This window comes from Notothenia rossii, assembly GCF_949606895.1.
Source record: "Notothenia rossii genome assembly, chromosome: 2".
In the NCBI taxonomy this organism is placed as follows: Eukaryota; Metazoa; Chordata; class Actinopteri; order Perciformes; family Nototheniidae; genus Notothenia; species Notothenia rossii.
This window is the reverse complement of record NC_136904.1, coordinates 91,939,518-92,009,752: the sequence shown is the minus strand read 5'-3', so window position 1 is coordinate 92,009,752 and position 70,235 is coordinate 91,939,518. Positions and strand designations below refer to the sequence as shown.

Sequence of the window (70,235 nt, the reverse complement as noted above, 5' to 3'; positions counted from 1 at the left end):
TTGAGATGTTCATATGGGGAGGATTAGCTATAGCTGATACAACATTTTTACAGTCAGTAATTGTGGTCTTTTCCTTTTTGCACATTGAGAAATGTTTTTTTTGTATTGGGGTGAATTGAGTACTTCACTTCCATGTAAATGAATTGCTCACAGCTGACATCAATGAATTTCCTATAGTAATTGTAATTAGTGAGAATCCTATAAAAGACCTCCCTCACTTCAGTAAGATGTTTGTGTAAACAAAATGGCTGATCGAGTAGGTAGAGGAGCTCTGAGAGGAAGAAGGAACCCTGTTGTTCAGCGAGGAAGAGGGAGGGCTGATGTTCAGAGAGGAAGAGGGAGAGCTGATGTTCAGAGAGGAAGAGGGAGAGCTGATGTTCAGAGAGGAAGAGGGAACCCTCATGTTCAGAGAGGAAGAGGGAGGGCTGTACGTATGCGTGGTGGAAGAGTTGAAAGGGGACCAATGCGAACAGTAGTTTCGGACAACACCCGTGCAACTATTGTGGACCACGTCATAAACCATGGCATGTCCCTCAGTGAGGCTGGCCAAAGGGTTCAGCCCAATATACCGAGATCAACAGTGGCATCCATTATTAGGATCTTCAGGCACGAAAATAGGTAAGCTACTGTAACCCTTTTTTACAGCACTTCATGCATTTCTATTTTGATGTAGGTTTCGATCACTGTTTTTATATTACAGTACATAACATTCTCAAATATTTATTGATAGAACTGAAAGAGCACCCCGCTCTGGTGGCAGACGAAAGGCCTTTACTCCAGAACAAGAGTCTGCCATTGTTGATATGGTTGTGGCCAACAATGAAATCCGCTTAAGGGAGATTCAGGCCAGAATAATTGCAGACCAGGATGTCTTCAGTAACATTCAGTCTATAAGTGTTGCAACCATTGACCGGGTGTTAAAGAGGCAACACCTCAGAATGAAACAGATCTATAAGGTTCCTTTTGAACGCAACTCTGACCGTGTGAAGGAGTTAAGGCACCGGTATGTACAGGTAAGGACCTCAATCACACTGATGGCTTGCCTATATTTTTAGTATGTCTGACTGCTTACAGTAATGTAAAACGGTCCTCTGTTTGTTTCATTTTCTTTAGCGAATGATGGAGCTGGAAGGCAATGCATTACCACATGTTTTTGTATATGTGGATGAAGCAGGCTTCAACCTCTCCAAAGTGAGGAGACGTGGGAGGAACCTTATTGGGCAAAGAGCGACAGTCTTTGTTCCAGGCCAAAGGGGAGGAAACATAACATTGTGTGCGGCTATCTCGACACAAGGCGTCCTTGCTCACATCCCTTTAATGGGAGCATATAACACGCAACGTGTCCTTGCCTTCCTGGATGTCCTGTATGACGGACTTGTGCCACCAGAAGAGAGGGATCAAGTGAGGTCGGTTCACGTGGTCATATGGGACAATGTGGCATTCCACCACTCTCGTGACGTGAGGGCATGGTTTGAGGCTCATCCACACATGGCCATGGAGTTCCTCCCTCCATACTCCCCATTTCTAAACCCCATTGAGGAGTTCTTCTCTGCCTGGAGATGGAAGGTTTATGACCATCATCCTCATGACAGAATGCCCCTTTTGGACGCAATGAATGCTGGCTGTCGGGACATCTCTGCGGAATCCTGTCAAGGGTGGTGTCGACACGCAAGGAGATATTTCCCACGCTGCCTTGCAAGGGAAGACATACGCTGTGACGTAGATGAGGCTATGTGGCCAGACAGACGGCAAAGAGCAGATCAGTAAAGTTATATAGATCTCATTCTCTGCTTTACTGCTGATTTACATCATTTACCCATGTTATTTTTTTCCAGTGTATTGCTATTCGTCTTTTGTTTCTGTTACGGTGCTCTTCTGAAAATGAGACAATAAAAACAATGGCATAGTTACAGTAAGACTCTGTTTTTCCTATATGTAAGTTTGTTTCTCCCAACTTGTCAGTTTTCCGTTCAGTTTCCAATATCGATAGCTTGAGGTTTGTGTATTGATGATTGTAGTCAGTATTTAGTGTGCCACTTAGTAATGACTGTTCAAATAGTCTTCTCATGAGCTGACAAATGTTTGTTTTTGGAGAAGGTATCTGGTTTTGGAAGGGGTATTTTTAGTTTTGAGTGCCTTAGAGCACTTTGCAAGAAATGTATATTGTTATGGTAGAATGGGTTATTATGGTGACCGGAGTTTCAGTTAAGAAAACACATTTGTCTCATTAGAGGACAATTTGTTCTGTTTCGATCGACTTATTCTTTTTTGTGACCAGTATTTTCAGTTTTGGTCATGTAAGTGCATTTTGCAAAAGATATTCAGAGTTATGGCAAGTGTGTTTCTGTTTAGATGGCTATGCTCTTGTTTTGAAGAAATGAATTTAGATTCTAAAAAGTGGGTTTAGCGATTGAGAAAAACTGTAATGTCCGTAATGAAGTGGGGGGGGGGGGGGGGGGGGTTCCATTGTGATATCTGTTAGTTTATTGTTTACCCTTTTCCCCTGTAGTGTGTACCACATGTATGAGTTTTACAATCCACCTCTCTCCTCCTCAGAAGTCTCCACTTCAGTGTCCCTTACTGCGCATCATTCCTCTGCATACTGTGAGGCTTCTTACACACACAGACTGCCTATCACTTAAAAGCTTAAAATATAATGTACCTGTCACATCCTCACGATGCTGATGGCAAACACTCGTTCTGAATGCCTCATAACAGCCTTCATAAAGATCTCATTTGCATCAGAATCAGAAATCCTTTATTTGTCCCGCATCGTGGAAATGTTCATGAACAGCAGATCGTGCAGGTAAGGTCAAGAAAGAAAGAAAAGAATGGCTAAGTATGCACACGTTATTAATAACACAATAGGTCAAAAACAATATAACAGACATGTACGCCATGTTAGTAAAAGTAGCAGTAGGAGGGTATATTGCACAAAGTATTGTATATTTTTAATTGGAGCATAAAAACCTCTTTATTGTTCACAAATACATTTAAAAAGCACACACAGTGAAATGTGGTCTCTGCTTTTAACCCATCCTAGTATAGCTATTGAGCAGGCCCTCTCCCAGCAGTAGCAGTCCATACTCCAGTTTTAGATCTGTGCGGGGACTTGAACCGACAACCCTACGGCAGTTATTGCACATCAGAAGTCTGGTAGCTCTGTGTACAAATGTGCAAAATAATCTGAGGGTTGTCTGAAGATAAAAAAAAGTGGACATCTCGTTTAATATCCAAGATGTACAGACATATTTAGCTGTATATGTTTTGACCTGTATGAAGACAGAACATGTGTAGATACAGCTTTGGGTCTCTAGAACATTTGCTCAGAAAAACTAAAAGTGAAAAGTAACAAATAAAATAATAAAAATATTGATCTCTAACGAGGGGTTACGTATGGTAACCCTTGTTATATAAGCACAGGTGGAGCCCTCTACTGGACTCTATGGGTACTACCTTACCATGCAAGCATTCACCTACTGAGACTTCTATAGACGTAGCCGGCCCCGGGGCGGGCCTACCTGAATGCGCGCGCATCTCACCGTATAAAAGGAGGTCTCGCCTCCTGGCCGCCATCTTACCCCTCTCTTCAGCGAGCGGCAGTGCTTGAATTGGGCCGGTACTCACCGGTACGCAGTACCGGCACTTCTGATTTTTACCCATGTGGTACCGGCACTTCTTACTGAGTACCGGCAAATGCCGGTACTCAGCCGCCGGCAATATACGTATATATTGTAAACGCAACGCAGCGCAAATGTGGGTCTGACTCTGCCTCACAGAGGGTGACTGGCTGTCTACATGACGTGGCCTGCCGACATTGCCACTTTCATACAGATCATACTAATGCCCTCGATTGGTCTCTGTGTGTCATTCAAGCTCGGGAGGGTGTGTGTTGGTGTATGTGTGGCGCGAGCGAGCGAGAAAGCGCACGCACCGGTTACGTGTATTGTTGTTAGCATCTGGTGCTAGCTAGCTGTGCTAACGGATATAAGGAGCTTTTTCAACAACAAGGTGGAGGGAGAGTCCTTTGCTGTCAGACTCAGAGGCTGATAACTACAGCTCTGGTGAGGTAAATTACTCTCTGAGTCTTTAGATAGTTAACGTAGTTTAAGTTATCTCAGTGGGTCTCAAACGGTTCGGTCACCATTTATGTAAACACATATTTCCATTTGAGGGGGTAGTGATTAGTAAAATATGCATGAATAATACAAACAAAATGTTAACTAGGTGAAAAAAGGTAAGATAAAGTTGTTGAGAGCTAAAACTAGTCTTTGCTGTTGCCTCAAAGAGGAGCAGGGGGGAGAGGAGGGAGACAGGAGAGGCCGATTCAGGAGCACAGACACACTCACAAATATAAATGAACCAAAAACAAATAAATAAACAAGTTTCAATGTTTTTTCATATTGGATATTGTATGTTATTGGTTATGGCCATGTACTTATGATTTTATGATTATTTAAATGTATACATTTTTGTTTCATATGGGTGTAGTCTCTTTATTTCCCCCTCAAAATGCACCAGATTGATGCATTTAAGTCCAACATTTAAAAAAAAATCTCACCGGGGGAGCATGCCCCCGGACCCCCCTATAGGATTTGAGGCCCGGCCCCATTGTTCCCAAATAGATTTGCATTTTTTTTTAAAATAGTAACCCATCTCCATATGTTTCTTTTTGGGTAGTAGATTTAAACTAGAGGGCTATCACTTTGTGCAGCAACGCTATTGACAAATAAATCCAGCAAAATGGCACAAAAAACTGGTAGTGGCCTCAGGGACAAGGAGTCATTTAACCAGCCAGTAGGAGTCAAGCTTTACTTTCTTTTATATCCATAAAGAAAAAGTCAATCTGTTTACAGTTGTTTCATTATGGATGTTGAGAGGTATCCATATATCTCTTCATTTTGCTCTCAAAGTGCACCAGATTGATGCATCTAACTTCAATATTTAAAACATTTTTTCCCGGGGGAGCATGCCCCCGGACCCCCCTAGACTAGAGGGTGTCAGGTCCACTCCCCACTTATAAAAATAGCACTTTACCACTGCACCCCCTCTAATCTCAGATGCACCCTGAGTCATTTTGTTTACGTACAGTGAGCCTTTCTAAAATATACAGAAAAGAGACAAACCCACCAGCATTATAGGATATACTATGACTTTGTGCCAAATACTTGTTCCTGATTTAGAGTACTGGCACCTTTTTTATTCCAATTCAAGCACTGGCGAGCGGTATAGGACAGACAGTGCCCCGAGTAGAGGGCTCCGCCTGTGCTTATATAACAAGGGTTACCATACGTAACCCCTCGTTAAATCTCTCACAGGCTCCGAGCCCCGATGTATACACATGCTAACTGTAGCTTCCAGCTCCGTTATCCGGCCGCTATGGTCCGTAGCAGCTCGTTCAAGCTCAAGCACAGTTTGCCCGTGTTGCTCGACTTTATCTTGTAATGGTCCTATTGACTCTTTTAGTTCTTTTCGGACAGAGGTAATCTCGAAGCGTAGGCTGGAAGACAAAGAGTCAATTTTGCCAAATATGGCGGCTTTCAGGGAGTCCTTCATACTTTGTAACAACTGCATGTTTGTTCTTTATTACAACTGCATGTTTAATTAGGAACATATTTGAATCACAAACTGCAATGGTGCATTAAATGTGGATTAAATGTCAGTTTCTCTATTCTTTAAATATGTTCTGACATGACGAGAGATTTCTAAGCCAATGAATTGCTCCCTATGGTCAAGGTGAGCCTGGTTTCTCCCGCCCACATAGGGAGCGGCGTTCCTGATTGGCTGAAAGTTAAAGAACAGTTTGACATTTCCTTATACTGTAATAATAGTAGAGACGGGGGCCACCGACTTACAGAGAGGTAGGTTTATTTTTAAAAAACAATATATATTATAGATATGTCATTAGTTTTAAAATAATAAAAATAATACAATTAAATAACGTGCTTTAAAGGGCCCATGTCATGGCCATTTCCGGTATTCACTCTCTGTCCTAAACAGCTTGTTGGAGCCCGCCCCCCCCTCCCTGTGAGCCCAGTGTGCTCTGATTGGACACGCGACGTGCAGCCGCTCGTGAGGCTGTGAGCCTCAGAAGTAAAAACAATAAGTGTGGCTTGATATTGAGCAAGAAAAAGGTTTATAACGCTGTGAGCATGGGTCTGCGGAGAGCATGGGTCTGCGGAGAGCATTTCTCCACGATCCCAACGTAGTCCGAAAAACGTTTACCCATTTAAACAGTCGTGGTAGATACCTTGTTTGTTTTAAGCATCATAAATACACAAACAACAATGAATACTTACAGGTTGTGTACCCGAATCTCCCGCTGGTCCAAACAAAGTAGGAACAGCATCGTTCTTCAGTGCCCTACGCTGTACATATCGGGCATGAATCGCTGAAAGGTTTGGGAAGCTTTGTTTCGGGAAATGCTGGCAGAGGGTGCGGCCTCTGGGTATCAATCAATCAATCATCAATCAATGTTTATTTATATAGCCCAATATCACAAATGTTACATTTGTCTCAGTGGTCTTCACAGTGTGTACAGAATATCAGTATGACAACACGACACCCTCTGTCCTTAGACCCTCTGTCCTTAGACCCTCTGTCCTTAGACCCTCTGTCCTTAGACCCTCACATCGTACAAAGAAACACTTCCAGAGAAACCCACAGTTTAAAGGGGAACATGGGAGAAACCTCAGGGAGAGCAACAGAGGAGGGATCCCTCTCCCAGGACGGACAATAGATGCCGTGTGTAAATTGAAAAGATAATACATTTACAACATAGGTTATCCCCACGTCAGAGTACCCAGGAAGAAAATGAGAAATCTCCAACGAGGCGTTTTGGGGAGGTCTTCTCTGTGTTAGAGTTTTACTCCCTACAGGGTGTACTTTGAGGGTTTTTGACTCTGCAGACCGGTTACATGCAGAAAAACCTCCATAACACACAAGGGGACGGGTAATAACCAGAAAAGCATGACATGGGCCCTTTAACCACTCGGTGTCCCTTTCTATCAGCTGTGCACCGTTATGGTGTAAATACAGCCTATCAATTGGATCAAATATAAAAGTCAGCCGAATTAGTGTTGATGCTGCGAGGAGACTTATTGTGTGAAAAGAAATGGAAGATGTTGTTTAATTGCTGATATGTTTATGATCCACGTCAAATGGATGACGTTATTCCAGACCGCCTCCCTCAAACTTGAACAGAGGCCCTCTCCACGGCTGTTGACTACACACTTCCAGTACAACATGATGCCACCATCTTTCTTTGAAGTAAAGCCAGAGGTAAACCTATCAACTAAGGCGGATCAGATTCAATGGCATGAACGCATCATGTGTGAAGGAAAGGGTCTGACGTCATGTCATCACTGCGGGTCATCTATGTGAAGAGGAACCCCAAAGATGTGTTCACATCGTCTTTTCATCATCATGAGGCGGCTTCCGTCCTGGTGGACCCAGGCCCACAGACCCAGTTCCTCCACAAGTTCCTTGATGGAAAAGGTTTTTCTGATTTTACGGCTAATGTTTAGAATGTGTTCATAACAAGATACATATCAGTAAGTGGGACGAAAACTCTTAAAAAACCTTAACATGATTTAAAGGGGACTTATCATGCACATTCTTAATTGTGTTTTGGGATTTTACTAGCCCATGATTACGAACTTTAATGTTCAAAAAACACATTCTTGTTCTTATAAATTCTCTGAAAATGCTCATTTTAAGCACCTGTGTTTTTAAAGCAACCCAAAATAACAGCAACAGTCAAATAGAGAAGACGGTCCATTCTTATACATTGTGGGTCGCTAGCACACCATGGATACATGTTTATCAAAGCCATTAGCACGTGCACTTTGCATTATGTATAGCCTTTAACAAGGGAGATCAGGAAAGGCCATGAAGTTCAGTAAACAAACTAAGTTATGATAACCTCTTATGAAAGGAATACTCGTGTCTCCTGTTCCTTCCAGTTATGATTGGCTCGTGGTTTGATCATGTAAAGAGCTGGCTGAATGCTGAAGATGAAGAGCACATCGTGCACATCTCCTATGAACAGATGATAATGGTGAGACTCAGGAACAATCATCAAATCTGCCTCAAATCACTTTTATCACTTTGCATCAAATTTTTTAACTAAATCACAGAATGTTTTGCTCCTCATTAATTTTACATTATTTGCATTTGTATTTTTCGAGTTTCATTTAATCTATTCATGTGCCCTGCGTTTACATATCCTCATCTTGGCATCTACGTTTATTTTATATAAAGATAGAATAGATAGATGGATTCGGAGGGATGAAACGATGGGTTACGTATTGTAACCCTTGTTATATAAGCACAGGTGGAGCCCTCTACTGGACTCTATGGGTACTACCTCTTGACCTTACTATGCGAGCGTTCACCCTCGGGGCGGGCCTACCTGAGTGCGCGCGCAAGCCCACAGTATATTGATTTGATTGATACATTTATTTCGAACAAATAAAATAAATAATTACAAAACAAAACTAAAAATGACATTTACAACAACAACAGCATTAGCAACATAAACAGTGCCACAGCTAGTGTTCGAAAAGGAGTGAGAAGAAGTATAATTTATTTAATCTCACCCCCTTGTCACTAAATGATTTATTTATAATCTGCAATAATTATCATTTTTTTTGCATTATTATTATTATTATTATTATTATTAATTTACCTGTTGATTGACATATACACATATACAGTTGCAAGAAATAGTATGTGAACCCTTTGGAATGACCTGGATTTCTACAACGCTATGTGTGGAGAAGAAAAGGCACAGCACACCAACATCAAAACCTCATCCCAACTGTGAAGTATGGTGGAGGGAGCATCATGGTTTGGGGCTGCTTTGCTGCCTCAGGGCCTGGACAGATTGCCATCATCCACGGAAAAATGAATTCTCAAGTTGATCAAGACATTTAGCTGGAGAACTTAAGGCCATCTGTCCACCAAGTGAAGCTCAACAGAAGATGGGTGATGCAACAGGACAACGACCCAAAGCACAGAAGTCAATCAACAACAGAATGGCTTCAACAGAAGAAAATAGGCCTTCTGGAGTGGCCCAGTCAGAGTCCTGACCTCAACCCAATTGAGATGCTGTGGCATGACCTCAAGAGAGCCATTCACACCAGACATCCCAAGAATATTGCTGAACTGAAACACTTTTGTAAAGAGGAATGGTCCAAAACTCCTCCTGACCGTTGTGCAGGTCTGATATGCAACTATAGGAAACGTTTGGTTGAGGTTATTGCTGCCAAAGGAGGGTCAACCAGTTATTCAATCCAAGGGTTCACTTTTTCCACCCTGCACTGTGAATGTTTACATGGTGTGTTCAATAAAAACATAAACACATATAATTGTTTGTGTGGTTTTAGCTTAAGCAGACTGTGTTTGTCTATTGTTGTGACTTAGATGAAGATCAGAACATATTTTATAACCAATTTATGCAGAAATCCAGGAAGTTCCAAAGGGTTACATACACATACATACATACATACTTACACTGATATACATATATGCACACATACATATAGACACCTACATACTCACACATATAGTCAAACACCTTCCCCATCCCTGTACCTCGAGAAAATAATTTCTCTGTATTTCCTCTTGAACTGGTTAATGTCTGGACATGGCTTTAGCTCCACATTCACATTGTTCCTAGATAAGGAGGAAGGACAATCAATACTGTATATAGTAAATGTGAGGTAAAGTGTTTCGCCAATGTAACCGGTTAAAACTTCAAGTGGCGATGAGGTCTTAAAAGGTATTACATTTGACTTCAGGATTCCTGCATAGGCTGAAAGGGAGGCCTTCACTGAGTAATTATATTAAAGTTTTTATTTTAATTCAACCTGATGAATAACTTGAAATGTAAGATTTTGTTTGTGGGATATAATCAGATTTTTAGGGTGAAATGTTGGTACCACTTTACAATAAGACCACCCTTATAAAGGGTTTACGAATAGTTTGTAATTCATTCATTAATTAGGTTGTGAACACTTTATAAATCATTAATAAGCGTTTATAAGACAGGAGATAAACAGGGCCCACATTTATCTGTACTGCTAATTCTTATATTGGCTACCTAGCTTACTTCGTCTTCATCAGCCAGCATCCTTGGTATCTGTTGCTCACTGAGTTGATTCTCGCTAAGTAGCCAATATAAGGCTTAGTCGTCTTGCCAAATAGTGAGCCCACATGTATCTGTACTGCTAAGCCTTATTATAAATGGTAGTAACTCATTAATAAATGGTGATTTGTTTCAAACTTTACAATAAGGCTCCCTTTTGGCAACTATAAATGTTAGTAACTCATAAATAAATGGTCATAAGAGATGCCAAGAAATATCAAGATGGATGGGTGGGAATCAACTCAGTGAACAACAGATACCACGGATGCTGGCAGATGAAGAAGACGAAGTAAGCTAGGTAGCCAATATAAGACTTAGCAGTACAGATACGTGGGCTCACTATTTGGCAAGATGACTAAGTCTTATATTGGCTACCTAGCTTACTTCATCTCCTTCATCAGCCAGCATCCTTGGTATCTGTTGCTCACTGAGTTGATTCTCGCTAAGCAGCCAATAAGGCTTAGTCTTGCCGAATAGTGAGCCTGTGTTTAAGGGGTCTATTATTGTAAAGTAGTACCGAAAGCTTTGAACTGTTGAACCTGTGTAACTCAACAGGATTAATAAGGACAGGAATAAGTCATAATGAACACTGTATACAATGCTGTTAATGACACGACTTTCAAACCATGGGAAATGCATGTTTAATACAATAAAAAGAGGAAGCAAAATGTACAAATCTGCAAAAAAAATTAGATGAAAGGCTGGAATTTTAATACTGACATTTAGTAAATGCTGACACAGAATTGGAGAGTTTAATACATTTAAAACATGTATAAATGAGTGGTGTGTACATCACTGATATACCTGAACTAGTTGCATTTCATCTCTTTTCCCAGAAAAAGCAAAATAACACGCATCACATTTATCTGAAACCCAAATCTGCACAATGGATACTGACATCTAAATATATATATTGTGTCCTCTTAAAAAAATCCCTTTCGTTGCTCTTATCAGACTCCACTTAACATATTCCCTCCTATAACACTGTTCACATACCGTTTAATAAAAAAAAGTATAAAATTCATGATTGTGTTCCTATTCTAAAGCTGTCGCCTACATTACCCACAATGCAACGGAACCACTTGTAGTCCTTAGAACAAACTGATGCTTTATACAACAACTTGACAGAGACACTAGTCACACTTTGATGCATAACATAGGCGGAGTTACCCTTTAAGGAATTACATATGTTATTGTATTAATATAAAAAAAGTAGCAGGTGTATTTCCAGTACCAAGCAAGCTGCAAAACAGCACTTACAGTCAAAACAATGCATATCATGGCTGATGAGATATGAAATAATACTTTAAAATGTATGCGTGATGAGACACAACCATTTCCAGAATGATTATGAAATGGCACGAATTAGGAGGGAGGTTAAAAACACTGATATGAATCCTCATAGCACCAGAACTGAAAAATACTTCAGACTTTCCTCAGAGAAATACTGTTATGTGTACAAATATACTAGTCAGTACCAAAGTACACATGAATGAAGTGACCTGAATAACCTTCCTTTCATAGGAGAGGAGCTTTTATTTAGAAATACAAGGAGCGCATGTGAAGGTGTGGAAGAACATGTACACAAATATATAATAATGGGAAAATAAAATGTGTTTAACTGTGAAGGAATTCAACTTTTAAGATGATGTGAGCTGGCGCCGTGTTACCACATTTCACCACCACCAAAGATGTGCAGAAATCTGTGCTTTAATGTGACAATTTCCCATGTGCACTTGAAGAACATAAAGTGTGTATGTGTTTCTTCCCTTAACATATCTTAAAGTCTGGACATAGATCTAAAAGTATACCTCATCGTCATTTTGGCTTCATGATTTTTTTTTTTATAAAAGTGCCGAGTTCTTCTACGTTAAAGTCTTTGTTGAATTAAAAAATGTCCGTGGATTTTCCTTCAGTAATCCTCCGTCTCACATGCAGGTGACCTCAGCTTTCCCCTCCTCCTGCTCGAAGCCCCCCTCCTCCAGGTGGGACAAGGCGCTGGGATACCCCCCCCCGAACACTGGGAAGCCCCCGATGCCCCCCGCGGTGGGAGAGGGATCCTCGGGGGGGGAGAGGGGGCTGCTGACGGACCGACTCACGGAGCGATTGGAAACCTCGCTGTGCACCGAGAGGGTCTGCAGGGGAAACAGGAGTTAGAGATACGACACGAGGGCAAAGTTATTCGTATTTAACTGATTTTAGATTTTAGTAACAAAAACTGTCTGTCTTAGAGTCCTAGCTTCAAAGGAACTGACAGAACAAGTAGATATTTTATTCAATGAAAGCACTAATACACACAGTGCAACAAGTAAAAGTCCTGCTTTCAAAATGAACGCCGGAAGTGCAATTCTAAGTTTGCTCAGCAGGGGGCAGTGTTGCCACATAGAAAGCTCCACACTGACAGATGTTCAGATGGATTTATTTCGTTATACTACGTACATAAATATTGAGATATTGATGCATACAAATGCCTCTATACTTTTTTGTATTTGTTTGTTTAATATCATGTCATTTTTTTGTCTTCTCTTTTAATGTTATTTCAAATAAAGAGTAAAAAAAATACTATTACCGGGATCGTCTGTTGCCCCGCAGTCTGACCTCTGACCGGACGCTGCAGAAACACAACCTGCTTCGTGGCCAGATTCCCATCACTACACACACACACACACACACACACACACACACACACACACACACACACACACACACACACACACACACACACACACACACACACACACACACACACACACACACACACACACACACACACACACACACACACACACACACACACACACACACACACACACACACACACACACACACACACACACACACACACACACACACACACACACACACACACACACGTTAGCTTGTAGATGCAGGTGCAGATCAGACTGAGTTGGTGTTAGATCTACCTGTCGTGGCGGATGATGGGAGTGGGCAGCACGCAGGTGAGCAGCCAACCAAACTCAGCCAGCGTGTGAAGCAGGGGTCCGTAGTCCGTCTTCACATTAGAGCCCTGAGAGAAAACACAATATATACATTTATATAAGAGCATCTTACAACAGTCCGGTGTTGAAGAAGGAGAATATATTGTATGTCCGTGGTTATAATTTGTATTCAGGATTTTGGGAAACGGTATTTCGATCTCTCTGTACACACAAACTGAAGGATTGACAATAAAGTTGACTTTGACTTTGATAACATGTCATAAAGCTAGATAAACCTAATTACAGTTATTTAACTCGCCTAGCCTTGTCTCGTTTTTTGGGGGGAACTAGTTTAAAAAGAACAGTTGTCCCAGGGTAGCCCGGGGTGTAAATAGGCAGCCCTCTCATTGATTGGAGCATGAAAAGGAGCATGCTCAGTGATACAGCTAGCTAACAGTCTGGATTTACTGTGACTTCACCTGTTGGTTATAGTCGAGGATCTTGAGATTTGAGTTCGGCATTTTGACTGTAGCCATCTTGGTTTTATGGGACCAGAAATGACACAAGGAAGTGAGGAAAAGCAAAACCGAAGGCTCAAAAAGAACAACTCCATTTGGAAATAAATCAGTATCAGTGGAACAAGAAAACACACACACACACACACACACACACACACACACACACACACACACACACACACACACACACACACACACACACACACACACACACACACACACACACACACACACACACACACACACACACACACACACACACACACACACACACACACACACACACACACACACACACACACACACACACACACACACACACACACACACACACACACACACACACACACACACACACACACACCTCGATGACGGTCCACTGCTCCACCACGATGGTGTCGTTGGCGGGAGGAGAGGTGCTCCTCTCTTCGTACACAAACAGTCCCTCCAGGGATCTGGGCACCGGCTCGCCTGAAATAAAAAACACAAAAAGTTACTTTAAAATGTGTGCAAGTGGTTATAATGTCACGTTTTCTCATTGCATAAAGTAACACACATTTATTACAGGTGGCAGATGATCAACAGCAGGTATTCTCCGTGGTGAAAACAAGGCAGAGGAAACAGAACGAGGATGTCATTGGCTTGATATTGACCCAGTTTTTAGAAATAGGTTAAACTCTTGCTATGGAGGGATCTTGTTGCAGTGTGTGTGTGTGTGTGTGTGTGTGTGTGTGTGTGTGTGTGTGTGTGTGTGTGTGTGTGTGTGTGTGTGTGTGTGTGTGTGTGTGTGAGAGAGAGTGTGTGTGTGTGTGTGTGTGTGTGTTACATTAAGTGAGTGTGTGTGTGTGTATGTGTGTGTGTGTGTGAGAGAGAGTGTGTGTGTTACATTAAGTGAGTGTGTGTGTGTATGTGTGTGTGTGTGTGTGTGTGTATGTGTGTGTGTGTGTGTGTGTGTGTCTGTGTGTGTGTGTGTGTGTGTGTGTGTGTGTGTGTGTGTGTGTGTGTGTGTGTGTGTGTGTGTGTGTGTGTGTGTTACATTAAGTGAGTGTGTGTGTGTATGTGTGTGTGTGTGTGTGTGTGTGTGTGTGTGTGTGTGTGTGTGTGTGTGTGTTACATTAAGTGAGTGTGTGTGTGTATGTGTGTGTGTGTGTGTGTGTGTATGTGTGTGTGTGTGTGTGTCTGTGTCTGTGTGTGTGTGTGTGTGTGTGTGTGTGTGTGTGTGTGTGTGTGTGAGAGAGAGTGTGTGTGTTACAGTATGTGAGTGAGTGTGTGTGTGTGTTACATTAAGTGAGTGTGTGTGTGTGTGTGTGTGTGTGTGTGTGTGTGTGTGTTACATTAAGTGAGTGTGTGTGTGTGTTACAATATTTGTCTGTGAGTGAGTGTGTGTGTGTGTGTGTGTTACATTAAGTGAGTGTGTGTGTGTGTGTTACAATATTTGTCTGTGTGTGTGTGTGTGTGTGTGTGTGTGTGTGAGTGTGTGTTACAGTATGTGTGTGTGTGTCTCTGTGTGTGTATGTGTATGTGTATGTGTATGTGTGTGTGTGTATGTGTGTGTGTGTGTGTGTGTGTGTGTGTGTGTGTCTGTGTGTGTGTGTGTGAGTCTGTCTGTGTGTGTGTGTGTGTGTGTCTGTGTGTGTGTCTGTGTGTGTGTGTGTGTGTGTGTGTGTGTGTGTGTGTGTGTGTGTGTGTGTGTGTGTGTGTGTGTGTGTGTGAGTGATTGTGTGTGTGTGAGTCTGTGTGTGTGTGTGTGTGTGTGTGTGTGAGTCTGTGTGTGTGTGCGTGTGTGTGTGTTTATTATGTCCATTTATTTCAGGCGTCTGAGGTCTCTGTCTGCTTCTCCGCAGAGGAACAGGAAGTGAGGTCGTCGAGGTCGGGAGACTTCCAGATTTAGACCGTCAGCGAGAGAGAGGAGAGACCGCAACCAAAACAGGAAGTGGCTGAGTCTGTGTGTTTGTGTTAATCACCGTTTTCTGAGAAAAAATGATAATGGAAAAGGTAGAGGAGGAGGAAGGGAAAACACGAGTCGCTCTTAACCCTTTTAACCAAAACATCCCAAATATTCTTCACTCCCTTAAAGGTGGGGTAGGTAAGAATGGAGAAACCAGCTCGAGTGCGCTCGAATTTGAAAATACGCAGCTGAAAAAATCTGCCTCTTCCTTCAGACTTCCTTCCAGAGCCCCTCCTCCAACACACACGAACGCGCACATGACCAATGAGGGCACGAGATAAGTGTGTGCACAGATGGAAGGCTGACAGGCAGGTAGGCCATCCAGTTACTTTAGCCGGGCCGGCTCAGATGATTGGTCGTGCTTTTTACAGCTCCACGGCTTCCACAGATGACATTTTTTTTAATGGATTTTTTGTCAAAGCATTTAATGTATTCATTTCTATCGGGATGTTAAGAGCATTCCATGGAATATAACAACAAGTGTTTCTGAAGTGAATTGCCTACCCCACCTTTAACTTACAGATGGAAACCCCTAACTAAAAACAATTCAAACTAAGAAATACAGACTGTCACATGCATTTACTTTTTAGAAACGTAACATTTACTACATTGACTATATGCACTAGTATGAATTAAAGTACAATTTTGAGGTATTTTACTTGAGATTTTTTTTTTTCTGCTTCTCTTTACCTTTACTCCAATACATCTCATAGTTAAATCTACTTTTTACTGCACTTATTTGACAGATTTAGGTTTTAGTTACATCAAAAACGTGTGATATGATACAGTAACATGCTACCAATGTACCCTGGTAGTTCACAAAGTATAGCCAAAACTATTATTAAAAGATAAATCGAATGACAGAAAAATTATTAGCAAGCAACTATTTTGATACTCCATTTATCATATTTCAAGCAAAGCCAAGAGAGGTGAGAATATGTCCTGCTTCCTTTGGTATCTTATATCAATGTACAGTAAATACTTCGGTGTATTTAGACTTTTTGTTAACCCAAAAGTTTCAAAGACTCAACAATTATCGATTATATAAAAAAAGATCATGAGATATTTAAAAAAGTCAAGTGTTAATTGACACAAATGACAAACTATACCGATAGAAACATCTCACTTTTCATTGGAGATCAAAACAGAATAATAGGAAAAATCTTTGAGAGGGAATGTTGCTGATAATACTTTTGTACTTTCACTCAGCTTTCATTTTGAATTCAGTAATTTGACTTGTATTGGAGTATTATTCGAGTGGTATTTCTACTTTTGCCTAATTAAAAATCAGTGTATTCCCCCCCCCCCCCACAGTGATATGAATCCGACATGAATCCAAACCTTTGGGCGTGTCCCAGTACACGAAGGAGTCCACCAGCGACCAGCCTTTTCGGTAGTAAGCGGCGGTGAGCTCCAGCCAATCAGCTTCCAGGGAACTGACCACCTGACCCTTCCTGGAGACGCGCATGGAGAGCGCCCCCTGGTGGTACTGACAGGCCAGCGAGTCGAGAGGAGCGCAGCCCGGAGCCCAGCAGTGGAAGAACACCAGCAGCCTCAGGTCTGAAGGAGAAGCAGGAACACATGGACAGGTACTTCACTGGAGAACCACCACTTTACACTTCTTTATACTCCTACTACTGCACTGCACTTCTGTGACAACACTACTTAAAGGGGACCCATCATGCAAAATGCACTTGTGTACGTCTTTTCTACATGAACATGTGTCCCCGGTGTTCCAGGGAACTCACCAAGTGTCAGAGAACACAACCCTCTCTATTTTCCTCCATACCCAAATCTCTTAAAAAGGGGCTGCAACGGATCTGATACAGACTGATCCAGATTTGAACACTTCTATGACGTCACAGAAGTGGCGCTACGGCTATTGGGCCAACTCCACCAATCAGGAGGAGACAGCCACGGACATTGCCGTTGGAAAGCGCTGGAGACGGTGTAGTACATATGCCAGGCCTGTAGATGGTGCTGTTCTCACAGAATCAGCCCATGATGCAAAGACAGTGTTAAATTGAGCGAAATGAGGAATGGCTAAAATGCATGATCTGTTTGGTATTTTGAAAAATAAAAAGTATACATATGCCTTATATAGGTATGGTCCTACACTATATTATTCAAATATAGCATGATAGGTCCACTTTAACTTGGTAACTTGTGTGCTTTTATTCTATGTTTTTATTGTGTATTGTGTTTTTAGCACTTCTTAACTCGTGGCTTGTGTGGTCATTTAATCTTTTATGATTCGTATGATGTTTGAATGCTTTGTCAAGCACTTTGTGACGATGTCTGGGAAAAGTGCATTATAAATACATTGTACTTACTTACTACATTGCAGATTTAGATTATTAATAACAAATATATAAATCAATTCATGAATGAAGATGTATTCTTATTGATTAAGCTAGCTTGCACGTTACTTAATACATCAAGTAAATGAACTTTTTTCAGCTGCAACATCAACGATGAATGCATCAATAATATTGAATGTCTATATAGGATTCTGAAAAGGGCAGAATGAGTACTTTTAGTAGTTTAAGTACATTTTGATGCTCATACATTTCCACGTACGTGTCTAAGTCAAAGATCTGAGTACTTCTTCAACCACTGATAACTTATCATTGCAATATGAATTGTTAACCCTGTGATCGCTGAAACAAGCCGAGGACTGAAATAAATGTTGTTTTTTGATTAACCACAATTAAACAATACATCATAAGCAGAAACTGTAGAAACAGAAATTATGAAAACCACTGCAATCTAGATGTCTCATTTAGAAATATGCCAGTTAACCAATTATCTATTTGGTTTGGTTTATTTCAGTTCTTTTAATTTGATTAATTAATCACTTTGATTTGATCCCTTGTCTTCTCACTGTTTTTAAATGTTGTTACGTGGTCAAGTGTGTAAAGTAAGTTGTATTCAACACGAATCACTGACTCATTTGAGCATGTGTCATTGTTGTATTGTCACCGCCTGTATTTGTGGAGAATATGTACTCAAATCAAAAGGGATATTCTTTTAAATAAATAAATAAAAATAACCAAAGAAGTACGAACTTGCAGGGAGGGTCTCACCAGGACTGTAGGTGTGCTCCTCCAGCTCTGCGTCTCCAGGCGGGGTTCGGGGGGGGGATCTCGGGGGGGAGCGGCAGCCCCTCTTTGGGCTGTGAACTCCACCGTTAGTGACCCCGCTCACCTGCTGCAGGACCGAGCCAACGAATCGAACGCCCCCTCGAGCACTGCTGTTCACCTGCCAGACAAAACAAAAAAAGAGAGTTAGTATTTCACTATTTTAAGCAAGTTTAACTTCTGAAATGTGAGAATATGCTATACTTTATTTATTTTAAGAATGCAAGAGGCTTGAAGAGGTAACTGATTCAAATAGTTTTAGGGATTTTAAGTCTAACAAAAGTATTTTAGAATCATGAAAAGCTATACAAATATCCACATGTGACTCGTTGTTTAGTCACGAAAAGAAGTACAACGGTCCAGTATGTCCCTTCTTTTAGGGATTTGTTATACTCAATGCTACTACTACTTAGTACTCTATACTGAAAAGCAGGGTTTTTCTAGAAAGATTAGAGTATGAGGGCAACACTGTGGCGTTGATCTTGTATATAAGATATATCAATTCTCGCGAGAACATGAAGCCCGTAAAGAAGATGGCGCCGCAGACGTAAACAACAACGTGACGTCGGATCCCGTGATAATATCTAATATTTTGCTATTGATATGTTTTGATTTGAGTCTCCCCTGAAAAGGGAGAAAGTCAGTATTTCCGTAAGTATTCCTCTAAGCATCTTAAGAACCCTGAAATGATAAATGTATTCAACATTTTATACTTAATGAGAGTCTTTAAAGTCATGAAAATGTTATGTAGGGATTATTACAAGCCTGAAAACATTACATCATCCAGTATTTATTTAAAGGCCTAACGGATTAAAACGACATAGAATTGTTTCTTTAAAGCATAAATCTATCATCTAGTGGCCCCTCTTATTTAAATGTTTGGGCAGCTAACACACAGGGTGGGAACCACAGGCCTGGGGTAACATTTGAGATACAGCTCCCTCGTGTATTTATATATACACTTTTATGGCGTCTAAGGTGCAGTAAATCTAGTTCTCACTGACCCTGTCGATGAGCGCTCGGACCGTGTCGCTCGTCAGTGAATCTCCAGGTAACGGCCACTCCTCCACCTTCAACATCGGCACGCTGTAACACATGGACGCCATCTGCTTACTGACACACACACACACACACACACACACACACACACACACACACACACACACACACACACACACACACACACACACACACACACACACACACACACACACACACACACACACACACACACACACACACACACACACACACACACACACACACACACACACACACACACACACACACCTATTAGACCATGGGTGTCCAAACTGTTTTCACCAAGGGCCACATACAGAAAAACATACAAAGGGCTGGGCCACTTGCTAGATGTGAGGTTTATTGCCTCATAGGTTAAGTTATAATTCAGCTATAATACAATATATTGTATGTCCGTGGTTATAATTTGTATTCTGGATTGTGGGAAACGGTATTTCGATCTCTCTGTACACACAAACTGAAGGATTGACAATAAAGTTGACTTTGACTTGATAACATGTCATAAAGCTAGATAAACCTAATTACAGTTATTTAACTCGCCTAGCCTTGTCTCGTTTTTTGGGGGGAACTAGTTTAAAAAGAACAGTTGTCCCAGGGTAGCCCGGGGTGTAAATAGGCAGCCCTCTCATTGATTGGAGCATGAAAAGGAGCATGCTCAGTGATACAGCTAGCTAACAGTCTGGATTTACTGTGACTTCACCTGTTGGTTATAGTCGAGGATCTTGAGATTTGAGTTTGGCATTTTGACCGTAGCCATCTTGGTTTTATGGGACCAGAAATGACAGTATCAGTGGAACAAGAACACACACACACACACACACACACACACACACACACACACACACACACACACACACACACACACACACACACACACACACACACACACACACACACACACACACACACACACACACACACACACACACACACACACACACACACACACACACACACACACACACACACACACACACACACACACACACACACACACACACACACACACACACACACACACACACACCTATTAGACCATGGGTGTCCAAACTGTTTTCACCAAGGGCCACATACAGAAAAACATACAAAGAGCTGGGCCACTCGCTAGATGTGAGGTTTAATGCCTCATAGGTTAAGTTATAATTCAGTAAAATCAATTAAATGTAGGTCAATTATGCTTTGAATATGATTTAAGAGACATCCCAGCTCACCAGAGGGTTTCAGTTATCCTGTTGCAGCTGTTCCCTTAAAACAGAAGCCTCAGATTGCTTTATAATAAGGGGAAATATGAAGGGTCTATTTAAAGCTTGTTATGGAAATCAAACTAAGATTTGTTAGAACATGTTCTCAGCTCTAATTGACTTAATGTATTTGAAAACTAATGTGTAATATACTGTAGGCTCACATATATATTTAACAAGTACAATATAAGACAAGCACGAGTTTCAGGTGGGGGCCATATTCCATTATACTTTAAGAATTTGCTGAGGGCCGATTAGAAATGGACAACGGGCCGCATTTGGCCCCCGGGCCGTGGTTTGGACACCCCTCTATTAGACAGAGGAAGATGAGCAGTGACAGTGCAGATGTCTTTGGGGAGTTTCTGGATTATAGCCCAGCTGGAGGGTTCAGAGTTCACTTGTTTTTGTCACAGAGCTGCAGACACCCACACATCAATGATTCACGCTCAGCAGGGGGCGGCTGCCACCTACTGTCTGAGCAATTAACTCAAAGGGTAAACAACAATTTAGGCAACTGAAGTGATGACAAGTCATACACAACATACTTAATTTTCAACATGAAGGTAGAAAAACAGAACTTGATTTGGGCTTTCAGTCGACTTGCAAAGAATTATGCAAAAGTGCAAGAAAATGTCCTAAAGAAATTAAACTAAAGAAATCTTAATTGCCCAACTTTCATCATGTCCACTAATTGATTTAATCGAAATATTTAAAAAACATCCACAAAGAATTATGCACAAATTCAAACTCATTTACTAAAGATATCTCAGTAGACCAACTCTCATAATTGTTGACTAATTGATTAGATGATTAAATCGACAGATCTGTAAAAGTTACAGTACAGAGTATTTCCCTGTGTTTCATTTTTTAATAAAAACCTCATCATTACCATTATTAATTCACCTCTAATGCCATCTTATGAAATAAAAATCCTCATCATAGTAACAGTATCTTAACCTATCAAACCTCAGCGTTGATAAATACTTCATCCCCATTGGCTGCTGAGGGACCCCTGTTGTAGGGTGGATTTCCAGCCAATAGAATTCAGGGTAGACATTAAGTAAAACCAAAACAAAGTGTACAGCAGGCACGACAGTCTGACCTCCTACCAGAGCTCTGCATTAAATATGCAGTTGACTTCATCCATCATTCATCTATTTACTAGACAGTATGGAGGTGAACATGTGGCGCACAGTGGGAAGGCATGAGAGGAAGGAGAGTCACACACAGCATGTATATATAGGGATTATATATGTATATGTATCATTACTTAAAAAACGAAAGTCTTTAGGTTGAAATGACTATCATATTAGTAGAAGTTACACTTGCAATCAGAAATGGCGTTCCACAGGGATCTAGCCTTGGGCCGCTTAAATTTTCAATATACAGAAAAAACATTATTTTTCATATTTGGTACTTCAATGTTTGTTTTTATTCAGATGATGCACTTAAGTATGTTATTTATTATCTAATCGTTTATTTGGTAGGGACATTGCACATTAATGAACACTTGAAACAATAAATTTGCCAAGCGTAAATATGCCGGATTTAGCTTTGAGCTACTTTCCATCCGCAGTCCCTCACATAAAACATTTAAGAAAAGTAAATGTACAAACAAGCAACATAGCAAGTACAAATACATGAATGTCGCTGTTGTATGATATTCAAAAAGGGTCATCTTTAGTCTGACTTTAATGTTAATAAGCCAATATTTCCTATTCTCAAATGGATTACTGCTAGGATTTTTTAAAAGGTAGAAAAAACTAAAACAACAACATATATATATATATATAATATATCTCACTTATTTTAAGGATTGTTGTACATCTCAAATGTAGAAAAATCCAATATTTCCCTTTGTTTAAGGACTTTGGAGTTTGACAGATGAATATATTTAGTATTTTACTTTTTTTTAAGGATATTATAGTCCTGATGAATAATTAATATTTTACCTTTGAAGGATTTTGAACGAGTCCTTGAGGTAATAAGTATTCAATATTTCTGTTAATTAGGGATTATTTATATTTCAAAAGATGGAATTAGCCTATAATTTTCTATCAGAGTGATACAAAGTAAAACTATTCAGTATTTAATCTCCGAATGTATCCAGTATTTGACATTTTGAGAGATGTAGTTGCTGAACATTGTGAAGGTAGGATTTTAGTTAGTCAGTGTTAAGATTATTGAAATTTTGTTTATGCATGGGCAAGGCACGTTTATTTATATAGCACCTTTCAACACAAGGTAATTCAAAGTGCTTTACAACAAATGAAAGACATTAAGAAAATGGCATTTAACATTAAGAAAATGGCATATGACAACATTTGATATCTCCCAGGCTCCACTTAACCGTAACTCATGTTCTTCTTCACAACTGCATATGAACAAAAGTTTAGAACTATGGTTGTCTGCACTTAGTCATAAAAAAAAGAACATTTTTCAAAGAAAGGGTAATTTCAAAGCAGCAAGTATTAAAACCACTTCATTTTTGGTTTAAGGATTAAAGACTGTTTGGAAAACACTGAATGTCCTCTTCCAGTATGAGAGTACTCATAATAACAAAGGTATCAACTGTAGCTGTGAACATGACAGGATGTGTGATTACCTAGAAGAGCATCAGGACTGTTTGAGGCATATGATAGCTATGTGATTAACATGATGACTCAGCCTCTATGGAGAGAGACATATGACAAGCATGGTCATTTCTGACGTGGAGCTAATCTGAAGTCAACATTGAATTTTTAGGTTTTGAGAAAAAAGTCAGACATTTGAGAAAAAAAGTCAGAATTTTGAGAAAAAGTCAGAATTTTGAGAGAAAGTCAGAATTTTTTGATTTTCATAATTTTGAGAAAAAGTCAGAATTTTTAGATTTTGAGAGAAAGTCAGAATTCTTTGATTTTGAGAAAAAGTCAGATTTTTTTTATTTTGAGAGAAAGTCCGAATTTTGAGAAAGTCAGAAAAAAGCTAACAACTCTTGAGGAACTTTGTAACTTTGTACATGAGGATGTATGATTACCTAAGAACCAGCTGACGGACACATAATGAATTCTTATACACACATGAATGGTCATCTAAACATGAAGGACACTGTTCAGGAACTAGTTGATGCTCTGTATGTGATGACTACTTCCATTCTTGCGAGGATCATAAATATATGGATCCTGATATTGAAGCTCAAGCCGGTGACGAGTGATATTTTTCTAACAAAGAGGGTTAGTTTGTGTGTACCTGGACCTGGGTCGGGCCATGATGGCGCGGTACAGCAGGCTGAAGGGCAGCGAGCGGCTCCGGCCCACAGACAGTATTATGGGATGCAGGGCGGTCAGGACGTAGCCCTGAGTGTAGTACGGCTGCAGAGCCTGGGGCAGCTCGGAGAGCGAAGACACGTACTGCACCGTGGGGCGGCTGCCTGCAGGGACAGAGACAGAATGGGTAGGGAAACATGTCAGTAAAATGCAGCTGGTTTATAAAGTGTGACAAGCATTTCAGACCATAACCCCTTTAATGTGGGGGAATATCTAAATGCTCATAGGTTGTAGAAGGTCCAAAATCTTGAATAAGTTCTTCCTACAAACACCAAAATTGGTCATGTCAGTAAAATCCAGCTGCAGCTAAATATCCGTTTAAGGTCACAGCGGTTCTCTCCTCTTGCTCAGATATTTTCACCCCAAAAATATTGTACAGTAACAACAAACGTTACTGTAATATTACAGTATGGTTTTAAAGTGCTGTATACATGTCCCGCCTAGGGATAATATTCCCACAATGCAGCATAATGTACAGTATCACACTGTATTACAAATTCAAAGCAAATTACTGTGGGTAATACAATCATTTACTGCCTCCATCACAGAAATGTGTTACAGTGTGGTTTATTCAATTCAATTCAAAGCTTTATTGTCATTAGCACATTAGCTACAGTGTAGATATGGCAATGAAAAACTTAGGTCACAGGCTCATCCAACAGTGCAACATATATATAGAACATAAAACAAATAAAACAGATCAAATGGAAGTGTGTAAAGTGTCACAAGCATTTCATCCCATAACCCCTTTAATGTGGGAACATATCTTAATGCTCATAGGTTGTAGAAGGTCCAAAATCTTAAATATGTTCTTCCCGAAACACCAAAATTGGACATGACAAGCTTTATCTGGTGATTCTTCTTTAACGGACAGCTATGACTAACGGCCCGTCTACACTACAGGCATCGAAAAATGCTTTCAACGCTTCGCCATTCACTTGAATGGGGTGACGTAGAAGATTTTTAATCTTCGCCGAACTACATTGTGGGTAGCGGAGCATGGCTTTGCAAGCATCACCAGCATCTATCAACAATGTTCAACTTTTGAGGCTCGATGCTTGGCATCAGCCAATCAAATCCCGTTTATGCAAATCCCGCCAGTGCAAGCAGAGCCAATCAAACCGCGTGCAAGCTGGGAGAGCCAGACCGCAGTTCATTTCCTCATATTCCAAACGAGATATTACGGTAGCAAATCACCCGGTTCTTTACGACCAGAACTATTTACCGGGATACAAACCGGAGGAACCAGGCATGGAGGGAGGTGGCAGAGACAGTGGGTGAAACTGGTAGGTTTTCGCCTGTTTGGAGAGTTTATATCCAGTTTACTTCGTTTGAACATTGCTATTGCTTTGTATGTCGGGGGCGGGAGATTCATGTGATTGGTTGTTGGTCGCAAAAAATCGCCAAGCTTCAGACACGCCCAGCTTCAAGATTTTTTGATGCCTGTAGTGTAGACGGGCCGTAGCACGTGATTTAAAATGTGCAATTTTTCGAGCAACACCGCCACATTTCTCTCGTTACAGCTTCTTAAATGGGAGGATTTCTTGCTTTCTTCTTATATATGATAGTAACCTGGATGTCCCTCAGTGTTGGACCGTTGGTCGTACAAATCAAGACATACCATTGGACTCTGGGATGTTTTGCAAGATAAATAATCCATTGGAGTGATTTACTAACAGCCACACACCAGGACCATTTACTCCATTCACAACACAACACAAGGCCAGTGTTTTTAAAATGTATCCACCACAATGATAGCACAGTTATCAGCAGTGTAGGAAGCGTCAGTACCATGAGTGAAAGCCTAAAATGGAGAGAAAAGGATGTGTTTTCATACTGTCTGTATTCCTTTTCTGTCACTTTTCCACTGTTGCTACACAAAAACACAATGTCTGCTATAGAGAAATACAGATGTTAACAATGTAGCTTCCCATTTACTTCCAAATTAAGTTATTCCAGTGGCAGAGAAGTTGCTATTTTTAGTACGTTTACACATATGGAACCACTTGGTAAACTACCCACATACTTCCATAATACATTATGAACACAGGGAGGGATATTGACAGCACCCAATTCTTTACATCCAGCCTCCTGACATATGAATATGAAAACGTTTTGGATTTGGAAACAAAAAAAAGTGTCTTCTAGGTCTGAGAGAGTTTTAATATCTTGAGTCCAGCTGTGTCTCAAAACTTCAAACACAGATGGCGGCCGTTAAAACACCACCGGCATGTTGAGGGGAAACACCACATCACCACGCTCTTACGTAAGGTTATATAAATATATATAAATGTATGTATACAGAGCGCACTCACACAGACTGTATGCATATTTTTAGAGCGGCCCCTCCAGCTGTGTGGGTTGTGATGGTTTGATTGCGATAGGTGTGGCTCTAAGACTGGTTCGAACACAAACAATGTAAGAGAATAGTCTTCATGTTGCTGTGATATCATTCAGGTTATTGTCGGGTTACAACTTATGATTGTTTCATTATACATTAAATTATCATTAAGTCTAATACATTTCTAACCTTGTTCACTTCTCAAACACCACAGACTTTGTTCATTTGTTCAGAAATCTAGCAAAAATATAAGGCTAGAAAATCAAAGAAACTAGTTGAAAATGCCCTTTACAGTTCCATAAAACTGATATTTGACTATTTCTTATTTTGTCCAAACAACAGACGGACAAACAGAAGTATTTAAATAAAAAAATGAAAAAGCAAGCGTGTACATTAGGCCTAAATACTTTTGAAGAATGTCCAATTGCAATTATTTTTGAGTGATATTTAAATTGAGATATGATTTTCCATATGAGGTTGATTGAGTGATTAATTGAAGCTCATATTTAAATGATTAAGGTGTGGTTTCAGGAGGATCTGAAACAGTCTCAAGTCTGTAGAATATGATGCACTGACTGTGGCATCTCTGCAGCATTTTAAAAAACTGAATTTAAAAAACACTTTTCACCTTAAATAAAATATGCTATCAATACTTCAGAACCCTATTACCGCGCTTCAAAAGTTCAATTGAGCAATATCAATTGCTTTCACCGAGGGACATAAATATATTCATTTGTTTCTGAAGACTTTTGATCAAGACTTGAATTGATTTTGAAAAAATGAATTATTTTACCGTGCTGTAGTGACAGGACTAATGAAATCCTAACAAATCCACATAACCGTCTATCACTGAGTCTTTTTTGTTTATATATGCATTTTTTAAACTCTTGAAATACATTCTTGGAGGTTAATGAACTCATTTGGAGGACAGCACATGTTTAAAAGGAAGCATACACTCTCCCTCTTTATTTAAAAGCTTGTTATCATGTATTATTCATCTCCAGAGGTGGGAAGTAGTGGAGTACAAATACTTCGTCACTGCACTTAAGTACATGTTTCTGGCATCAGTACTTTACTCCACTACTTATTTTTCTGATGACTTTTTACTTTGACTTCTTACATTTTGTACACAAATCAAATCAAGTTTTATTTATATAGCACATTTTAAAAACGATTTTTGGTCGAGCCAAAGTGCTGTACATATAATAATTACAGTAAATACAACATCACAGTTTGTGCAGAATATCAGTCTGAGAAAAACGACACCCTCTGTCCTTAGACCCTCACATCGTACAAGGAAAGACTTCTGGAGAGAAAACCCCCACAGTTTAAAGGGGAACATGGGAGAAACCTCAGGGAGAGTAACTGAGGAGGGGTCCCTCTCCCAGGACGGACAGACGTGCAATAGATGCCGTGTGGAAATCGAAAAGATAATACATTTTTTACAGCGTAGGTAGACCAAAATACCTGTACTTTCTACTTCTTACATGTTGAACTCAAATACCTGTACTTTCTACTTCTTACATGTTGAACTCAAATACCTGTACTTTCTACTTCTTACATGTTGAACTCAAATACCTGTACTTTCTACTTCTCACATGTTGAACCCAAATACCTGTACTTTCTACTTCTTACATGTTGAACCCAAATACCTGTACTTTCTACTTCTTACATTTTGAACTCAAATACCTGTACTTTCTACTTCTTACATGTTGAACTCAAATACCTGTACTTTCTACTTCTTACATGTTGAACCCAAATACCTGTACTTTCTACTTCTCTCATTTTCCAAACAGGCTGGTTCCTTTAGTCTGAATGTGTGTTTGGTGGCGTGATCATTATTATTTAGAGTCATTGCGTGCCTATTGATTTGAACACGATCCGTGTATCCATCATTTCCTGGTCTTCTCTAAAGAAGAGGGACCAATGAAAACGTTGTCATGTTGCCGTTGGTCACCATGGAAACATTCATTAGCTAACAATGACATTATTGTTCTATTAATATAAAGGGAGGTCAGGTACTCTTTAAAACAGCTGCTAGTTATGGGTACTTTTTACTGAAGTACATTTCAAAGCCTCTTTACTTTGACTTGAGGAAAGAAGTTCAGTCAGTAGGCTACTTCTACTTTCACCAGAGTATTTTTAAACACGAGTATCTGTACTTCTACTTGAGTAAAGGATGTGTGTACTTTTGCCATCTCTGTTCATCTCTCATTTCTGTCCTGATGTGATCCATTTCCTCACCAGTCTGTGTTTTTTTTTCTTTTTCTTGAACAACTTGGAAATCCCTGTGACCATCACCATACTTCCTGTGTCCACAAAGAGTGGCTGTTCACAGATGGGCTTGGCTATGTGCCCCCATGAAAACACATACACACACACAACACATTTCAACTTGAGTGTGACTGTGAGTGCATGTGTACGTGTACGTGTACGTGTACGTGTACGTGTACGTGTACGTGTGTGTGTGTGTGTGTGTGTGTGTGTGTGTGTGTGTGTGTGTGTGTGTGTGTGTGTGTGTGTGTGTGTGTGAGTGTGAGTGTGAGTGTGAGTGTGAGTGTGAGTGTGAGAGCATTCCTCACTACAACCCCCCACATTCTCACGGACAAACACCCCAGAGGGAGAGCGGTCCTCAGCTGAGATCACTGCAGCCTCTCAATGGTTTGTGTAGTGAGCTCCATTATGAGACTAAAGACCACCATCACCTAGAAAACTGAAGCAGGGGCCGGGCAAACAGCTACAGTTTACTGGCCTTCCTGTGGGTCTACACCCCGCTGCAAAACACTTTCAGTTAGAGAGGAGAGAGAGGCTCAGTGCACGTTTAGGATGACATGTTGTACTTGATTTTAGTCTTTTTGATGCATGCTACTTAGGTAACATTACGCTGTCTTTGGCTCTTTTCTGTTGTGACAATGTCAATGATATCAGCCAGTTTCTTATTTCCACATTAACTTGTTATAAGACCCCGTTTACACGAGGACGATACGGTTTGTATCCGCATAGTTTCTCTTGCGTATAGCCCTTTCGTTCACACGAGACCGACGCGTAAACGCAGAAACGGACCCCGCAAACGATAACGGGTCCCAAGGTGGATAGATCTGTGAACGGAACCCTCTGGGGGGGGAAAACGGCTCCGTGTGTACGTCCTATACGATCATTTTCTGATAACGATGAAATAGCCCCGCCTCCCTGTCCCCACGTCTCCTGCTCAGCGATCAGCTGCTGGGCTCTCAGAAGAGGCGGGAGGAAAAGAGAGGCTCCGTTTTTTATTGTTATATTATTATATAGAGTCGTAAAGCTCAATAAATAACAAAGAAGACCTTTGACCGGCACTTTTCTAATTTTGTACGGAAGATTTAAACTTTAACGGACTGACCGGCGGAAAAAAATGTTAGCTGAAACTCTGCCGCACGGTCCCCTCGTCCCTTGGAAGAGGCGGAGAGGTGGGTGTTTTTCATCTGCTGGTGGACTACCGGAGAGCAGCAGGAGCACACGCCGTCCACCGCGGTCTTCTTCCCTGCTTTTGGTGTATTTTGGGGCGGCAGCAGCGCCACTTACAGGCCCGGGGTATGTACTACAGCGTTTCGTGCGGGTCGAGCGGTCTCGTGTGAGCGGATACGTTAACAGGGAGGCGTGTGGTGCAGCGGGTTTTGCGTTGGTGTTGGGGTCAGGGGGTCACAGGTTCAAACCCCACTGCAGTCAGCATGTCGTTGTGTCCCTGAGACACTTCACCCCAAAGTGCTCCTGTGGGGATTGTCCACAGTATTGAGAGTATACAAGTGACATGTAATGTAAATGAGCCGAATGCGTGTGAACGGAAGACTTTTTTGAAAACGCAAACGTTCCCGTGTAAATGGGGTCTCAGTGTATCAGTAGAGTTGTGTCAATCTGATATTTACAGTCTTTTAGCTCCATTTTGGTCTCCAAATCCTGAGAAAAACATCTGTCTCTTTAGCTGCTAAATGCTCCACCTTGTTAACGTGTCTGCATGCTGTTGAGCAGGTAGAGTGCAGTGGGTTTTTACAGCTTTTTCTGTAAACACAACACTCCGACAGAAGTGATAGTGGATTAAAACTTGCTGCAAAACACTTTAATTTAGAGAGGAGAGAGAGGCTCAGTGTACTTTTAGGATGTTGTAGTTGATATCAGCCAGGTTCTTATTTCCACATCAACTTGTTATAAGTGTATCAGGAGAGTTGTGTCAATGTTATATGTACAGTCTTTTAGCTCCGTTTGGTCTCTGAATCCTGAGAAAAACGTCCGTCTCTTTAGCTGCTAAATGTTGTTTACCAGCTTCTTAACGTGTCTGTTTTCTGTTGAGCAGGTAGAGTGCAGTGGGTTTTTACTCTTAATGCTTTTTCTCTAAACACAACACGCCGAGAGCGGTCAGAGTGCCTTAAAACTTGCTGCAAACCCCTTTCATTGAGATGTAACACGGGCATGCATGTTGCAGCTGCAGGACGGAGTCGTTGCTTCACTTTCTGTTCCTTTCACAGAAGTTGCAGAGCATGCTGCAGATAATGGAGGTCCATGATGTCATGCACACACACACCTCCAACCAGGGCTTTTGTTGAACCCTTTTTTAAACGTCTCCTCCCCTGCATTCAGTCCTTACATCCCCCCCAATTCCCCCTCCCATCCTGCTGCCGTCACCCCGCACACTGAGGCCTCTGTTCAGCTCTGTGTGGGAGAATAAGTGACGGGTGGACTAGCAAAGAGGGAGAAGAAGTAGAGGTGGCAGGATGAAAGGGGGGAGGGGGAGGGAGGGTGAGGAGTTGCGCAACAACTGAGGGCACAGAGAGGGGTGACTCTGGGGGGAGGAGGGAGGGAGGAAGGAGCCAGACAGCGGTTAGAAGATGAATTTTATGAGCTGGTTTGTGAATGGGAGAGAGAAGGTGTGAAAAGCTGCCCGGCAACAAGGAGCGGAGAAAACAAGAGAGACACGAGAAGGGAAAACAAGCAGCTCAGAGAGGCTGGGTTAGCTAAATGCTAACGTTAGCATGCTCACAACAACAAGTTTAGCAGGTATAATGACACCTATGTCAACTTTTGTGTCCTTTCTCTTTCTAATTTTGCAAATTTCTGCAAAATACTACTATGTCTAAAACTGCACAGCTCCTACACTTTTAACTTAACACATTTTTTTCTTTAATGTATATTCATCCTTCTTTTACACATTTGTAGATTTTGTTATAGCTTTATGATATACCCGCTCTTGTACACACTGTAATGCACCATCTGTCTGTATTTGCACAGACCCTCTCCTTTCCTTTTATTTTTTAAATGTTGCAAGGTTTGTGCATCGACCTCTTTTAAAACGTAGCAACCAGGTGCAAGACCGTAAGCATTGATCAAAGAGAAACAACAAACAGCAAGTACATGAAGCTCAGTGTTTCCCATACATTGATTTATTTATGGCGGGTCGCCACAATTAAATATCCTCCGCCACAAATGGATCTCATAAAAAAAAAAAAATGTTGGTGGTCTAATGCAGGGGTTCCCAAAGTGGGGGTCGCAAAATGTCAGGGGCTGTATCTGTATGATTTCCCCGCAGTGAGCCACCCCCCCCCCGTTGACAATCCACTAGCGCAGTGTTTCTCAAACTTTTTTCATACCTCTTATGAAATGTAGGCTACATTTATTACGGAGCTTATGTCCGAGACAACAGACTATGCAAAATACACTGCATAGTATGACACAAACCTCCGCTGTGGATTTTCAAAACAAAATACAGTAAGACTATGGCCGCAGGCCCAAGTTTAACTCTGAGGCCTGCATGGTCTGCCTACAAATCAAAAATAAAAAACGTTTATGCAGCCCCAACAACAGCCTCTGATCATCAACAGACTCCATGCAATGCTTCATTGGATGCATATAAGATAATAATCTCTATCTCACTCCTAACACATCTAAATCTACTTTCAGCATGGATACATGTTCATAAAATACATCCATTGTTTATTCTATATGCTTCTTGATATCCTAAAAAAAACATTGTTTTTCTAGAACAGATTACAAATCGCCTGAAAATGGTACAAACAAGTGGCAACATGTTTGACGAAGGTGTTGCGCTGGGCTATATCACACAATCGAAAGTGAAACTTAAGCTCGCTCCATAGCGGAGATATTCCCGCGAGAGTGCGGAAAACTTAAATTAATTCACTGGCAAATCAATAGTTCTCGGGTTGCAGGTTGCCACCACAATGCACTGCCCTTCAAATCTCCTCTAAATCTAATAATGAAAGCAATGCCTTTTAATCTGAATGAATCCAGCATTTGCTATTGGATTCCCAGATTAGACGGAGATTACAGAAAACTGCACTCATCCCTGGAAATAATAACGAGGACTGGCGGGAAGATAGATTCCCTCTTACAGTACAATCAGGACAGACAAACAGACAGTAGGTAGGTCAGAACAAAGTCATTTCTTCAACGCTTCAGCCGAGTTCATCCACCCAGCGATGAAAGCATGTCACTTCAGGTTAAGCCATCTCTCCACCCTCAAATCCCTTTGTGTCGTCCCATTTGTTCATCCTCTTATCCTTATCCTTTATTCCCCTCAGAGACACTTCCAGTCTCTGACACAGGGAGGTTCAGACCCTCTGTCAGCCCCAGGCTCCGTGCAGGAAGTCGTTTAGAGCAAGAGGAAACACAGCATTTCTGTTGTCTTTACAGGGGAAAGCTATATCAGGATAGCAAAGGATAGAACTGTATTTAACCCCAAGGGAAAGTGTTGTGCAGCAGCAGCAGTAAAAAGAAGGAAATTGTTCAAATATAACAATATCAGATTGTTTTGATGATAAGACTACGGCCATGCTCGCAGCCTTTTAAGGCTGAACAGAGCTTTTAGTTTGGTTTAAAGATAGGGTTAGGGGGCAAATACTAACACGCTCTAAATAAAATTGCTGACACTAACCGCGTTCATGATTGCTATCTTGTAACAGAAGTTCACCAACCGGCCATGATTGATGTTTCTCCGGAAAACATAGCAGTTAAATGAATAGGGTAAATTGAGAAGTCTCCAATTATTTGTTACCACAAATGATCATTGCTAGCTAACAGCGGCTATCATCACTTCAATTAGGGCACAGCAGACACATCCCGTCTGGTCCGGCAGTGGCTCAGTCAGTAGGGGCTTGGACTGGGAGCCGTAGGGTCGTCGGTTCAAGTCCATGACCAGACTTAAATATGGAGTGTGGACTGCTACTTGGAGAGGTCCCAGTTCACCTCCTGCACTGCCGTGGTGCCCTTGAGCAAGGCACCGGACACCCCCCTTCCCCCCTCACTCCCCTGGCGCTATACAATAGCGGCCCACTGCTCCTAGTGCTAGACTCCTGGTACTAGGATGGGTTAAAAGCAGAGGTCACATTTCACTGTGTGCAGCATGTGTGACCATTAAAGAGAGTTTCATCCCTCCCAATTCTATTTGATTCAAGCCAAACCTACACAGTCCGTAGCACAAGTGTGTTAGCATACTAACTTTGTGCAATTATATTTTAACAAAGTAAGCTGAGGCTTCAGAACCTCAATGGAAACAGGACTTCATCGAGGTATCCTGAAGAATTTGGGTACTAAATGCCCATTTCATTGACTGAAAAATACACTGCGTTCAATAGGACTTTTCAAATCAACAGATCACTCATAGTCCTTGTCAACACAAGTCATTCCCACACATTCACACACTGCCATGCTAAGAACCAGCCTGCTCATCAATAAGGGGGTTGGGGGTGCAGTGTCTTGCTCAAGGACACTTTAACTCTCTTTTGTAGGAGACAGGAATCAAACCAGAAACTTGTCAATTCCTAGACAACAGAGGCTTCTTCCTGGACTGAGCTTTGAAAAGTAAGGAACACAATAATAAAAAGATCAATATCTATATAAAGACCTCTTCTGAGTGCACATGGTTTCTCGCTCTCACATGTACACAGCTATCAGTAATGAGTTCAGGGAAGAATTAACGTTAGGAACTCTGACGTGCTGCCTCTGGCTCCACGTCCAGCAGTCGCCTCTCGAATAAACCAGGCCAAGCTGAGGGGAGCTACTGGGCACAGTGGGAGATTCACTGGTGTGTGTGTGCGTGTGCGTGTGCGTGTGCGTGTGCGTGTGCGTGTGCGTGTGCGTGCGTGCGTGCGTGCGAGAGGATAAATTGAGAGTTGTGACAGCAGCTCAGAGTGTGTCCCAGAAACGCTTCATCGCTTCAAGGAGAACCAAGGCCAGAGAAGGGTGGGGATAATTCTCATAACGGCATCCTGTACACTCCAGTGGTCTTTGCACGTTATTTAAATATATCCGCACATTTTGAGGGGAAGCAGGGAGGTGCAAACTTGCCTGAACAGAAACCATTAGAGGAAAGCAGTTCAAAAATATATGCAACATGAAGATGCATCGAGGGAGCCAGCTGTTAGCCAGGTGTTCAGCAGGAATGTGAATGTTCACAGATGTGTTATTTTAAAATACACACTGTATCAAATCAAATCAAGTTTCATTTATATAGCACATTTAAAAGCGATTTTTGGTTGCGCCAAAGTGCTGTACATGTAATAAAAACACATTACTACAATCAGAATCAAAGACAATAATTAATAACAGAAATATAAAAAACAAAAACACAGGGAATAGTCAGGTGTCACGCTCCGCTCTGACTAGAAGGCCAGAGAGAAGAAGTGAGTCTTTAGTGAGGATTTAAAAACCCCTAGGGTCTGGGCCGACCTCACATGGAGGGGCAGAGTGTTCCAGAGCCTGGGGCCAGCTGCTGCGAAGGCTCTGTGCCCTCGGGTTTAGAGCCTGGTCTTGAGCACTACCAGCAGCAGCAGAGTTCGGCTATATAGGCCGGAGCCAGCCCATTTAGGGCTTTGAAAACAAATAAAAGGATTTTAAAATAAATCCTGAACCGAACTGGAAGCGAGTGCAGTGAGGCCAGAATTGGGGTGATGTGGTCACGCTTTTTGTGGCCAGTCAGAAGACGTGCAGCTGCGTTCTGCACTAGCTGCAGGCGTCTATTGAGGCCTGGTCCATACTCACATACAGAGCGTTGCAGTAATCCAGTCTCGAGGTAACAAAGGCATTAATAACCCTTTCTAGGTCTTGACAAGATAAATACCACTTGGTCCAATAGTCTTATTTAAAAATAGCAGGATTTGACTACGTGCTGACCTGCTTGTCGAATTGAAAAGTGCTAGTGAAGGTCACTCCAAGGTTCATGACAGAGGGGAGGATGTTTTCATTGAGAGAGCCCAGAATATCAACCGGAGAGGCTGGAGTCCAAAGAAAATGAACTCGGTCTTGCTCTCGTTGAGGTTAAGGAAGTTTGCACACTGTACACGACTACTGACTCTTCACACCTTCTTCTAAAACAAACTATTGGAGCCCATTAAAGATGGAAAGACAATGTGTGGTTGCTTATCTTCTACATTGTTTGAATTCATTCTTATGTGCACTTGCTGTTAAGCTTACACTGTATGGATCAATACATCGTCAATGACATCGGACGTACAGTAAACCCCTAACCCACGGCCTGTTTTGTCCCTTTGTCAATGCCAATAAAGTTTATACAAACAACATGGCTACGTCCTCAATGTTGACTAAAATAGAGTCAAGTATTACTTAATGCAAAAAACAGAAAGACAGAAGGGTATGAGGCTTAATGTAATGTTTTATTTATAAATTGTCACAAAATAGTGAAAAATGTCCTCCCCAATTTCTCATGGTCCAAAGTCATGTCTTCATGACTTGTTTTGTCAGTCCAAAATCTAAAGACATTTGATCTAATGTGATATAAAAGAGAGGAGGGTAAGCAATCTTCATATTTGATCAGCTAAAAACTGCATTTTCTGACAATTACTCCTTAAAAATCACTTATACAATTAGTCAATTATGCAATTAGTTGGCAAATGTTTCTGTCAATTGACGGATGTTGCACCTTTTCCAAAGAAGACATTCGATAAGCCTTGACATTACATTTATGGGACGGGTGGCGCAGTGGTCTGTGTGTTTTGATCATCAGATCAAGGGGGTGTTGGGGAACTCCAGTTCGAAACCCGCTCCCGCCCCACTGCGTCAGGCCGTTGTGTCCTTGGGCAAGACACTTCACCTGAATTTGCTCCTGTGGGTATTGTCCACAGTACACGTATGATATCAATGTGTACTTGTAAAAGCGCCTCGATGACTTTGAGGTGTGAAGACGGGTGGTGTGGCGCAGTGCATTGATCAAGGGGGGTGAAACCCGCCGCCGCTGCGTCTGTAAAGCCGTTGTGTCCTTGGGCAAGACACCTGAACTTGCTCCTGTGGGTATTGTCCACAGTAGATGACCATTACATGTATGTATGTATGATGTGTATTTGTAAAGCACTTTGAGTCATTGATAAAGTGCTATAATAAATATAAGGATTATTATTATTATTTATTACAAAGGGTTAAAGAACTCAAATATTGCTGTGTGTTGAAAATGTTCAGCACCGTTCACCGAGGTGAGAATAACACCTCGAGTGGGCGTTGGATCAAATCTGATGTGCTGTATCGTGAGAGGACAGTGAACCCTGCAGAGCCTCAAGAGGAGTGAGAATTCAGTCTGGTGTAAAGCCAGGAAAACAAACATTTTGGCTTTTTGCACGTCGGTTCAGCTTTCATTTGGCAAAAACAAACTCCACTCACGGCGTCAAGACATTTTAAGATAGTGCCACTTATTGTTTTTTAAACTAAACCACAAAATCATGAACAAAGGACTTACAGAGATATAGACAATTGAGGGTCTTGTGTGGGGATGCCAGCCACCATCAGACTGCACATGACTCCTAGAGATGTGATTCACTCCCAGTTTATCTTTAGCTCTGCCAATTAATGAGACTTCACACTTTGAGACACTGACACATTTCAAGACAGGGATAATTATGCAAATCTAGAAAGACAGCCGGCAACATTAAACCTGCATTTGAACCGTTTACTCACATTTAGTGTACTATATTCCTCACAAAACACATCTGTATACTGGAAATATATACAGATGCAATGCTTCTAGCTCCACGTGGAAGTACTTGTGGATGCAAATGAACACATTTAGGATAGTGCGGGCTTGTTCGATCACTTACAGGTGATGGTATTTGCATACGAAACATCTGGATACATTTGAACTCGGACAAGATTTTTAAGTTAGCGTCCCGAAAATACAGCTTTAGAAGCGTCTGATGACAAAGAGAGGGCTGTATCGTGATTACTGGTGTTTGTTTAAGGTGGATCCAGACACAATGTATGACTCACACACACCCACACCCTGTCTGAAGTACTGTATTAATAAATCCGTCTGTGAGTAGAACCCATGACTCTCTGCGGATGAAAAGCACGAAGAATCGAAACGCTAGCGGAAAATATACCAATTTTTTTTTTTTCTTTTAATCTAATAAGATGTTTCGTGTTTTTGGCTCCTGATCCTAATCCAAGTCCTTTCATATGGAGTATCTGTCAAACTGATGTTTATATTTATCCAATATTAATTAAATATGTATCTGAAAGCATACTACTTAAATCTGACATATCTTGTTGTTCATAAGCTATTTAATAAATCAGATGGTCCTGGTAAAGAAATGAACGTTTACAAGGTCTGAATTATTCATATGAGTTTTTGAGTTTTATATATAGCACCAATTTGATTTTCCCGAGACTTTACCAATCCATATTTAAGTGTCTTTATCAACATCAATACATTTGTTCTCGTAGCTATCGGTTACAATAAGTCGTGGAGGGCAGCCAACTTTGTAAAAAGTAAAATAATCTCGTTCTAGCTCGTCTTAAAACCAAAACAAACATTTGGACTGTAGAGCCAATTATAAATATGATTAGTCTGTTGGTGTGCTGCCTGTCAATCACAAGCATACGCTGCTTTATTCTTTGTTTTACTAATATGTGGTAGTAAATCCAAGTGAGATTAGGGTCCTTCTTTCATAGACCTCATCTGACTTCTTTTTTAAAACATTGAAGGCTTCTCAATACTCTAATTTCCCCTCCTCGACTCCTATCCTCGTGTCTTAGTCCCGCCCACAGGAGATGCGAGCGAAGGAGTCGAGGAGGGAAAATTAGAGTATTGAGAAGCCTCCATCGTCTCCTTCTGGTCATTAGAAACAATGCAGGTTGTAAGCTCTATAACATAGTCTATTTTGAATCTAATGGAAGTATGTTGGGTTGGGACTTTGGGGTCTCACAAAGAAGACGTTTGAAGACTTAACACTCAGGAAATAACGGCCATTTTTCACCGTTTCCTCACACATTAGTCAACAATGAAAATCATCGTGAGTCTCCATGATGGGATCCAAGCCGAGTGTTGGCCAATCCTGAAGTCATTATTTCCCTGAACTTCCCTAATTTGGAAAGCTCCACTTTTCCTCCGTGATTCATTATCGTGCCCCGGCTCTCTGTTTACGCGCTCGCTCTCCCATTCAGAACGTAATCACCATTTCCTTCCAAATAGGTCACAGCCACAACAGCCAGTCCCAGGACCAGATGACGGGATAATCCCTGAAATAAATGGCAGACCCCATCGGCAATCTGAGATTATCACACATGTTCAAATTAGATTTCATATCCCAGCAGGTGGGTTCCTCGTGTGTGTGTGTGTGTGTGTGTGTGTGTGTGTGTGTGTGTGTCCAAATGTGTGTGTTGGAAAAAAAACCTAGTGTGACCCATTTCTTATACGCTGTGAAAAAAATAAAACGTCCTGTTGCTAGGAAAAGTCCACAGTTAGCCCAGATGCTGTTATGTTCGGCAGTGGCTCAGTGAGTAGGGGCTTGGACTGTGAGCCGTAGGGTCGCCGGTTCAAGTCCCCGACCAGACCTAAATATGTATATATGAGTGTGGACTGCTACTTGGAGAGGTCCCAGTTCACCTCCTGCCCTGCCGTGGTGCCCTTGAGCAAGGCACCGGACATCCCCCTTCCCCCATTGCTCCCCGGGCGCTGTGCAATAGCTGCCCACTGCTCCTAGTACTAGACTCCTGGTGCTAGGATGGGTTAAATGCAGAGAACACATTTCACTATGTGTGCTGTGTGCTCTGCATGTGTGACCTTAAAGACCATTCAGATTATCTATCTATGTTACACACGTGTAGTTTTTAAAGGGCATTAGAATTACATTTTAAAAGCATTTCAGGAAATAGAGCCCTTGTGTGAATAATAAAGTGTTCCAATAAAACTACCTTTAACAGGGGTCTGCTATTTAAGACCATTTAAAAAGCCAAATAAACAACAACATAGGAGTCTTGAAGTCAAAAGAAGTAACAGTAGTGTCATTTTAATACACTTTAAACATGGTAAAGGCTTACTATCTTAATATTTATTAAAAGGGAGCAACCAAAAGGTGAGTAATTAGTTCATTTCGCTCCTTTAAGACGACATCAGTGCCAATACTCTTCTCTAAGAGTAAGATTAATAAATGCATTGAGTTGTTGATTGTTTTTCTGATAAACTGATTGATTGCTTCTTAAATTGTCTTCACAATGTCGAAGAGTCCAAAGGTGACATCTTGAAATGTGTTGTTTTTGTCCCACTCAAAGCCTCAAAATCCATAGACAAACACACAATGATATACTGTATTTACACTGGAGAAGCTTGGACCAACACTTGGTTGGGGTTTTAGATATAAAATGAAACAAAATATTAAGTAAAAAAACTGGACGATTACTTTCCAATCTACATTTTAAACCGTTTTAGGTTGAATGAAATGTCAGAAAAGTTCCCAGGACTTCAGCTTCTGCTACAGTATGAACTCAAATATATTACATTTAATACCATTTATGAACAAGAAAAGCATCAAATCCCCCCCTTTTTAAACATGACAGGAACCAGATAAAATATAGCATTTGTATTGTTGCAATTGCTTTGCTTTACCAACCTAGATATAATCAATTTGAATAAATATAAACACACAAAAACAGCTGGAACTACGTAAATGAAAGCCTCTCTGTTTGATTGATTTATCCAATATGTTGCTAATTAACTTTGTGTCCCTTGAGTAATTCATTGATTATTGTTTCAGCAGTTTGTATGCTCTTTGCCTCCAGGGGACACTTTCTGTCTTGTTAAAAGAGCTTTATCTGTGTAAGTAGAAACATTCATTGATTGAGGTCTTGTTAAACACATCATAGGAGTTGTATCTGTATTGGTAGAAATATTGATTGATTGGTTTTGCTCAACACATGGTGGTCTAATGCGTGATATCCCCTTACCTTCCAGGCTGAAGTCCAGCAGCACATACTCGTAAACAGTCTCCGTTTTTGTCTCCACTTGAGGTCTCTTCAGGGTGGAGTAGATCTTCCCGGGGCTGCTGTCCTCCGGGTCTTCCAGCTTCCTCAAGCCGCAGCCCATGGCCTCTGAGGCGGGGAGCAGCAGCAGGCTGACCGGGGTGGGAGAACCGGAGCAATTGTTTTTGTCAGCCTTCAACTTTACCGGGACCCCTCCATCACATCCTCCCCGGTAATCCTTCTGAGTGCTCACAGATAAATACAAAATACAAACACTGTAAAAGCAGAAAACAGCCGGTAACCGGAGGAAAGGAGGCGGCTGTTTGTGAGAAAAGTGTCCGGGCTGATGTGGACTCAGGTCGGACGCGTGGAGAGGAGGAGCCGCTCTCTCTCTCTCTCTCTCTCTCTCTCTCTCTCTGGAAGAAAAGTTTCCTCCACAATCAAGCCTGCAAAAGGATAATACAACTTCCGGTCTACCTTTCAAAATAAGATGCAGGAATAAACAACCCTCAGTAGGGGAGGCAGTGGCCGTGCTGAAAAACTATTATTTACCTACTAGTAAATACCAGTATTATACAAATGTTGTGAGGTAAAAAGTATTTTATTTCCCTAACAATTTTGCACATTTCTGCATAATACTTCTACTCAAAAACTACCTCTTCCTTTCAAAATAAGATACTGGAATAGACAAACAAATCAGTGATGGAGGAAGTGTTGGCAGATGCTCTACAGAAATAAAAGTATATATATTATACCACTAATAGCATAATAATAGCATATAATCATTTATATTTTTCTTTTATTCAATTTTAAAGTGGACCTATCATGTATTTTTAGGTCTCAGATATATAAACGTATACAAAACATGTCTATGAAGTGTTTTGCTCAAAATACCAAACAGATCACCCATTCTAGCCATGCCTCATATCCCTCTATTTCACTTCCTGTTTCAAAAGTGCTGATTTGAGGTATAAAGCTGTAAAAAAAAAAAAAAAGTGAGAAAGGAGGCGGCTGAGTTCATGGGGAGATTCTACCGTCAGATTCTGCCGTGATGAAACGCCATATCATGGATTATCAAGGATTATCTCTGAAACAGTATGGAGCTCAAAGGCTTTCTCTCTTGCCGGTTATACCACAAGGTGAGTTCCTTTTTACTTCCTGCTTCTTCACACACATGCTCTCCAGTACAGGTTAGCTCTGAGTGTTAGCGATGCTAATGTAAACACCGACCATATTACGTCCAAAACAGTCGGGCATTGTTTCTGATAGCAACGTTTCTGATAGGCCCGTGGGTGTAAAGCCAGCCTACATTTCCGATATTGCGTCATTTCGGACGCAAATCTGGATCAGCTCCGTTGTTCCCCCGTTTTTAGAGATTTGGGTACGGAGGAAAAAAGAGAGGGTTTTATTTTCTGACGCTGCGTGAGTTCCCCGACTCACCGGGGACACATGTTTATGTATAAAAGACATCAAAAAGTGAATTTTGCAGGATAGGTCCCCTTTAAGTATTGCTATATTTTAATGTCATATTAATTTTCTTAACCCTTGTGTTGTGTTCGAAAGCTGTTACCGTTCATGGTGTTCGCGGGTACATTTTGACCCAAGATTTATCTCAGTCCAAAACACAACAAAAAAATAACTATCATCCAATATTGTTTTAATTATATCATAACTAACTTATTATGCATTCATAACCGTACAATCCTGTTGTTATTTTATTTTATGGCCCAGCCCAGGGCCGGCCCGTAGCACTGGCGTTATAGATGTTCGCCTATAGGGCGCCAGATCTGGGGGGGGTGCTGCGCTGGTTGCTCTGGGAGCGAAAAAAAATTTTGGGACCGTTGGTGCTCATCCTAATTTTCCGCCAGCTAAAATCTCGCTTAGGGCAGCAAATTGTTTAGACCTTGGCCCCACCACATATTGCACACGTGCATGTGTGTGTTCAGGTTCAAGTGTCACATGTTCTTTGTGAAGGGTGGAGTTCCCGTGGGGGGAGGGGGGCAGAGGGAGGGCAGACCAGGTGCTTGTTGCGAACAATTACTGTTAGATGAAGTGACTGGGAATGGGGTCGTGTTAAAGTCAAAGATGAATCTTGATTGGGCCAAATTTGACCCCGAGTCACTCACAACAATTCCCAGACCCGAAAACCAAATTATACACTTTGTTTTTTAGAGACCTTGAGACTTGGCTAAAATGGTCAAAATCAGGTTTGTAGTGTTTAGCTGCTGCTGCGGATGATATCAGGAAGCCTTGTTCCGATACAAAAAAACTAGAGAGCAGTTATCACATAATTTTAACTTGAAACGGGTCACGGGAGACCCGAACACAACATTATGGTCCTTTTCTTACATTTGATCTGCTTTAACTTTGTTTATGTACCAAATACACTAAAGCAAATTCCTCGTATGTGTTAACCTACCTGGCAACAAACCTGTTTCTGATTCTGATAGACCTACCTCTCTTGCAATTTTATAAATATCTGGAGAATACTAAAAAATATACAAAGCCTACTGTAGGTATTTTTCACAGTAGGTATTCATATTCCTCCTATTATTTTTTTTAAATGTCTGTTTAATTTCTATGCATCTTCATATCGCTTTTCAAGGTTTTTCTTCCTTTTTAAACATCGGCTCTTATATTTTTCCTTTGAATTTAACTTACTGTATTAAAGAATGTGCCATTATAAATCCTTGTTAAAATCTACGTGGCAAAATTAACAGAAATCTGATTATGACAAGTAAAAAGCTAGTGTTCAAATGTTACTTAAATTTACAAATGTATTGAGTAAAATAGATTTCAAAAATGTTAATTATTTGTCTTTTTCATTTTGCACAGCAGTCACAGAATATTATGTTTCCGTCGGTGCTGCTGTCGGCCATCTGCCCTCTTCTCCTCCCTGACCTTTATTACGAAAGAGTAATTTAATCAGAGACATTTATCTGTTAGGATTTACTTTCTTCCCCTGTGTAACTTAAGACTCTGACTGCTGCTTCGTGTCGTATATGACTGCTCTCAGGTTATCTAATGAATCTGAAAGCACATCCGGACCATGTGGCATCAAGCACAAACACACACACACTTTAAAATCGGTTGACCTCTGACCTGTGTCCCTCTCTGACTTCCACTCAAGCCCATTAGCAGCACAGAGCTGCAGACTGATGCTCAGCAGGAGGCCGACTGCTCGCCACACAATAAACAACAATTAAGTCCTTTTCATATTCTGAATGGTTGGCAAATGCTTTAACTAAGTGCATTTACTAATGTACACTTAAGCAACATTTTGAGGGTCGTGAGTAATATATAATGTACTATTCTGAAATGGGCCAACATTTATGAACTTTATCATTTTAAATACATTTATTGATAAGTATGTTATACTTATACTTTTGAGATAAACATTTTGAATGAAGGACTTTGACACTAGAGTACTACCTATTTTACTGAAGTGAAATATCTGAGTAATACGCCCAACTCTAACGCACATGTTATCAGTGGAAATGATCAGAATCAGAATCAGAATCAGAATCAGAATCAGAATTAGAATCAGAATCAGAATCAGAATCAGAATCAGAATACCTTTATTAGTCCCACAGAGGGGAAATTTGCAGCGTTACAGCAGGAGAGAGCCACAGACAGCTTAGTGTTGCATATCTTACTGTATATGCGTTAAAAAAAAAGTTCTAAGTTATAATATAATAAATAAAACAATATGCTAAAAAAAAGATAAAAACTAAAAAAAGTTTTTCAAAAATACAGATAAAAAACAAATCAAATCTACAAATCAAATCCTGTAGCAGTTCTTAGGATTTAGCAGCCCGGTATATATTACAGTTATTAAAGATGGCATATGTATATAAAGTATATATTGCACATAGTTTGACGGTATTTAACAGCAGCAAGTTACACAATCTACAAAATACAAGATACATACCTTGTAACAGTAACAAGGGTTTAGCAGCCAGGTATAAATTACACAGTTATTAACGGCATATATATATATTACACATATTGCACAAAGTTGGTTTGTATTTAGCAGCAAGGGGTGTTATAGTCTGTGTTGTGGTGTGTGTAGGGGGGTCTACTAGGGGCAGTGCTGGTTGTAAAGTCTGACCGCTGCAGGAAGGAAGGACCTGCGGTATCTCTCCGTGTGACAGGTGGGGAGAGTATGTCACTTTATTTATATTCTTTCTGGAGCAGAACACCTTGGGAAAAATGCTAAATGACCTAAATACAAATGTAAATACAGGAGTAAAATAAAAAAGCTTGTGAAAGAAGTTAATAGGTTAAACCTTTTGTATGATTTCCCATATATATATATACACAAGTCCACATGCTGTTAAGACAACCAAGAAAGTCAAGAAGTTCTCAATCTTTAAGTTACTTTACAATCTGCAATCCGCTCACACGTTTTTAATACACAACAATTTGCACAATATCTGTTAATTGGAGCATATAATATCTTTAAAATGTAGATGAACATCTTCTACTTCTATTCTGGGCCAACGTATTCTGTATAACTTGAATATTCTAATATTATTAAGTGGAATTTCTTCCTATGTGAGACAAACGAAAAAAAACGATATGCATTTCTGCTCTTAATGTCTCACACGTATACACACATACACACACGTACAAACGTACACACGCACACACACACCACAAACACACACACACACACACACACACACACACACACACACACACACACACACACACACACACACACACACACACACACACACACACACACGTCACACACACACACACACACACACTAGGGGTTTCACCAACTAATCGACTAGTCGACTAGTCGACTACCTTTACCACTAGTCGGCGCTGTAGGCCCTAGTCGACTAGTCGTGGAAAAAAATGGAGGTAAACGAGGTGCTGCAAAATGCTACAAAACACGTCCGACATTCTTATGTATGGCAGTACTTCAACGAAGATGTAACCAACTCCACAGTGAAGTGTCAGTTGTGTACAGCTGTACTGAAGTACTATACAAATGCATCTGCTATGCGCAACCATCTGAAGATGAAACACCCGCTGCCGACAGCTAGCACTAGCAGTAATGCTAGCACCAGTGAGCAACGGACCGGCGTCAGCACTGAACAGAGGCAAACGAACAGCAAGAGAACACGGGTCAACAGTGATGCGGATGATGAGCTACGGGATTACTGCCAGCGGACACCGCATATCCCCACAATGGATAATCCACTGGAGTGGTGGGCAGAAAACGTGCACCGCTTCCCCCGCTTTCGAGGAGCTACCTGGCTATTCCAGCCACAAGCACCCCGAGTGAGAGGGTTTTTTCCCTGGCAGGCAACACTGTCACCCGAAAGCGGTCAAGCCTCCTTCCCTCACATGTCGATGCGTTGGTGTTCAAACCAAAAATATGGAAAGGTGGACGTTATCGTGGAGGACAGCGAATAAAGTGTTGCGCAATGCGCTGTTGCGCACTGGATTTACGTGGCATTTATGTAAACAAGAGTTTTTTGCTGTCGATTTTGGTGAGTCCAGTGTTTGTTATTTACTCAGCCATGTAACACAAATTAAAATGCAGTGTTTAATGTTACTGTATGAGTTCCAATAGAAAATACAGTTGTAAACCTCTCTTTGTGTGTCTCTATTATGACGTAACGACTAGTCGACTACTATTTTGAAAAACTAGTCGACTAGTAAATATTGGTAGTTGTGAAACCCCTAACACACACACACACACACACACACACACACACACACACACACACACACACACACACACACACACACACACACACAGATGGAGGAAGTACAGGACTGTCTCAGAAAATTAGAATATTGTGATAAAGTTCTTTATTTTCTGTAATGCAATTAAAAAAACAAAAATGTCATACATTCTGGATTCATTACAAATCAACTGAGATATTGCAAGCCTTTTATTATTTTAATATTGCTGATTATGGCATACAGCTTAAGAAAACTCAAATATCCTATCTCTAAATATTAGAATATCATGAAAAAGTATACTAGTAGGGTGTTCAACGAATCACTTGAATCGTCTAATTAACTCGAAACACCTGCAAGGGTTTCCTGAGCCTTGAAAAACACTCAGCTTGGTTCAGTAAACTAAATCACAAGTATGGGGAAGACTGCTGATCTGACTGCTGTCCAGAGGACCGTCATTGACACCCTCCATCAGGAGGGTAAGACACAAAAAGAAATTTCTCAAAGAGCAAGCTGTTCACAGAGTGCAGTTTCAAAGCACATCCACAAAAAGTCTGTTGGAAGGGGGAAATGTGGCAGGAAACGCTGCACAACCAAGAGAGATGACCGCAGCCTTAACAGCATTGTGAAGAAGAGTCGCTTCCAGAATTTGGGGGAGCTTCAAAGACAGTGGACTGAAGCTGGAGTCCAGGTATCAAAAGTCACTGTTCACAGACGTGTCCGGGAAATGGGCTACAATAGCCGTATTCCCATGGTCAAGCCACTTCTGAACTCAAGACAACGGAAGAGGCGTCTGACTTGGGCTAAGGAAAAGAAGCACTGGACAGTTGCACAGTGGTCCAAAGTCCTCTTTTCAGACGAAAGCAAGTTTTGTATTTGATTTGGAAGTCAAGGCGCCAGAGTCTGGAGAAAGGCTGGAGAGGAGCAAAATCCAAGTTGCTTGAAATCCAGTGTGAAGTTCCCACAGTCAGCGATGGTTTGGGGAGCCATGTCAGCTGCTGGTGTTGGTCCACTGTGTTTCATCAAGCCCAGAGTAAATGCAGCTGTGTACCAAGAGATTTTAGAGCACTACATGCTTCCGTCTGCTGAAAAGCTCTATGGAGATGAGGAATTCATTTTCCAGCATGATCTGGCACCTGCCCACAGTGCCAAAACCACCAGTAACTGGTGTACTGACCATGGCATTACTGTCCTCGATTGGCCTGCAAATTTCCCTGACCTGAACCCCATAGAGAATATGTGGGGTATTGTGAAGAAGAAGCTGAAAGACACCAGACCCAACAATGCTAATGAGCTAAAGGCCGCTATTGAAGCATCCTGGGCATCCATAACACCTCAGCAATGCCACAGGCTGATTGCCTCCATGCCACGCCGCATTGATGCAGTAATCCGTGCAAAAGGATTCCCAACCAAGTACTGAGTGCATTAATGGACATTTTCAAATGTTTGATTGTGTTTTGCTGTTATAAATCTTTTTTTTTTACTTGGTCTGAGGAACTATTCTAATTTTTTGAGATAGGATTTTTGAGTTTTCTTAAGCTGTATGCCATAATCAGCAATATTAAAATAATAAAAGGCTTGCAATATTTCAGTTGATTTGTAATGAATCCAGAATGTATGACATTTTTGTTTTTTTAATTGCATTACAGAAAATAAAGAACTTTATCACAATATTCTAATTTTCTGAGACAGTCCTGTATAGTCAGAGTAGCAGCTGAGGCTCTGAGCCAGTAACGCCAGCTGCAGATCGTCATACAAAACCACTGCCAGGTGGTCAAAACACACACACACACACACACACACACACACACACACACACACACACACACACACACACACACACACACACATGGATTCATTTCATACCTCCAGTATCTGCTCATCTGGTCCATCGTTGACGACCTCAGAGAGATAATGCCTCTTTCACACATGTCGTTATTTTACAATAATAATAACTCCTGTCTTTAGTACTGGTGATAATAAAGCTCGTTATGATGTATTGATTGATATTAGTTTTCCTGTGTAAAGATTATTGTCTGAATGAATGACAGGAAGGAGAGGAGGAAGCAGCTGGGGGAGGAGAGACTTGAGGACAGGAGGACAGGAGAAATATTTATTGTGTATAAACTCTGTATAATTGTTATAATGGTCCAGCTGCTGTTTTTCAGCACAAACAAATGAAAGAATCTCTGATGCAATTCTGTACGTTGGAAAGCCCTTATTTAGCATTCATAAGCATTATAAAAACATGCAATATATAACGTTGTTTTAATCAAGTATTTTCATATATTCATCCACACCTATACTCCTGTGAGCACCAAATTGTAAAAGTTTTTCTTACAATACTTAAAATGTTTCAATTAATCTTACTATCTTCCGAAAGTGAGTTTTCCTGTTGGATCTTCAGCATCACATAGTAAACTGCTTAGATCTGATGTTCAGCTTATAGTTACAGGTTGTATGCAGAGATGGTAAAAGTACACACATCCTTTACTCAAGTAGAAGTACAGATACTCGTGTTTTAAAATACTCTGGTGAAAGTAGAAGTACTGACTAAACTTCTTTACTCAAGTCAAAGTAAAGAGGCTTTGAAATGTACTTCAGTAAAAAGTACCCATAACTAGCAGCTGTTTTAAAGAGTACCTGACCTCCCTTTATATTAATAGAACAATAATGTCATTGTTAGCTAATGAATGTTTCCATGGTGACCAACGGCAACATGACAACGTTTCCATTGGTCCCTCTTCTTTAGAGAAGACCAGGAAATGATGGATACACGGATCGTGTTCAAATCAATAGGCACGCAATGACTCTAAATAATAATGATCACGCCACCAAACACACATTCAGACTAAAGGAACCAGCCTGTTTGGAAAATGAGAGAAGTAGAAATTAGAGGTATTTGAGTTCAACATGTGAGAAGTAGAAAGTACAGGTATTTGTGTTCAACATGTAAGAAGTAGAAAGTTCAGGTATTTGAGTTCAACATGTAAGAAGTAGAAAGTACAGGTATTTGTGTTCAACATGTAAGAAGTAGAAAGTACAGGTATTTGAGTTCAACATGTAAGAAGTAGAAAGTACAGGTATTTGAGTTCAACATGTAAGAAGTAGAAAGTACAGGTATTTGTTTTCAACATGTAAGAAGTAGAAAGTACAGGTATTTGTATTCAACATGTAAGAAGTAGAAAGTACAGGTATTTGGGTTCAACATGTGAGAAGTAGAAAGTACAGGTATTTGGGTTCAAAATGTAAGAAGTAGAAAGTACAGGTATTTGTGTTCAACATGTGAGAAGTAGAAAGTACAGGTATTTGGGTTCAAAATGTAAGAAGTCAAAGTAAAAAGTCATCAGAAAAATAAGTAGTGGAGTAAAGTACTGATACCAGAAAAATGTACTTGAGTACAGTAACAAAGTATTTGTACTCTACTACTTCCCCCCTCTGTGTATATGAAATAGGCAACCATAAAAACAGATTGAGTGTTTGTTTTTGTATGAAATAATGCTTCATAAATAACTCCAGAGGTGCTGGTGAGGAAACCTTCACTAAAGGAGGAAGAGAGGAGTTTATATAGAAGTAAATAAAACACTCATAACATCAGAGGAGAGCTGATTAACATCCTGACACTTCTGATCTCATCACATGATATTTATGTTGGAAGAAGTACTCAGATCTTGTACTTGAGTAAAAGTAGAAGTACTCAGATCTTGTTCTTGAGTAAAAGTAGAAGTACTCAGATCTTGTACTTGAGTAAAAGTAGAAGTACTCAGATCTTGTACTTGAGTAAAAGTAGAAGTACCAGAGTGTAGGAATACTCTGTTACAGTAAAAGTCCTGCATTCAAAATGTTCCTCAAGTAAAAGTAGAAAAGTATTCTCATCAAAATATAGTGAAAGTAGAAACAGTAAAAGTAGTCGTTGTGCAGATTGGTCCATTTCAGAATAATAGATATGATATGTTTTATAATGATTGATCATGAAAGTGTTCTCAAAGCTGGTAAAGGTGCAGCTAGTTTGAATGACTTTGTATTCTGCAGGGTAGCTTGTGGATTTACTCCAGGTGGAACTAAAGTCTGATTTAACACTTGATTAGATTTCACTTAATTAATCCAGATCTGTGAAGTAACTAAAGGTATTAAATACATGTAGTGGAGTAGAAGTACACCATGTACCTCTGAACTGCAGTGAACTAAAAGTATACATTAGCATAAAATATAAATACTCAAGTGCAAGTACCTCAACATTGTACTTAAGTACAGTACTTGAGTAAATGTACTTAGTTACTTCCCACCTCTGTTAGTGTTATTAGTAACACATGTGCTTTTCAAACGACAAGTCAATATAACATCTCCACTCAGTTTAGATTATTATTTATTATCATGTTGATGTATGTGGTGATGGCGCCCTCTAGTGTTCAGTAGAGGTATAGGAGACAGACTTGTTTTTGGATCTTTGGTGCTTTATTGATACCTCTGTTTCTTAACAATTCAGAGGGAAAATTGTACTTAATAATGCAATATATTTATTGACTAACGTAACAAATATTTGCTGTGCTCCAACATTAAAACTGTATAATAACAAAAATTAGACAATTTAAATAAAAAAGATTAAGGAATTAAACTATAAAAAAGATGATCGTAAAGTCTGCAAGAAAACTGGGAAATATTGTCTGAAATAACCAAAATAAATATGAATGTTTCATCCTCTTAATTTTCAAAAAGCAGACACACACACACACACACACACACACACACACACACACACACACACACACACACACACACACACACACACACACACATACCATGTATACATCACTTCAGGGGACATTACGTTGACTTACATGCATTTCCTGGAATCTTATCAAAACCTTAACCATAACTAACACATGCCTAACCCTAACCCTAACCCTAACCCAAACAAGTCTTCATCCCCTAAAAGTAATGATTCCCCTCATGCGGACCTCCATTTTGTCCCCATAAGGGAGGCGAGTCCCCACACGTGACTGTGTAAACAGATTTAGGTCCCCACAAGTATAGTAATGCTAGGCCACACATACAAACACACACACACACACACACAAACACACAAGCACACGCACATGCACACACACACACACACACACACACACACACACACACACACACACACACACACACACACACACACACACACACACACACACACACACACACACACACACACACACACACACAGTGAGGATAATATCCCCATGGAGAGATTTTCAGTGGAAGCTGCCAAAAGAATTTTCTCTCCAGCCGTTGACGTTGTTGATAATCTCTCACACGCTGATTAATACCTCTAACTCTGTGATCGCATGATTTTAAAGTTGCTCAGCTGGTCTACATGTCGGGAAACAAAGGGATAAAATGATGTGAAGCCACCCAGGAAGTGGATTTCTGCAGCTCGCTCCACAGATAAATGTTTAACACAGCTGTCAACTTGAGTACTGTTAGAGTAAACAAAGAGGAAGTGGATACTAATACATTTAATGTGGTCCAATCAAGAAGTAAACTGGGGCATGGAGAGTATACATAGAACAGAATAGAATGTCATTATACATGTACAATGAAGGAAAGAAAAGCTTCTCCCTTTTAAAAGGTGCCATCAAAACAAAAACAACACAAGACAACAAATACACGCAGCATACATACTTAAGTAGGAATAAAGAATAAAGTGCAGTAATTATTTCTGTATGAAAAATAAATAAAATGGGAGACACTGTTTACACCGATGATAAGCAGGGGAAGCAAAAGCACTGGTGTACTGTTCAAATACTGTTTGCAAACTACTGCCTGATGTCTTTAAAGTATATTTGATGTCCTTTTGTCTTTTTTAAATAATTTTAAAATCACTTTGTTGGTATTTGTCTTTTTTTGGTCATTTCATATTTCTTTGTTGTCGTTGTGTGTGATTGTGGGTCATGTTTGTCTCTTGGTTGTCATTTTGGGCCTATTTGTGGTCATTTGATGTCTCTTTTTTGTCATTTTGTGTTTTAATCTGTGGTGAATTTGTGTTATGTATTAATATTGTGTTTTCTTGCAGCCTTTGTGTGTCTCTTTGTGGTCGATATTTGTCTTTTTCTGGTCACAGTGGCACAAAAACCAAACACAGTACAGTGAAAGTATTTCAAATGTGAACTTCTCTTCGGGTGTTTTTCCTTTCAAGGTCCTGAGGATACGAGCAGGCAACTTCAGACCACAGTAGACATTTCACACACACACACACACACACACACACACACACACACACACACACACACACACACACACACACACACACACACACACACACACACACACACACACACACACACACACACACACACACACACACACACACACACACACACCCCTGAACTCTCTCACACTGTGGTGGCAGTCGTAGCACGAAGGCATGAATTTCAGCAGCAGCAGTGGGACATTTGAAGATGGAGTTACATTCCTCCGTCACCCTCTGATGATTTTCCTCTGATGGGAATAAAGAAATATATATATTTTATTATGTACACGTTTTTTTATTCAACCGTCGCCTCACCTTGAAAACCCTTTGTCCTTTTGCAGCGAGGCTAAGAGAACTGGCATTTAAATGTCAATGACTCACATTCTGCAAACTAAACAGGAATCTGAATCGTTTTAAATCAAATGTGCTGAATTTATTCAACACTAAAGGACATATGGTTTGCAGACAGCAGAGGTGGAAAAATACTCTTGTACTAAGTAAGAGAGGCAGTACTTGGTGTACATATTAATATATATACATGTCTGATGCAGACTTTGTAATTGAATAGCCTCTTGTAGTGTTTTTGTGGTCATTTCTGTCAGGGTGAGTGAAGCAGGCAGGACCCAAATGCAGATTTAAACAGAAAAAATACCTTTATTTCAAGGCTTAAAGTAATAACAGAACTCTCCCCAGTGAACACAGTCAAGGCTAACAACAATCCAACAATGACAGACAGAAAAACCAGAACTAAAATACACACAAGACTAATCAAACAAACAAGTCACAGGTGAGGAGGGAGGAGAAAACACAGGGGCACCAGGTGAACACAATCAGGAAATCAGACACAGGAGGGCAAACACAGAGACAGGAAGTAACAGACGAGACAGGGGGTGAACACTTTTCAAAATAAAACAGGAAACCAGAGACAGACAAAACACAACACAGACAGACCGTGTCAATTTTTCATTTGTGGTATTTTTGTGTCTCGTTGTAATTGAATAGCCTTTTGTAGTGTTTTTGTGGTCATTTCTGCACAATTGGTGTCTCTTTGTGATTGATTTGTGTTCTTTTGTGGTCATATTCTGTCTCTTATGGATCTATTCTGACTCTTATGGATCCATTCTGTCTCTTATGGATCCATTCTGTCTCTTATGGATCTATTCTGTCTCTTATGGATCTATTCTGTCTCTTATGGATCTATCTATTCTGTCTCTTACGGATCCATTCTGTCTCTTATGGATCGATTCTGTCTCTTATGGATCTATTCTGTCTCTTATGGATCTATTCTGACTGTTATGGATCCATTCTGTCTCTTATGGATCCATTCTGTCTCTTATGGATCTATTCTGTCTCTTATGGATCTATCTATTCTGTCTCTTATGGATCCATTCTGTCTCTTATGGATCCATTCTGTCTCTTATGGATCGATTCTGTCTCTTATGGATCCATTCTGTCTCTTATGGATCTATTCTGTCTCTTATGGATCTATCTATTCTGTCTCTTATGGATCTATTCTGACTGTTATGGATCCATTCTGTCTCTTATGGATCCATTCTGTCTCTTATGGATCTATTCTGTCTCTTATGGATCTATTCTGTCTCTTATGGATCCATTCTGTCTCTTATGGATCCATTCTGTCTCTTATGGATCTATTCTGTCTCTTATGGATCTATCTATTCTGTCTCTTATGGATCTATTCTGACTGTTATGGATCCATTCTGTCTCTTATGGATCCATTCTGTCTCTTATGGATCTATTCTGTCTCTTATGGATCTATTCTGTCTCTTATGGATCTATTCTGTCTCTTTTTGGTAGAGTTCTGTGTCTTGGTAGTAGATTTGTGTTATATTAATGCCATTCTGTGTATTTTTGTGGTACTTTTGTGTTAATTTTGTGTCTCTACACGGTCAAATTGTGTCTTTGAGATCATTTTATGCGTTTTTATGGTCATTTTGTTTCTCTCTGTTGTCTTTTTGTGTCTCGTTGGGGTAATTTTCTGTCACTTATGGATCTATTTTGTCTCTTTGTTGTCGAGTTCTGTGTCTTTGTAGTAGATTTGTGTTCATTTTGTGTCTCTACACGGTCAAGTTGTGTGTCTTTTGAGATCATTTTGTTTTTTTATGTTCATTTTATGCATTTCTGTGGTTGATTTGAATCTTTCTGTGGTCCCTTTGCTTTAGAAAGATATTATAAATCATTCATTCATTTTATTTTGTATTATAACATTTACCTCCGAGAGAAGAAGAAGAATATATAATTGTATTGATAATGCTAACTTTTGGTGAATTTAGCAGAAATCCAGACACATTTTATTCATACATCCAAACACACACATACCTCCTGTAAAGTATGTGTGTAAAGCAACAAGTGTCAGCGGAGGCTTCGCTTTCTATTCTCGTCTTTTACTATCGATATGATAAAATTCAAACGTGGCAAACTGTGTCGTTTTGCAGAATGAAACCCCGGCTCCACGAATCCTCGCGGAGAGGTGAGACCTGTGAGCTTCTTCACGCACTAATAACCCTCACCAGCTGACCACATTCCACAGCTGTGTGGCTCAAGGTCCACACACACACACACACACACACACACACACACACACACACACACACACACACACACACACACACACACACACACACACACACACACACACACACACACACACACACACACACACACACACACACACACACACACACACACACACACACACACACACACACACACACACACACACACACACACACACACTCAGTCGGGAGCACCTCCAGAAAATAATTCAGGGGATTCAGTTTGAGTCTGACCTTCAAAGCGTGTCCACTGTATGAAAAAAGCTCAGAGGTTCTTTGAGATTATGAACGTATGTTTTTTTTTAAAGACACGTGATCGGCTTCATCTCAATCCTGTGGGATGCATTTCTATTATTTTTGATTAGAGGGATTTCCTTTCTTCAAGACTCTTCACTTCGATATGTCCTGCATGCTGGTGTTTTAGAGCAGTGGTTGATTGAGATTTAGTACATTTACTCAAATTATGTATTTATGTACATTATTTCTATATTAAATTCCTTAATCTGAATCAGAATGCCTTTATTCGTCCCGCAGAGGGAACATGTACATTTGTTACAGCAGGTAAAGAGCCAAAGACAGCTTGATATCCCTCAAAAAGCATGCATAACAAATATGATAAGAAATTACACAATTTAAAAAATACATATCGAGTACAAAAACTGAACAATAACAGTTTAGCAATATAAGTGAAAGCATAAAAGGTGGTATTATAAATTGCACAGCTATCTATATATTGCACAATATGTAAAAATTGTATATATTACAACATACAGAGGCGTACAAGTATTGATGCATTTATTATTATAAAGAACTGATAATTGCTCGAAATGTACAATGCAGTAATAATGCTAAGTGATATGATGAGTATTGCACAGTTGAATAATTGCAGAGGTTAGTACTTAGTTAAAGGATCTGAGCACTTCCTCCACCACTGTCTGTTTACTCTCAACACATTGTAGTTCAAGCGTCCACCTGCTGATGTGTCCTTGAGCAAACACTAAATCCCCAGATTAGTAAATACTAGGGATATGCAGACTTTTTCGTTGTTTACCGTTTTTATTAGTAATTGTATAGCCTTTTGTAATCTTGTGTGTTCTTATGTGTTCATTCGTTGTCTCTTCGGGGTCATTTATTGTCTCTTAGGGGTCCATTTTGTACTTTAATTTAGATGTGATCACTTCCTCCTCCACCGTCTGTTTACCATCAACACATTGTTGTGTCCGCCTGCTGACGTGTCCTTGAGCAAACACTAAATCCCCGCCTGCCTCGCTGACCGTGACCTCTGACCTCTCTGCAGGAGGCCCAGGGCAGGAAACAGAAATGTTTTCCCCAGCGATTAATAATGTATCACTCTTTTATTATACCTCTACATCTCCCCTACCAATCTGCCTGCTGATCCAACAGCAGCAATAAGAGGAGGTCAAAGGTCAGCGTGCAGCTTAAGAATCTAAACTCCACTGCGCCACACGCCATCCTTTTTTTTATTGTTATTTTTTATTTCGCTCTGCTCATTTATGGCTAACTGCTATACATAACATGCATTATCATCTTTGATTTTGTTTGTTAAAGGTGGGATAGGTCATTTTGGAGAAACCAGCTCGAGTGCGCTAGAATTAGAAAATACACAACCGGAAAAAATCTGCCCCTTCCTTACAGAGCCCCTCCTCCAACACACACGAACGCGCACATGACCAATGAGGGCACGAGATAAGTTTGTGCACAGATGGAAGGCTGACAGGCAGGTAGGCCATCCAGTTACTGTAGCTGGGCCGGCTCAGATGATTGGTCGTGCTTTTTACAGCGCCACGGCTTCCACAGATGACATGTTTTTATGGATTTTTTGTCAAAGCATTTAAAATATTCATTGCTATCGGGATGTTAAGAGCATTCCATGGAATATAACAAAAAGTGTTTCTGAAGGGAATTACCTACCCCACCTTTAAGTGTGTGTAAAGGTGTGTATGTATGTGAACGTATGTCTCTGTGTGTGTCTTGTATTTTGGCATTTGTATATTCTGTTCTTTTTTAATCAGTATATGCCTGTTTGTGTAAAGCACGTGGCATTGCATGTTATTATGTATGAAATGTGCCATATAAATGATATGTAAAGGATGCTACCTGCTCATTTGCACCTTTGCATATTCAGTTTGTTGAAATGGTAAGTGAGGTTTTGTGCATTGTGTGGCCCTTTGCTGCACTTTAGTAGAACCCAAAGACAAAAATCCCCTTAGACAATAATATGAATCTAATTTAAATGGATTAAGGTTATCAGTAAAGGTGGGGTAGGTAAGTTTGAGAAACCGGCTCGAGATACACTTGTTGTTATATTCCATGGAATGCTCTTAACATCCTGATTGCAATGAATATCTGAAGTGCTTTGACAAAAAATCCATATAAAAAATGTCATCAGTGGAAGCCGTGGTGCTGTAAAAAGCACAACCAATCATCTGAGTCGGCCCGGCTAAAGTAACTGGATGGCCTACCTGCCTGTCAGCCTTCCATCTGGGCACAAACTTATCTCGTGCCCTCATTGGTCATGTGCACGTTCGTGTGTGTTGGAGGAGGGGCTCTGTAAGGAAGTCTGAAGGAAGTGGCAGATTTTTTCCGGTTGTGTATTTTCAAATTCTAGCGCACTCGAGCTGGTTTCTCCAAAATTACCTACCCCCCCTTTAATTCAAAGATTCATAGGCATTTTTGTTTTATGCACAATAGAGTTTAGGATTGGGAATGGAAATCTGAAGTCCCAGGCTCCTCCAACAAGGCAACACAAATATACATAATACATAAATGATAAAACTAGTGCAAGAAGAAACAGAAATATAACAGTTTTTTAGTGATTGTTGCAAGTAAATGCAGAAATAAGTAAACTAAATGCGTGTAGAATAGAAGAAGACAAATTAAAAAAAGAATGTTAAATAAAATACTGCTTATTAAAGAAGGTGTCCATTTTCTTAAAATATGACAAGTAGTCTCTCTCAGTCCTATAACCCATCCACCAATCAGAGCCTCGGATTTCCCAATCTCACCACGGAGGATCTGATTGGCCGCTTCGTGCGTCACTCCTGATTTGGGGCGTCTGGTGGGCGGGGCCTGCTGTCCGCGTGCAGGGAGGCGGTGCTGCTGTCAGTTGTGTTCCCTATTCTCGTCAAAAGTCGACTGTTGTTGCTGTGGAGTAAAAACCAGCGCGAGCACACAAACTGTGTTCAGTCAGAGCACGCGGACAGGTGGACGACGTCGCTCTCCTTTACGCACAAGTTCGTCTCTGTGTACACTTTGACATCGATGTGTTTCTGGGGGAGAAGGAGAGGATTTGGTTTCGGGTTTAACCAACGCTGGATTGTTTTCAAACATTTTCTCAGCTTCCACCTCAAAAACACCACGTTGCGTTTTTGACATCTCCCTTTACAAACGTTTTTTTAATGCATGGACTGTCTGTGCGTTGAGGACACGCAGGACTGGTGAAGACTTGTTGCGCGCATCCGCGGAGCGCACCAGTCCAGGAGGCGACACTGTACCTGAGAAGCTTTTATTTCAGGTTGGAGTCCCAGGGAATTGACAGCTGTCTGCTCTTAGACTGTGAGAGTCTGATCACAATTAAAGAGAGATTAGTTAGTTTCCTCCAGTGCGTCAAATCTGCTTTAGTTTCGTCCACTGCTTTAGAGAAACCATTCCTTCTTCAAATGGCATCCCCGCGCAGCCACGCCAAACTTTCCCCGGCTCAGATCCGACAGTTTGATTAATTTCTTCCTCTCCTGGTGTTTTTAAAATCCTCATCGACATGTCTGGAGACGGAAACGGAGACGGCGACGGAGCTCCAGAGTTCATCCCGCCCAGAGTGTCCCGTGGCCGGCGGAGTGGAGTCACTCTCCCCGGTGGAGGCGACCAGGACTCCATCATCCTGGAGTCCGTGAGGGCAGCACCTCGCCGGAGCAGCATCATAAAGGTACGGCATAGTACTGCTTTTTACAGTTGTGTTTCGCTCCATGTTATTGAACCACCTCCCTCAAGAGAGGCATTCACTGGGGAATCTTACTGGATCAATTTGGTGCAAAATAATGGTGTGAAAAAACGCCTTAAGATGCAAAAAACTCTTGGTAAAATGTCAGAAATCGCTTCAAATAAGTGAGACTTGAGTAAAAAACTGTAGAATAATCAAAAATGATCGCAGTTCAGCTTTAATGTTGCTTCTACGGAACCTCTCACAGACAACAAAAGTTCTAGTACTTAAAACATGTCAATAGAGATGCACCTGTACTGTAAATGGAATGGTATTGATTGGACGTGTCACGTGCAGGTTCCTTGCTGTTTTGAGTTTGTATCTGTATGGTTTATTGCACTTATTGTAAGTAATTTGGATAGAAACGTCAGATTAATTGTGTCTGCATGTAATGTCCCAGTCTGTCTTCACCTGCCTGCTCCAAGGCCATGCATACTTTGTTGTTGACGTGCGTAATGACAACATATTGTGTGCCACTCATCCTCCAACAATCCCTCATTTAGAGTCCTTTTTACGCGTCATGTGTGCGTAGTTTTCAGATTCCTCAATCTCCGTCTCCGTCTTTTGACTGAGCTTTAAAAGTAGCTACACCACATTCTCAGATCATGGCTGAGCAAGGTGAAACCCAACTTTGTGGTTTCTGAGCCTTTTTCCTTTTCTGTGTGACTGTGAAACTGCTGCTGCTGCTGCTGCTGCTGCATGGGGATTCCTAAAACATGCAATTAAAAGCTCCTTAAGGATTACTTTCCTCTGTACTGGGAAAACGGTGAACTTTAAATGAACTTTAAATACCATGAAGGAACAATGTTTCTGTGGGATTAGCTGAGAGAAATACCTTACACTGTAGATTAACTTCATCAAGGGAATCTTTAAGAATGACTATTAGGTCTGGAAAGCACTGGTTTGAAGAAACACTTGCTCTTGATTAGTTTCTAACTTCAGTAAAAGTATCAGAGAGACATGAAATGAAAAGTATGGTCAGCGAAAAAGAAAGGTCACAGACATTTCCCGAGGGTCATGAGAGAATGCATTTATTTACCTTTTTAGGGGATATCTTCCTGTTGTGTTTGAATGAATGTGTAACTGCAGTTTGTTGAATGTTTCTGTCGCCACTTGTGGTAGGATCCCTCCGAAAATGAGGTTTCAAGGGGTTAATCCCCCCAAAATAAATACACATTTGCAAATATACTGTATCACATGTGTTAGTTCATAGCTACAGCTGTGATTGAAATGTAAACAGTGGAGTAAAGAGTAGAATATTTCCCTCTAACGTGTACTTAAGTTGTATTAAGTGGCAGAAAATAGTGCATTATGCAGAAAAGGTCCCAGGTGTAAACACGCCTCACCTGCTGACCTACTTCCTGTTTGACACCTCACCTGTGCTCAGGTTTCAGCTCTCTATCCTGAATAAGCAGCAGAGTGCGGATCAAGTTGTCGGCTGCACCTCAGGTTAGAAATCAGGCGGAGGAAATAGATTGAGTCCTCTGCTTTATGACCTTTTCACTTCTCATGCTCCATATTTCATGTCAGCGGTGAAGTCACTGGGGAGGAGGTGGACGTTTTTTTGTCTGTACTGTATTGGGGAGGGAGGGTCAGCCCCATCTGGAGGACACAGCTGAACAGAGAGTCCTTTCACTGCTGCAGGGGAGGAAGTGTGTGAGAGGACGGACAGATGAGATGAGGGACGTCAGCGACAGGCACCATCAGCTGTGACACTCAAAATACTCTGATATGTCTGATTATTACTAACTGGACATCCTATTGGTTAAAGGTCACCTATTCTGCCAAATACACTTCTTCATGTTTCTTCTACATCAACATGTCTCCCCTCTCCTTCATGTCTCTTCTACATCAACATGTGTCCCCTCTTCTTCATGTCTCTTCTACATCAACATGTGTCCCCTCTTCTTCATTTCTCTTCTACATCAACATGTGTCCCCTCTTCTTCATGTCTCTTCTACATCAACATGTGTCCCCTCTTCTTCGTGTCTCTTCTACATCAACATGTGTCCCCTCTTCTCCATGTCTCTTATACATCAACATGTGTCCCCTCTTCTCCATGTCTCTTCTACATCAACATGTGTCCCCTCTTCTTCGTGTCTCTTCTACATCAACATGTGTCCCCTCTTCTTCATGTCTCTTCGACACCAACATGTGTCCCCTCTTCTTCATGTCTCTTCTACATCAACATGTGTCCCCTCTTCTTCATGTCTCTTCTACATCAACATGTGTCCCCTCTTCTCCATGTCTCTTCTACATCAACATGTGTCCCCTCTTCTTCATGTCTCTTCGACACCAACATGTGTCCCCTCTTCTTCATGTCTCTTCTACATCAACATGTGTCCCCTCTTCTTCATGTCTCTTCTACATCAACATGTGTCCCCTCTTCTCCATGTCTCTTCTACATCAACATGTGTCCCCTCTCTGTAAAGATACTCTGAACGTTTCAGGAACAAAGATTCTCTCTCTTTTTGATCCATTTCTATAAAAACCTGTCTGAAAATGAGCTGATCAGATGTTGGCCACTTTATGATGTCATAACGATTTTTTCAACAACCAAGGTAACCTGCTTGGTGTTTCAGCCAATCAGAGACAGGCTCTGTATATAACTGAGACCTACAATATATTGATGAGAAACAGTATATCATAGGGGACATTTAAGATGTGGTTCTTAGCCTTGTTTGAAAGAGGACAGAGTATGAATGGAGCAGAGAAGATAGGTTGTGACATGTTACGGAGGTTTTAATTAAGCATGTGGTTTTATCTCAGGCACTGGAACCACTCGGCTACCAAAGCACTCAAAATTCTTGTTCGTTGGAGTGAGTTTGGTTAATGACACCATCGGCCTTTATCTTGGTATGATCTCCTGAAAAAATGAAGGATCCATTTATGGCACAACGTTTTGGAAAGAAAATGCAATGCAGTGTGTCCTGTGCCAACTCTTGGCCAGTGGGAGAAGCTAGAACGAGATGCAACAGTTGCCAGATGTTGTCATACACTCATTTGCTTTTTGGCGACATCATCACGCATTTATTTGCCAAAATCTTGAATGTTGCTGCAGTGAGTACGGCACTAGCTCTGAGCAGCCCCGGTATACAATTACAATATAATATACTAAATATATGTATTGCGTTTTCCCTGATGCTCTGAATAGGAATGAAACGCATAATGTATTATTTTGCAAAAGCCTAGCCAACAATAACACAATTGAAAAAATGGTAAAAAACTTGTCTATTGCCACTTTAATTTAAAACAGTAAGCACCGATTCTTGCTCAGTTAGATTAATGAAGTAATGGCCAACAGTGTGGATAATCAATTACTATATTTAGCGGAAACTCCAAACTTAATTTTTTTTCCAGCTGTAAGACAAGTGTGTGTTTCTGGTTGTTGTTGGTTTATATGATTGTAAAATGTATATCTTTTGAGTTTGGGATCAGATACAGAGACTAGTTTGAGCTCTGTGATTTTGATTTTTGTGACATTTTGTAGACCAGAAAATTCCTGATTGAGTGGGAACACTTTTTTTCTTATTATTAATTATTTTTTTCTTAAGGGACTGATGCTGCAGCTATTGTGCATAATAAGTGTTTGTTCACATATTTGTGGAAAGGGAATCTCGTGTTACGCGGAGATCGGAAGTAATGGTGCATGTCAGACAGTTTAGCCACAAATGCTGGTACAACAGAATTTTACTTTTGACAACACACACACCTGGTTTTGCTTATTTACCGTCTCAAAATGTCTGTGTGTTGAAGACACATTGAGTGTGATGATAGGCGGGAAACTGATCAATTCAACATCAACCACATCCTTTCAAAATGAAAACAGTTCAAACCTAAACACACACACACTAGCTTACAGTCAGGTGTGGTTTCATATGGAGGGTGAGGGCGAGACACACGCACACACGCCCACAGATGCATGCACACACACACACACACACACACACACACACACACACACACACACACACACACACACACACACACACACACACACACACACACACACACACACACACACACACACACACACACACACACACACACACACACACACACACACACACACACACAGCTCTTAAATAGAAGGTAATTTCTTGAGGTGTGAAATGAATGAGGGTGAGTAGTTCCTGCATGGATCATGTTACTACGACAACACACGCTCACACTTGTCTGAGACATACACGCCCCTGTTTATCCTGCTCACCCCATCAAAACACACACACACACACACACACACACACACACACACACACACACACACACACACACACACACACACACACACACACACACACACACACACACACGTAGGCAATTAAGTCAGACCTTGTTTTGAAACTGTTGCATGGATGCCGTAATGATGTCTTCAGCTGAAGAGGTAATGGTTCAGATAATCACCTTCACCACTCACAGCATCATTATCATCAGAAACTCCATCAGCAGCAGCAGGGACGCTTGTTTCAGCAATTCATTGAAGCTTTATGATAAATACACTGAGGGAAACACACACAATAAATATCCCAGATGCCTTCCTGCATCATTTCCTGATATTTTAGGGAATTTCGTGCTACTCAAATTGGAAATAAACTTCTGGGGTTTTGAACGAAGTTTCGCTGCACAGCATGAGTTTATAACTTTGCTCTGCATGTATTATTATAGACATTTTATTCATTGGGATAAACCCCTTGAGATGCACCATCTCGTTTTCAAGGGGGTCCCGATAGCAACAACTTACAGACATACATAAACAAAAAGCAAAACAAGACAAACCAAGTACAGTCTGTTAAGTAACATTCAAGTAATACATACAATCATTACAATCATTACAATTTGAGAGACAGTCGAGCATATCAGTTTCATCAATATCAGTTTCATCAATAACAAGTGCAGAGCAGCTGAGATGTGAGATGATAATGTGTAAACATACCCAATGATGTAAGAGAGCTAATAGCAGCAGGTCAAGTATTCCAGTCTGTTGAGGCTTTGAACATCAACGCTCTTCTGCCAATAGATGTTTTTGCCGAGGGGACAGAGAAATACATCTGGACAGAGTGTCTAACTTGATGATTTGGCGAGTAGGGTAGAAAATACTGCTTTAAATAAGGGGGATAGTTAAGATAAATGCATTTAAATATCAGCTGAAGCCAATGCGTGTGTCTTCTTACATTTAAAGAAGGCCATTTAAGTTGGTTATACATTGTGCAGTGATGTGTACGAAAAGGACAACCAAGAACAAATCTGCATAGTCTGTTGTAGGCTATGTTGAGTGGAGCAAGATCTGATTTATGTGCATTTTGGTAGACAATATCACAATAGTCCATAATCGGAAGAATAAGTTGAGAAGCCATTCTCTTTCGGACACTGAGCGTAAAACAATTGCGATATTCCGTAATTGACTTTTTGTATTACATGCTTTATATTCAATTCAAATTCAAAAGCTTTTATTGTCATTGTACTACAACAAGATTTATAGTCACTGCTCCAGCGAGTGCTTTCTATATTCTATTTATATGTAGTTTAAAGGAAAGTTCAGAGTCTAGCCATACACCAAGATATTTAAAGCCATCAACTTTATGCAGAGAAGTGCCATCCTTAAATTGTATTACTACATTAGGTTTAGATTTGAGCTTCTGCCTGGTACCAAAGACCATAGTATGAGATTTTGTTTTGTTGAGCAGTAGTTTATTATGTGATAGCCAGTCCTGTAAGATATTAAAATCCGATTGAAGAGAGATCTGAATTTGTGAAAAGTCAGATTTGGATGTATATATGACAGTGTCATCAGCATAAAGGTGAGTACGACAATTAATGAGACAAGAAGATAAATCATTTATGTAAATAGAGAACAGAAGTGGGCCCAGAGTTGATCCTTGGGGGACACCCTTTTGTTGGATCAACAGGTCAGACTGTTTCCATTAACAACCACACATTGCTTTCTACTGTGAAGGTACGAGTTAAACCATAACACTGTATTATTAGAAAGGCCAATGCCGTGAAGTTTATCCAAGAGCAGATATCGATCAACGAAATCAAAGTCAATAAAAATAGTGCCTGTGAGTTCACCATCATCTGCAGCAGAGTACAAGTCATTCGAAAATGTAAGTAGGGCAGTTTTTGTGGAGTGATTAGGCCTGAAGCCAGATTGAACCAGAGATAACATATTTTAAGTATTGAGATAATGTGACAGTTGATTATAAATTATTTTCTCCAAAACTTTGGAAATAGAACAGATTATAGAGATTGGTCTATAATTATTTGTATCAAGTAAATCACCACCTTTATGGAGTAGAATGATGCGTGCACATTTCCAAATAGTCGGCAACTCACAGGTGGACAAAGACAGGTTGAACAAATCAGCAAGTGGGTACATGACAATATGGGACGTTAATTTTATGAACCTGTTTTCTATACCATCGAGTCCTGCACTGCCATCCACTTTTAATCCTGTGATAGCATTATGAACTTCGTGTGGTAGAATCTTCTTAAAATAAAAAGAACTGTTGCAGTATGAGTTACTATTAGAAATACCAGTCGTCAAATAGGAGTCAGATAGTAGTGTGGAACATACATTAGCAAAATGCTGATTAAATATTTGGGCAATGGATAATGGGTCATGAATTATTGTATCAGCAGTTCTTATTTTATTAATAGAATGTTTACCTGATTTATCTAAAATAGATTTCATTTTAGTCCAAAATTGTTTGGGACTCTTAAAGTCCGATGTGAGAGATTCTTTATAGTAGTTGGATTTAGCATTTCGGGTTTTGGTTTTACTCAGATTTCGAAGGTGCCTGTATACTTCCCAATCAGCTATAGTTCTTGAATGACGATATATCGACCATGCTTTATCCCTTTCCCTAAAGAGACTGATGAGTTCAGAATTGATCCAAGGGAGATGTTGACCTTTGACCTTAACCATTCTCACAGGTGCATGTTTGTTCATGACATCAGTGAGCTCTTTATGCAGAAAATTCCAAGCATCTTGTACAAAAGGTATTATTTGAAATCTGTCCCAATTAAGGGCAACAACATCATTAATAAATAAATCAACATTCCATTTATTATATTGTCTGATTTTGACTATTTTTGGAGGCAGTTGAATTAATTTGATTTTCCATACGCAATAAACAATTGAATGATCGCTGAAGCAATCGGACATGACACCAGCTTTTAAGACTCTGTCCGGGTGTGACACCAGTATCCAGTCAAGCAGAGATTGGGTTCTAAGAGCTCATTAATTAGCGGTTTAACATTTAGACTACTTAAATGTTTTTTCTTTCTATCAGATAATTTATCCAACCAATTTGTTGAAATCACCAAACAAGATTATTTCATTTCCGCACGAAATGGAGTTGATAGTTTCAATTATGTGGTTAAAAGACTCTCCAGGTGAAGAAGGTGGCCGATCGATGCTACCGATAGTTACACATTTATTTTCATGAAAAATAATTTTAATAAAAATGCATTCAAAATGTAGAGGCTCTATAGAAGTAGCAATTAGCTCAGTCACAAGGTCAGAGGAGACACAAATAGCCACACCTCCACCCTTGCTGCATCTATCAGATCTGTAAAGCAAATAATTTGTGATTTGTAGTTCAATATCGGAAAAGTTACTATTAAGCCAAGTTTCAAGGAGTGTGAGGATTTTAGGTTTATGTAGAACAACCAAAGTAAATCAATTTTGGGCAATAGACTCCTGATATTCAAATGAATGATTTGTATACCCTTTAATTCATCCAGTCTGGAAATAATAACAAATAATGTTCACTGTCACTTGTTACGCATAAATGTGATTCATGATTGTAAAAATGGCTAGATTCAACCATTAATGTAAAACAGACATATAAAACATTCAAACACAAAAGTAAAAAGACAGAAAAACACAAAATAACCATTAAGTAGGCCCGGCATCCCTGGGCACCAAAGCTCAGTCTGCATTGCGAAGGGGATAAAGAAGTCGAAGCTCAAAGAAATTCATCCGAACGAACACAAGCATTATTTAACAATAACAGCCACTCGGGGCAGTATTGCAGCAGTAGAGGGCTCTAACGTGCCACAGAAGAAGAAGTGGTGACGTCAACGTGTATGAATGAGTGAGAGTAGCCTACATATTATGTTTTAATTATACATTTTTGCAGTTTGTTTCAACATGTATTTCAATGGTATGGTTGAGTTGATTGTATCATTAGCACATACAGTACTTACGATTAGGTCACACACTCCCTTTAAGGAGAGGATGTGAGAATGAAAGGAAAACATTGGTTATACTAAGAAGGTGTTATAGTTCAAAGATATACTTTCTCTCAATATTTATTTGCATTAATTGATTCATTATTTGCATGTCAAGAAAAAACATGCAATTAAAATATTCATGAAAGATACATTTCTATCACTTTTATGCAAACACTTTCTGGATCCAGGCTGCTAAATTTAACAACTTCTTATTTTTCCTTGTAATTTATTTCATTAAATTCATAATTCAGGGAAATCTCATATACAAAATGTGCCAGCAAATTAGTTGCAACCCTAGTGGGTGATTTTGTGCGTGTTTTTTCTAAATGTTCATACTTTTGAGGCAAAATAAAACAATTAAAAATGTCATGAGGGAATCTTAAAAATACACACTACGTCCTTTTTTGTTTCGCTGATATTAAAGAAAGTGTTAGAAGCAATATCGAGACGGATAGATGGTATCAAATGCCTTTTCCCCATATAAAGTAACACATCTCAGGACTTCTTGTATCTTTTGACCTTTTACGAAAAGCACCAGATGTTGTTTTTCTTTTTTTTCATCCGGGAGAGATCCGAAGCTTGAAAAAGCTCCAACGGGCAGTCACCCCTTCACCCTTGATGCCAGAAATAACTCTCCGATCTTCTCTGGTTTAATAAGAAAATAATTCTGTGCCTGACTGGCTGTAGAGAAAGGCCATGCTCGTACTCCGCCAGTATATTGACTTGAGCAAAATGGAATAGGAAGATAAACTGATTATAACCTCAAACTATCCAATACAAAGGAAATTGTGACATTGGTTGTTTTTAAAAGTAGTACAGCAGAAAGACAAGTGTTACATCTTAATTTGGGTACTTCTGTACTTATATTTTCAGTTTTCGTTTCGTAAATCTATCCTAATGCTTTATGATAACAAATGTATTTTACTAGGAATACCTGGATGATGAATTCAGTCAAAAGAGTAAACGCTGAACAATAGCCATCTTTGCTACGTAGCGGAAGTGGCGCTACCATTAGCTCTTGAGGTTGCTCTGGTAAACAAAGCACTAAACAAATGAAAGTGAAACATTTGTTTATTTTGCCGTTATTTAATAAACATACCAATATATAAGTGTAAAAAAATAAGCCAACATTATTTTTTTGGGGGTAAATTGAGGAGTCTGCAAGGATTTGCTACCACCGAAACATTAACGTTGGTAGCTAGCAAGCTAACAGCTAACAGCTTGCTAGCTATCAATTTAAATTGACACCTCTGGTGAAGTAACACCAGATTTGGGCAATTTAAGATAACACTACTTGGTTTAAATTCACACACTATGCAAGTGTTCAAAGTACAACATATAAGTGTACTGAGGGAAGTATTAAGACACAGTATAAAGATAAGAAGAGAGAGATTATGCTAAAGCTAAATAAATAATCCCCCTCCATCTTTCAGGCTCGTTTTCACTCACTCATGTGTTGTTATTCAGAGTCACAATGCAGGATGAGCTGCCAGACGTATAAAGAGAGAGTTACATGGACGTTAATCTCAATCAAGTTAAACACATTAGTGCAGGCTGTTAAATTAATTTTCCCCCAGTAAACCATTAGCGATTAGCTTATAGCATTACAGTCAAACAGGCCAGAAGGCAGACACGGAGCTCCGCTGGGACACGGCAGTCAGGAAATAGAGGGGGAGAGCAGTGTGGGATTTACCACACACACACACACACACACACACACACACACACACACACACACACACACACACACACACACACACACACACACACACACACACACACACACACACACACACACACACACACACACAGGAGGGTGTGATGTCTCTCTGACAGGTTGGTTTACAGCGTGACTGCTTGCTGTTTGAGGACATCGTCTCCCTCTCTTGTTGTTGTGTTTGCAGAGCTTCTGATATCTCTCGTTGTTCAGTAACGCCGCAGTGGACACTGAATATCTGTAATATTTGTCAGACTTTTGATGGGAATCAATGCATTATCCTGGATTACCTAAATCCTTCTCACAAGTCAGTTGACAGGGCTCTTTGATGCAGGAGGAAACAGAAGTGCACAGGAAGGATGCGTAGTTCTTACTAGACTCACTAAGTGGACACGATTATTCTGTAGCTTCTGAAACTTCGTTAGTGCTTGAATTAATATTGTATTTTGCACAATTTAAGTTCATTTGCCCACCTTTATGAATGCACATACTTTGTGAATCTTTTTACTTTTTACATTTTTGATAGTATTCCTAGGCTTTGCACATTTCCCTGTCTGTCTGTCTGTCTGTCTGTCTACCTTTAGTTCTCTACCTATTTAGTTAATAATGGAGGGTACATTTGAATTTTCGGACACGTATTAATCATCATAATTTGACGTTATGTCTGACAGAGTGACATTTTACTTCTTCTTAAACTTCACTTTAGTGTCGACTTATTTGGTAAACAATAAGTCTCATAAAAACTGGTCATAAAGATGTCATAATCTTCCCTTCTTAATCATAAAAAAAAAGGTTGTTGAAGAACATGTGTAGTCAAAGTTTCCATTAATGAACGAATGAATGAATGAATGATTAACATTGACCAATCTCAACATGAAATGCCCCCCAAAAGGTGCAGCACCTATTCATCCAGTGAAAAG

General features: G+C 40.3%; 2 protein-coding genes across 3 annotated transcripts in view; one reads left to right on the top strand and one right to left on the bottom strand.

Moving 5' to 3' along the window:
* Positions 1–10,774: 10,774 nt before the first annotated feature.
* Positions 10,775–41,235, bottom strand: rftn2 (raftlin family member 2). Of its 2 annotated transcripts, none has more exons than XM_079662551.1 (9): positions 40,832–41,235; positions 24,206–24,386; positions 19,700–19,808; positions 18,624–18,816; positions 16,897–17,115; positions 13,972–14,078; positions 13,075–13,178; positions 12,720–12,801; positions 10,775–12,285 (listed from the first exon to the last, which is right to left on the bottom strand). In XM_079662551.1, exons 1-9 carry the CDS (start codon positions 40,968–40,970, stop codon positions 12,079–12,081), a joined length of 1,341 nt encoding a protein of 446 aa, XP_079518677.1. In that variant the 5' UTR covers positions 40,971–41,235; the 3' UTR covers positions 10,775–12,078. The 2 variants fall into 2 exon arrangements, with proteins under 2 accessions (XP_079518677.1, XP_079518678.1); XM_079662552.1 differs by having other exon boundaries at positions 18,642–18,816.
* Positions 41,236–58,353: 17,118 nt separating this feature from the next.
* plcl1 (phospholipase C like 1) overlaps positions 58,354–70,235 on the top strand; it is a 94,676-nt gene continuing 82,794 nt past the window's right edge. The window contains exon 1 of the mRNA XM_079662796.1: positions 58,354–59,306. Within this exon, the coding sequence (XP_079518922.1) occupies positions 59,142–59,306 (165 nt within the window). The 5' untranslated portion in view covers positions 58,354–59,141. The remainder of the gene's footprint in view (positions 59,307–70,235) is intronic.

Excerpts from the sequence above, each read along its gene's own strand:
- rftn2 (XM_079662551.1), bottom strand. The coding sequence starts at position 40,970 with ATGGGCTGCGGCTTGAGGAAGCTGGAAGACCCGGAGGACAGCAGCCCC. Across the intron at positions 19,809-24,205 it reads ATGGCCCGACCCAGGTCCAG|TAAGCAGATGGCGTCCATGT; the intron begins GTACACACAAAC and ends TGTGTGTGTCAG. Across the intron at positions 14,079-16,896 it reads GTACTGGGACACGCCCAAAG|GCGAGCCGGTGCCCAGATCC; the intron begins GTTTGGATTCAT and ends TTTTTATTTCAG.